This window comes from Sminthopsis crassicaudata, chromosome 5, assembly GCF_048593235.1.
Source record: "Sminthopsis crassicaudata isolate SCR6 chromosome 5, ASM4859323v1, whole genome shotgun sequence".
NCBI lineage: Eukaryota > Metazoa > Chordata > Mammalia > Dasyuromorphia > Dasyuridae > Sminthopsis > Sminthopsis crassicaudata.
This window is the reverse complement of record NC_133621.1, coordinates 304,060,641-304,130,248: the sequence shown is the minus strand read 5'-3', so window position 1 is coordinate 304,130,248 and position 69,608 is coordinate 304,060,641. Positions and strand designations below refer to the sequence as shown.

At 47.8% G+C, this 69,608-nt stretch overlaps 4 protein-coding genes across 7 annotated transcripts in view; 1 reads left to right on the top strand and 3 right to left on the bottom strand.

Moving 5' to 3' along the window:
• Positions 1-2,268, bottom strand: part of LOC141544014 (nonsense-mediated mRNA decay factor SMG5-like) — a 2,670-nt gene extending 402 nt beyond the window's left edge. Inside the window, exon 1 of the mRNA XM_074269664.1 lies at positions 1-2,268. This exon is cut by the window's left edge and continues 402 nt beyond it. Within this exon, the coding sequence (XP_074125765.1) occupies positions 1-2,268 (2,268 nt within the window).
• A 5,993-nt stretch (positions 2,269-8,261) lies between these two features.
• On the top strand, positions 8,262-10,931 carry LOC141544013 (nonsense-mediated mRNA decay factor SMG5-like). Its single transcript, XM_074269663.1, has one exon. The coding sequence runs from the start codon at positions 8,262-8,264 to the stop codon at positions 10,929-10,931; it is 2,670 nt and encodes an 889-aa protein (XP_074125764.1).
• A 10,669-nt stretch (positions 10,932-21,600) lies between these two features.
• Positions 21,601-40,538, bottom strand: SAMM50 (SAMM50 sorting and assembly machinery component). 2 transcript variants are annotated; one of them, XM_074271924.1, is made up of 15 exons: positions 40,326-40,538; positions 38,353-38,463; positions 37,772-37,873; positions 37,345-37,432; positions 36,801-36,907; positions 35,170-35,300; positions 34,974-35,061; positions 33,596-33,724; positions 33,089-33,160; positions 32,705-32,791; positions 32,389-32,459; positions 31,759-31,826; positions 29,048-29,194; positions 28,149-28,290; positions 21,601-21,809 (listed from the first exon to the last, which is right to left on the bottom strand). In XM_074271924.1, the coding sequence occupies exons 1-15, from the start codon at positions 40,344-40,346 to the stop codon at positions 21,764-21,766; spliced, it is 1,410 nt and encodes a 469-aa protein (XP_074128025.1). In that variant the 5' UTR covers positions 40,347-40,538; the 3' UTR covers positions 21,601-21,763. The 2 variants fall into 2 exon arrangements, with proteins under 2 accessions (XP_074128025.1, XP_074128024.1); XM_074271923.1 differs by having other exon boundaries at positions 38,353-38,493; positions 40,305-40,481.
• A 3,483-nt stretch (positions 40,539-44,021) lies between these two features.
• PNPLA3 (patatin like domain 3, 1-acylglycerol-3-phosphate O-acyltransferase) lies at positions 44,022-68,747 on the bottom strand. 3 transcript variants are annotated; one of them, XM_074271927.1, is made up of 9 exons: positions 68,725-68,747; positions 59,515-59,747; positions 57,771-57,836; positions 54,907-55,116; positions 53,312-53,372; positions 50,660-50,884; positions 48,458-48,587; positions 45,000-45,101; positions 44,022-44,633 (listed from the first exon to the last, which is right to left on the bottom strand). In XM_074271927.1, exons 2-9 carry the CDS (start codon positions 59,725-59,727, stop codon positions 44,630-44,632), a joined length of 1,011 nt encoding a protein of 336 aa, XP_074128028.1. In that variant the 5' UTR covers positions 59,728-59,747; positions 68,725-68,747; the 3' UTR covers positions 44,022-44,629. The 3 variants fall into 3 exon arrangements, with proteins under 3 accessions (XP_074128028.1, XP_074128026.1, XP_074128027.1); XM_074271925.1 differs by lacking the exon at positions 68,725-68,747 and adding an exon at positions 65,691-66,302; XM_074271926.1 differs by lacking the exon at positions 68,725-68,747 and adding an exon at positions 62,972-63,201.
• Positions 68,748-69,608: the final 861 nt, after the last annotated feature.

Sequence of the window (69,608 nt, the reverse complement as noted above, 5' to 3'; positions counted from 1 at the left end):
GAGCACGAAGCTCCCGCTCTGGGCCATCTCCCTCACGAGGGGCAGGTGCTGCCGGAGAGCCCCGGCGTCGGGGATGAGGTAAGGGGAAAGGGCCGCCTGAAGGCGGAGCGGCCGCAGGGACGTGTCCGGGGCCTGCACGAGTCTCGGCAGCCGCCACTGAGCCGGGCCTTCCCGGGCGCGGGGCGGCGCCCCTTTCTCCCGAGCCTCCCCCGAAGGAGGCTGGTCCTTCGGAACCGTCTTGAGGAAGAGGCCCAGCTTCGAATCGAACACCATGAGACTGTCAGGCAGGTGGGCAGCGAAGTGGCCAAAGGTGCGCAGGACGCAGGCGCGGAGAGCCACGTCTTCTCTGGAGAAAGCGGGAAACACGTCGAGGTCAAAGTTTAAGCTGGCGTGGGCGGCCTGGAAGGGCAGGAGGGAGCGCAGGATGGTGTCCTCCGGGAGGGGCATAGAGAGGGGGGGGCTGGGCCGCTCAAAGTGGGGGAGCAGCTCGCGGAGCCGGGGGGCCAGCCCGAGGTGGGGGTTTCCGAGCTCCTGCGCGCTGGGCAGCAGGTTGAGCAGCGGCAGCAGGTCCCTCCAGAGGCCGGGGCACGCGCGCATGCTGAGGGCGGTGAGGGCCGGCTCGGTGAGCAGCCACTGCAGGACGACCCGGACAGCCGGGAGCAGCCCCCCTTCTGCACCGAGAACGTCCAGCCGCTCTCGCAGAGCCTGCGAGTGGGGAAGGGTCCAGCTGCGGGCAATGGCGCTCTCCTCCGAGGCTCTCTCCTCTTCTCCTTCTTCTGAGGGTACTTCGCTGAAGCTGCTGTCCGAGTCGGGGAGCGAACAGAAAGAACCGTCCCCCCAATCTTCGCTGTCGTCTAAGACGCGGTAGGAGTCCCAGGGGGAGTCCCGGCTCCCGTCCTGCTCACAGACTTCCATCGGCTCGCTGTCCTCCCAGGAGTCTTCAGGGCCGGGAGGGGGACTGGAGAAACGCGGCTCCCGTTGGCTCTCCGGGAACTCGCCGACGTGAACCGAGACGGGGTGGGCAGCCGGAAGCTCTGGTCCCGGCTCTCCTTCCGGCCAAGGCTTTTGGGTCTCGGGCGTTTCCTCCGTCCCCGGCGCCGGCCGGCTGGGCAGCGCCGCCCGGATGTTGCCGCCCACCAGGCGCACGATATGAGAGAAGAAAACCAGGCTGAAGGAGATGGCGGTGCGGCTCAGTTCCGAGCCGGCTCTCTTCAGGTTCTCCAGAGTCAAGAGGCACAGGGTGACCATTTGGAAGACCAGTTGATTTGGCAGGAGCGAGGAGCCCTGCCTCTGCTCCGCCCCCGCTCTCCTGGCCCAGCCTTGGCCGGCTTGGACGGACAGGTGGGAGAGACACCGCTGAAAGTCCTCCAGGACCCTCTCGCACAGTCTCTCCAGCTCCGGGTGTCTTCTGCCTTGGGGCGTCAGGAGGCTCTGGAGATACACGAAGCGGACCAGCAGTCTTCTCACGTCTTCCCGCGCCTTCTGCTCCGGGCCGCGTTTCCCCGGCGGAGCCCACGAGAGCTGTCTGTATTCGGCCTGAATCTTCACGTAGATCTGCTCCAGACCCAGGACGGCTCCAGCGTGGGGGACTTTGGAATAGATGCAGCACTGATAAAAACACGTGGCCTCGACGTAAGAGAATTTAGCTCCGGACAGCGCTGCCAGGTGCACGAAGGGCAGGCCCATGTCGGGAATGAGCGCCAGAGCGCGGTAGTAGTAGCGCTTAGCTTGCTCCTCTCCCTCGGAGGCCGGGAACTCCCTCAGATACTGGTACAAGTCTCCAATCCGAAGCAGACATAGATGGCAGAACTTCCTGGCCCAGTCCGTGTCTTCCGCCGAGGGAGAGCCCGCCCTCCTCGCCTGGCTCCCAGGCTGGCTGCAAGGCCAGGAGATGTCGTTTTCCAATTTCAGCTCGAACTGTGCTTGCATAGAAAAGAAAAGGCGGTGATAGACGTGAATTCCATTGTGGAAGTGCTCCCGGTAAGCACCTTCTGAGCCGCGAGAATCCAGAAGTGCTCCCTCGGTCTTGCGGAGGGTCTGGAGGTCGTAGTACACTTTCCTCCACAGCAGCTCTTCCGCGGCCAGCCCGTGATCGCGGGGGCCCAGCAGGATGAGGCGAACGGCAGATTCTTCAAGTTGGCTCCTCAGGGCCGCATTCTGGGGCTGGAAAACTTCTTGGTGGGCCGTCTCCCTCGCCAGGAGGGCGTCCAGCCGCTGCACGGATGCCACCATCTTCAGGAGAAGCTCTTTGGTTTGGTTGGGTTCCATAGTTCCAGATCGCTCTGCTCGCGTCGATGTGGTAACTGGCGCAGTGAGCTCCCAGTCCGCTCCCAGAAAACCAGGGATCTCCTCAGGGAAAGGGAGAGAGAACAGGTCCGTCACCTACGGGGTGCAGTGAAATCCCAGTCCGCTCTCCCCAGAAAACCAGGGACCTCCTCAGGGAAAGGGAGAGAGAACAGGTCCGGCACCTGGGGGGTGCAGTGAAATCCCAGTCCGCTCTCCCCAGAAAACCAGGGATCTCCTCAGGGAAAGGGAGACTGCGAGGACAAGTCCGGCACCTAACTGGAGCAGTGAAGGAATGAGAATCCGGCCGGCAGAGCCCGCTTTATATGCAGCAACTTTGAGTTCACACGTTCAAGGATCAGCCAATCCCGAAAGAGGGCTAAGTATGTGCTTAACACCCAGGTACTAAGAAAGTGCTGAGCCCTGGAAGGTCCCTGAAGGTGTAAACTCTGCATACACTTTCCAAACTCTCCTTGAAGGCGGGTCCCAAGTTCCAAAAAACTGTTTAGGAAAAAAAAAAAGTCCCTTTTCTTTTTTTGTTTGTTTTTTATTTATTGACACAGACTTGGTGGTGGTGTTGCTGGATGAAAGGGCTTGCCGTTTTACAGCTATTTGGGCACAGGACCAATTTAATTAACAGACAGGTAGGAACATTATACACCTTGCAGGATTTTGGTCTAAGGACTTTGCCTGCCGGCCACTCATTCCTTCACTGCACCAGTTAGGGGAGGGAGATATTCTCTCGTCTCCCTTTCCCTGAGGAGATCCCTGGTTTTCTGGGGAGAGCGGACAGGGAGGGAGTTGACTGCACCACTCAGCGGCGGCTGCCGAGACTTATTTAAAAGGGTCATTATAGAAAGATTATATTATTATATGAATAAAATGGTTGAACTGATTATATAAAAGAGTCATGAGAGAAAATGGGATAAGAGAAACAAAGGAGAAATGTAGACAAAAAACTCTCCCGAAAATGAGAGGAAAGAGATGTTAGGTTCTTACTAAGTGCTAAATCAGTACTTAACAATTCTCTAGTTCACACCTTTGCTTCAGGCCTTTAAGGGGAGTTTACACCTTTGAACTTCTGAGGAGGAGTTTACATAAAGTAGATTACACCTTTAAAAGGAGTTCTAAAAAGGAGTTTACACAACCTTTAAAAGGAGCCAGTTCATTGATTGAAGTAATTTTCCCACAAGCCCCTGAGTTCTCACCTGCCCTTTTAAAAAGAGCAAGTTCATTGGTTGAAGTATTTTCTCACAAGCCCTGTTGAGTTCTCACTACAATCTCTGCTAGGATAAAAGAGGAGGGCAAGGAGTTAGTCAAGCCTAGATCAGAGTTGAGATGGCAGACAACCGGACTTTTACAATTCTGAACCTTTACAATTCAAGAACTTTACAAAGAGAAAGCACTCCCAATTAGGGGCATCCAAGAAAACCTCATGGTAGAGGTGGGTCTTGAAGGATTTCAACAGACAAGGAAAGAGCCAGGCAAAGGGCCTGCTTCTGTGACTATAATGATCACCACCCTACTGGACTCTGGTCCAATTCTAACACTCTTCCCTTGGTTCTCATTTGATTCAATCCAACAACACGTCTCACATTACTATGTTAGACAAAATCAACCAGTGTTTCAGAAGCCACAGTGAATTTAGATAATGGTAAACTGTCTAGACATCCAAATTCAGACTCAGAACAGATAAGTCCCTTTCATTATTTTATTTCTTCTGCTTCATTTTTTTTTAACCTGTAAAGTGAAGGATTGGGTTCAATGGCATCTAAAGTGAGAATCAGCTAGCATAATCATCTAGTCTCTGGCCCCAAGGGACTTACATTCTACTGGGGGACAACATCCCACAGATAAATGTGGTACAAAAAATTAAAGAAAGTATTTGCAAATCACTGGGAGGATCAGAGAGACTTCCTGAAGTAAAGTTCAACTTTTAAAGGAAAACTAGGATTCCAAAAGAGATAGAGACAGAGAGACAGAGAGAGAAGGAAGAAGAGGAAGAGGAAGAGGAAGAGGAGAAGGAGGAGGATGAGGAGGAGGAGGAGGAGAAGGAAGAAGAGGAGGAGGAGGAGGAAGAGTAGGACGAGGAGGAGGAGGAAGAGTAGGACGAGAAGGAGGAGGAGGAGGAGGAGGAAGAGGAGGAGGAGAAGGAGGAGGAGGAAAAGGAGGAGGAGGAGAAGGAGAAGGACGAAAAGGAGGAGGAGGAGAAAGAAGAGGAGGAGGAGGAGGAGAAGGAAGAAGAGAAGGAGGAGGAGGAGGACGAGGAGGAGGAGGACGAGGACGAGGAGGAGGACGAGGAGGAGGAGGAAAAAAAAAGAGGTAGCTTGTCCAGAGGTACAGAGCTAGGTACTGATAGATCAGGACTGGAACCCAGGTTCTCTGGCTTTTTGCATTTCCTTGCATTGGATAGTACATCTGGGGGATGTGTGCAGAAGCATTAGGAGGGCTATGACTCAGAAGACATGGACTTGGTCTTACTCAAGTTCTTTTCTACCTGCCTTACCAATTCAGGACCAGGACACTCAAGCCTGTCATAAATATTTACTGAATTGAGTTGAATTTAATTGAACAGAAATGCTGAAGGAGGTTAAGGATTTGAAGAATATTTCAGCCTCATCTCTGCCAAGTATGCTTCCTACAACCCATTCAACTGTATTACTTTCCTGGTCCCCAAACCTTCAATGGCTCCCTGTTGCATCTAGGATAAAATAGTGAAGAAGGCGTCCTGCAACAAAGTAGAAACAATCAAAGCTTTCATGACTTCTTATTCCACTTCCACATATGTAGGCAGGCTATTCCCATTCCCATCACCTAGAAGGCATTTCCTCCATCTCCTCCTCCTTTACCACTTCTTCTACCTCTACCACCACCACCACCTCCTCCTCCTCCTCCCCCTCCTCCTCCTCCTCCTCCTCCTGGTCCATCACCTCCTCCCCTTCTTCCTCCCCCTCCTCCTTCTCCTCCTACTCTTTCAAAATTGACCCTTGCAAAACCTTCTAGTCCAAATTTTCCCCTGCTTCCTCCACCCCATCCCCTAGATGACAGGTAGTCCAATACATGTTAAATATGTTTAAATATTATATATATATATATCAAATATATAAACATCTTATATATTTAATATATATTAAATATTTTATACAATAAATATGTATACATATTTATAAAGTTATCTTGCTACACAAGAAAAATCAGATCCAGAAGGAAAAAAATGGAGAAAGAAAACAAAATGAAAGCAAACACCAACAGAAAGAATGAAAATGCTATGTTGTGGTCCACATTCAGTTCCCACTGTCCTCTCTCTGGGTGTAGATGGCTCTCTTCGTCACTGAACAATTGGAACTGGTTGGAATCACCTCATTGTTGAAGAGAGGTTCAGGGTTAATTTTCAGTGATTCTAAGCTTAATTTCAGGATCGTTTCTCTCCTTCAGCTCCCTAGCCATATGCAAAAATTCTTTCTGTCGCTGTCTTTCTCCTCCTCCTCTACACTGTGATTATATGACCTCTAATAACCGGTTAAGCTCCTAACTGATAATTCTTGGTACTGTGGAACCAGTAATGGGCATGGCTCCCTGTGAGTGCTGCTCCATGAAGTGAGTCCTATCTTGTTTATCCCAGGGAGACCCTGTGTGTGTATATGAAGGAGTATCTCCAGATCCCACTGATAATGTGTATTTGTGGTGGGTCTATATTGCAATGGTCGATAATAATGTCTATATTGCAAGCGTCAATGTTGAAAAAAATTAAATAAAAAGATATAATTTCAAAAAAAATTGACCTTTACAAAACTTTCTGTTCCAAATATTGCCCTCCTTCCCCAATCCCCCCCCCAAGTAGTCCAATCCATGTTAAGCATATGTTAAAGGATAGGTTAAATCCAATATATGTATACATATGCATACAGTTATCTTGCTTGTGCACACCTTGACCCAGACTAGGAGACCCATTCCCGGGTCTGTATCCCAAAGAAATAAAAAACAAAATGGAAAAGCATCTATTTGTGCAAAAATTATCTACACCCGTTCAGTTATGGTGACAAAGCATTGGAATGGAGGAATCGCCCGTGAGTTGGGCGGCTCCAGGTGTGATCCGTGAGTGGGTTGAAAGGGCACTGGGTTGTAAAAGGGGCCAAACAGATTTCAGGAAACCCTCGGAACCGACGCACCGCAGAGCGAGCAGAAGCAGGAGGACTTTGTGCAGTCACAGCGATTGGGTCCAAGGATCAATTCTGAACAAGTTGCCTCCTCTCAGCAGTGCAGAGATGCAGGAAGATTCCAAAAGATTCCGGATGAAAGACCCTCTCTAGAGAAAAAGCAAACGAAATCAAACCAAACCAAACAAAGACAAACAAAAACAGAAGGAGAATGAATGAGGATCAGGCAGACTTTAAAAAAAAACACCTTTATTTGTCTTGAGTTGGGGGGGGGAGGATCGGGGTATTCTTTCACATCATAAAGTTTCAGGCAAATGCGTGAATGAAATCTTGCCCCTAAGAAACTAAGAGCTCCGTGTTCAGCTGAGGGCCTTCCAGCGAGTGTAGAAGGGCAGGACGTGGGCGATGGCCACCCCCGCCTTGTGAGCGGCCTCAAACGCCGAGCTCAGGGGAGGCGAGCAGGGCCCGCCCGCCGCCAGGTTGAGAGCGGTGAGGACGGTCACCGAGCCTCGGACGTTGTCCGCCTCCTCCCCGACGGCGCGCAGCAGCTCCCCGTAGCCCCCAAGGATGCTGCACAGGTTCCAGGCAGCAGCGTTTTCTTCTCCCATCTTGGGCCACCTGCAGCTGCCCCGCACTTGCCCCTGGCACCGAAAGCGCCCGTTCCTTTGCTTCAGCTCCTCTTCCAAGAAGCGCAGGGCGCACCGGGCCGGGGCCTCCTTCTTCCTCCGCTCCAACTCTTCGATCACGATCCCGGGGACTATGAGCACGAAGCTCCCGCTCTGGGCCATCTCCCTCACGCGGGGCAGGTGCTGCCGGAGAGCCCCGGCGTCGGGGATGAGGTAAGGGGAAAGGGCCGCCTGAAGGCGGAGCGGCCGCAGGGACGTGTCCGGGGCCTGCACGGGTCTCGGCAGCCGCCGCTGAGTTGGTCCTGTGCCGAAATAGCTGTAAAACGCTGAACCCTTTGATCCAGCAATACCACCACCAAGTCTGTATCAATAAATAAAAAACAAATAAAAAAAGAAAAGGGACTTTTTTTTTCCTAAACAGTTTTTTGGAACTTGGGACCCGCCTTCAAGGAGAGTTTGGAAACTGTATGCAGAGTTTACACCTTCAGGGACCTTCCAGGGCTCAGCACTTTCTTAAGTACCTGGGTGTTAAGCACATACTTAGCCCTCTTTTGGGATTGGCTGATCCTTAAACGTGTGAACTCAAAGTTGCTGCATATAAAGCGGCCTCTGCCTGCCGGATTCTCATTCCTTCACTGCTCCAGTTAGGTGCCGGACTTGTCCTCGCGGTCTCCCTTTCCCTGAGGAGATCCCTGATTTTCTGGGGAGAGCGGATTTGCATTTCACTGCACCCCCCAGGTGCCGGACCTGTTCTCTCTCTTTCCCTGAGGAGATCCCTGGTTTTCTGGGGAGAGCGGACTGGGATTTCACTGCACCCCCCAGGTGCCGGACCTGTTCTCTCTCCCTTTCCCTGAGGAGATCCCTGACTTTCTGGGGAGAGCGGACTGGGATTTCACTGCACCCCCCAGGTGCCGGACCTGTTCTCTCTCTTTCCCTGAGGAGATCCCTGGTTTTCTGGGGAGAGCGGACTGGGATTTCACTGCACCCCCCAGGTGCCGGACCTGTTCTCTCTCCCTTTCCCTGAGGAGATCCCTGGTTTTCTGGGGAGAGCGGATTTGCATTTCACTGCACCCCGTAGGTGACGGACCTGTTCTCTCTCCCTTTCCCTGAGGAGATCCCTGGTTTTCTGGGGAGAGCGGACTGGGAGCTCACTGCGCCAGTTACCACACCGACGCGAGCAGAGCGATCTGGAACTATGGAACCCAACCAAACCAAAGAGCTTCTCCTGAAGATGGTGGCATCCGTGCAGCGGCTGGACGCCCTCCTGGCGAGGGAGACGGCCCACCAAGAAGTTTTCCAGCCCCAGAATGCGGCCCTGAGGAGCCAACTTGAAGAATCTGCCGTTCGCCTCATCCTGCTGGGCCCCCGCGATCACGGGCTGGCCGCGGAAGAGCTGCTGTGGAGGAAAGTGTACTACGACCTCCAGACCCTGCGCAAGACCGAGGGAGCACTTCTGGATTCTCGCGGCTCAGAAGGTGCTTACCGGGAGCACTTCAACAATGGAATTCACGTCTATCACCGCCTTTTCTTTTCTATGCAAGCACAGTTCGAGCTGAAATTGGAAAACGACATCTCCTGGCCTTGCAGCCAGCCTGGGAGCCAAGCGAGGAGGGCGGGCTCTCCCTCGGCGGAAGACACGGACTGGGCCAGGAAGTTCTGCCATCTTTGCCTGCTTCGGATTGGAGACTTGTACCAGTATCTGAGGGAGTTCCCGGCCTCCGAGGGAGAGGAGCAAGCTAAGCGCTACTACTACCGCGCTCTGGCGCTCATTCCCGACATGGGCCTGCCCTTCGTGCACCTGGCAGCGCTGTCCGGAGCTAAATTCTCTTACGTCGAGGCCACGTGTTTTTATCAGTGCTGCATCTATTCCAAAGTCCCCCACGCTGGAGCCGTCCTGGGTCTGGAGCAGATCTACGTGAAGATTCAGGCCGAATACAGACAGCTGGCGGGGGCTCCGCCGGGGAAACGCGGCCCAGAGCAGAAGGCGCGGGAAGACGTGAGAAGACTGCTGGTCCGCTTCGTGTATCTCCAGAGCCTCCTGACGCCCCAAGGCAGAAGACACCCGGAGCTGGAGAGACTGTGCGAGAGGGTCCTGGAGGACTTTCAGCGGTGTCTCTCCCACCTGTCCATCCAAGCCGGCCAAGGCTGGGCCAGGAGAGCGGGGGCGGAGCAGAGGCAGGGCTCCTCGCTCTTGCCAAATCAACTGCTCTTCCAAATGGTCACCCTGTGCCTCTTGACTCTGGAGAACCTGAAGAGAGCCGGCTCGGAACTGAGCCGCACCGCCATCTCCTTCAGCCTGGTTTTCTTCTCTCATATCGTGCGCCTGGTGGGCGGCAACATCCGGGCGGCGCTGCCCAGCCGGGCGGCGCCGGGGACGGAGGAAACGCCCGAGACCCAAAAGCCTTGGCCGGAAGGAGAGCCGGGACCAGAGCTTCCGGCTGCCCACCCCGTCTCGGTTCACGTCGGCGAGTTCCCGGAGAGCCAACGGGAGCCGCGTTTCTCCAGTGCCCCTCCCGGCCCTGAAGACTCCTGGGAGGACAGCGAGCCGATGGAAGTCTGTGAGCAGGACGGGAGCCGGGACTCCCCCTGGGACTCCTACCGCGTCTTAGACGACAGCGAAGATTGGGGGGACGGTTCTTTCTGTTCGCTCCCCGACTCGGACAGCAGCTTCAGCGAAGTACCCTCAGAAGAAGGAGAAGAGGAGAGAGCCTCGGAGGAAAGCGCCATTGCCCGCAGCTGGACCCTTCCCCACTCGCAGGCTCTGCGAGAGCGGCTGGACGTTCTCGGTGCAGAAGGGGGGCTGCTCCCGGCTGTCCGGGTCGTCCTGCAGTGGCTGCTCACCGAGCCGGCCCTCACCGCCCTCAGCATGCGCGCGTGCCCCGGCCTCTGGAGGGACCTGCTGCCGCTGCTCAACCTGCTGCCCAGCGCGCAGGAGCTCGGAAACCCCCACCTCGGGCTGGCCCCCCGGCTCCGCGAGCTGCTCCCCCGCTTTGAGCGGCCCAGCCCCCCCATCTCTATGCCCCTCCCGGAGGACACCATCCTGCGCTCCCTCCTGCCCTTCCAGGCCGCCCACGCCAGCTTAAACTTTGACCTCGACGTGTTTCCCGCTTTCTCCAGAGAAGACGTGGCTCTCCGCGCCTGCGTCCTGCGCACCTTTGGCCACTTCGCTGCCCACCTGCCTGACAGTCTCATGGTGTTCGATTCGAAGCTGGGCCTCTTCCTCAAGACGGTTCCGAAGGACCAGCCTCCTTCGGGGGAGGCTCTGGAGAAAGGGGCGCCGCCCCGCGCCCGGGAAGGCCCGGCCCAGCGGCGGCTGCCGAGACTCGTGCAGGCCCCGGACACGTCCCTGCGGCCGCTCCGCCTTCAGGCGGCCCTTTCCCCTTACCTCATCCCCGACGCCGGGGCTCTCCGGCAGCACCTGCCCCTCGTGAGGGAGATGGCCCAGAGCGGGAGCTTCGTGCTCATAGTCCCCGCGATCGTGATCGACGAGTTGGAGCGGAGGAAGAAGGAGGCCCCGGCCCGGTGCGCCCTGCGCTTCTTGGAAGAGGAGCTGAAGCAAAGGAACGGGCGCTTTCGGTGCCAGGGGCAAGTGCGGGGCAGCTGCAGGTGGCCCAAGATGGGAGAAGAAAACGCTGCTGCCTGGAACCTGTGCAGCATCCTCGGGGGCTACGGGGAGCTGCTGCGCGCCGTCGGGGAGGAGGCGGACAACGTCCGAGGCTCGGTGACCGTCCTCACCGCTCTCAACCTGGCGGCGGGCGGGCCCTGCTCGCCTCCCCTGAGCTCGGCGTTTGAGGCCGCTCACAAGGCGGGGGTGGCCATCGGCCACGTCCTGCCCTTCTACACTCGCTGGAAGGCCCTCAGCTGAACACGGAGCTCCTGGTTTCTTAGGGCCAAGATTTCATTCATGCATTTGCCTGAAACTTTATGATGTGAAAGAATACTCCAATCCTCCCTCCTCCCCAACTCAAGACAAATAAAGGTGTTTTTTTTTTTTTTTTTTTTTTTTTAAAGTCTGCCTGATCCTCATTCATTCTCCTTCTGTTTTTGTTTGTCTTTGTTTGGTTTGGTTTGATTTCGTTTGGTTTTTCTCTAGAGAGGGTCTTTCATCCCGAGTCTGTTGGAATCTTCCTGGATCTCTGCACTGCTGAGAGGAGGCAACTTGTTCAGAATTGATCCTTGGACCCAATCGCTGTGACTGCACAAAGTCCTCCTGTTTCTGCTCGCTCTGCAGTGCGTCGGTTCCGAGGGTTTCTGAAATCTGTTTGGCCCCTTTTATAACCCAGTGCCCTTTCAACCCCGTCACGGATCACACCTGGAGCCGCCCAACTCACAGGCAGATTCCTCCATTCCAATGCTTTGCCACCATAACAATACGTGTGTAGAAAATTTTTGCACAAATAGATGCTTTTCCATTTTGTTTTTTACTTCTTGGGGATACAGATCTGGGAGTGGGTCTCCTAGTCTGTGTCAAGGTGTGCACAAGCAAGATAACTGTATGCATATGTATACATATATTGGATTCAGACTATATTTTAATAAATTCAACATGAATTGGACTACTAGGGAGGGGGTTGGGGAAGGAGGGAAAAAGTGGAACAGAAGGTTTGGTAAGGGTCAGTTTTTTAAAAAATTATACCTTTTTAAAGAAATTTTATATCTTAGAGGCTTACTTGAATAAAATAGAGAAAGAGAAGATCAATGAATTGGGCCTGCAACTTAAAAAGCTAGAAAAAGACCAAATTAAAAGACCCCAATCAAATACTAAACTTGAAATTCTAAAATTGAAAGGAGAAATTAACAATATTGAAAGTAAAAATCTATTGAATAAATAAAACTAAGAGTTGGTTTTATGAAAAAACCAATAAAATAGATAAACCTTTAATAAATGTGATTAGAACAAGGAAAGAGGAAAATTACACTATTAGTCTTAAAAATGAAAAGGGAGAATTTTCCACCAATGAAGAAGAAATTAGGAAAATAATAAGGAGTTACTTTGCCCAAGTTTATGCCAATCGATAAATTTGATAACCTAAGTGAAATGGATGCCTACCTCCTTAAATATAGATTTCCCAGATTAAAGAGGAAATAAATTGTTTAAATTTCAGAAAAAGAAATAGAACAAGCTCTTAAATAGCTCCCTAAGAAAAAATCCCCAGGACCAGATGGAATTAGAGGTAAATTCTACCAAACATTTAAAGAACAAATAGCCCCAGTGCTACATAAACTATTTGAAAAAAAAAATTAGGTAATGAAGGAGTCCTACCAAATTCCTTTTATGACACAGTCATGGTACTGATACCTAAACCAGGTAGGTTGAAAACAGAGAAAGGACATTATAGATCAATCTCCGTAATGAATATTGATGCTAAAATCTTAAATAACATATTAGCAAAAAGACTTCAGAAAATCATCGCCAGGATAATACACTCTGATGAAGTAGGATTTATGCCAGAAATGCAGGGCTGGTTCAACATTAGGAAAACTATTGGTATAATTGACCATATTAATAACCAAATTAATAAAAAATCATATGATCATCTCAATAGATGCAGAAAAAGCATTTGATAAAATCCAACATCCATTTCTAATAAAAATACTTGGGAGTATAGGAATGAATGGACTTTTCCTTAAAAGAGTCAGGGGAATCTATTTAAAACTGTCAGTAAGCATCATATGTAATGGAGATAAACTGGAACCTTTCCCCAGTAATATCAGGAGTGAAACAAGGTTGTCCACTATCACCATTACTATTCAATATTGTATTAGAAATGCTAGCCTCGCCAATAAGAGTCGAGAAAGAGATTAAAGGAAGTAGAGTAGGTAATGAGGAAACCACATGATCACTCTTTGCAGATGATATGATGCTATACTTAGAGAACCCCAGCGATTCTACTAAAAAGCTATTAGAAATAATCCACATCTTTAGCAAAGTTGCAGGATACAAAATAAACCCACATAAGGCATCAGCATTCTTATATGTCACTTAGAAAATCCAACAGTTAGAATTACAAAGAGAAATTCCATTTAAAGTAACTACTGATAATATAAAATATTTAGGACTCTATCTGCCAAGGGAAAATCAGAAACTATATGAGCAAAACTACAAAACACTTTCCACACAAATTAAATCTGATCTAACCAATTGGAAATATATTAAATGCTCTTCGATAGGGTGAGCAAATATAATAAAAATGACAATACTACCTAAACTAATCTATTTATTTAGCACTATACCAATCAGACTCCCAATAAACTATTTTAATGAACTAGAAAAAATAACAACAAAGTTCACATGGAAAAACAAAAGGTCAAGAATTTCAAGGGAATTAATGAAAGAAAAAAATCAAATGAAGGTGGCCTAGCTGTACCAGATCTAATATTATATTATAAAGCAGCTGTTATCAAAACCATTTGGTCTTGGCTAAGAAATAGACTATTTGATCAGTGGAATAGGTTAGGTCTAAAGGACAAAATAATAACTTTAATAATCTAGTGTTTGACAAATCCAAGGACCCCAGCTTTTGGGATAAGAATTCAATGTTTGACAAAAATTGCTGGAAAATTGGAAATTAATATGGCAGAAATTAGGCATTGACCCATGCTTAACACAGTACACCAAGGTCAGGTCAAAATGGGTTCATGACCTAGGCATAAAGAATGAAATTATAAATAAATTAGAGGAACATAGGATAGTTTACCTGACCTGTGGAAGAGGAATGAATTTTATGTCCAAAGAAGAACTAGAGATCATTATTGATCACAAAGTAGAAAACTTTGATTATATCAAATTGAAAAGCTTTTGTGCAAACAAAACTAATGAAGTTAATATTAGAGAGAAAGCAATAAACTGGGAAAACATTTTTACAGTCAAAGGTTCCGATAAGGGCCTCATCTCCAAAATATAGAGAGAAATGAATCTAATTTATAAGAAATCAAGCCATTCTCCAATTGATAAATGGTCAATAGATATAAACAGACAATTTTCAGATGATGAAATTGAAACTGTTTCCACTCATGAAAAAGTATTCCAAATCACTGTTGATCAGAAAAATGCAAATTAAGACAACTCTGAGAAACCACTACATACCTTTCAGATTGGCTAGAATGACAGGGAAAGATAATGCAGAATATTGGAGGGGATGTGGGAAAACAGGGAAACTGATACATTGTTGGTGGAGTTGTGAAAGAATCCAGCCATTCTGGAGAGCAATTTGTAATTATGCTCAAAAAGTTATCAAACTGTGCATACCCTTTGACCCAGCAGTGATACTACTGGGCTTATATCCCAAAGAGATCTTAAAGAAGGGAAAGGGACCTGTATGTGCAAGAATGTTTGTGGCGCCCTCTTTGTAGTGTCCAGAAACTGGAAACTACGTGGATGCCCATCAATTGGAGAATGGCTGAATAAATTGTGGTATATGAATATTATGGAATATTATTCTTCTGTAAGAAATGACCAAGAGGATGATTTCAGACTTACATGAACTGATTCTGAGTGAAATGAGGAGGACCAGGAGATTGTTGTATACTTCAACAACAATACTATATGATGATCAATTCTGATGGAGATGGCCATTTTCAACAATGAGATGAACCAAATCAGTTCTAATAGAGCAGTACTGAACTGAATTAAAATTTAAAAAATAAAATAAAATAAAATATATTTTAAAAAGAAAAAAAAAAGAAATTCTTGACCTTTTGTTCTTCCAAATTAATTTTGTTGTTATTTTTTCTAGGTCAGTAAAATAGCTTCTTGGGAGTCTGACTGGTATAGCATTAAATACATAGATTAGTTTAGGTAACATTGTCATCTTTATTATATTTGCTCGACCTATCCAAGAGCATTTAATATTTTTCCAATTGTTTAGCTCTGACTTTATTTGTGTGGAGTGTTTTGTAGTTTTGCTCCTATACTTTCTGGCTTTCTCATGGCAGATAGATTCTCAAATATTTTATACTATTGACAGTTATTTTTAAAAAAAAATATTTAATAATTTTTATTTACCAGATATATTCATGGGTAATTTTATAACATTGACAATTGACAAACCTTTTGTTCTAATTTTTCCCCTCTTCCCCCCGCCCCCAAGGTGGCAGGTTGACCATGTTCGATATGTTAAAGTACAAATTAAATACAATATATTGACCAAACATGACCAAACAGTTGTTTTGCTGTCCAAAAAGAATCGGACTTTGAATGGTGTACAATTAGCCTGTGAAGGAAATCAGAAATGCAGGTAAACAAAATTAGAAGGATTGAGAATTCTATGTAGTGGTTTATAATCATCTCCTTGAGTTCTTTCGCTGGGTGTAGCTCGTTCAGTTCATTACTGCTCTATTGGAACTCATTTGGTTCATCTCATTGTTGAAAATGGCCACATCCACCAGAATTGATCATCATACAGCATTGTTGTTGAAGTATACAATGATCTCCTGGTCCTGCTCACTTCACTCAGCATCAGTTCCTATAAGTCTCTCCAGGCTTCTCTGAAATCATCCTGTTGGTCATTTCTTATAGAACAATAATATTCCATAATATTCATATACCACAATTTATTCAGCACAATTTATTCAGTTGATGGGCATCCACTCAGTTTCCAGTTTCTGGCCACCACAAAGAGGGCAGCCACAAACATTCTTGCACAAACAGGTCCCTTTCCCTTCTTTAAGTTCTCTTTGGGATATAAGTCCAGTAGTAACACTGCTGGATCAAAAGGAATGCACAGTTTGATAACTTTTTGAGCACAGTTCCAAATTGTTCTCCAGAATGGCTGGATGGATTCACAACTCCACCAACAATGTATCAGTTTCCCTGTTTTCCCACATCCCCTCCAATATTCTGCATTATCTTTCCCTGCCATTCTAGCCAATCTGAAAGGTGTGTAGTGGCATCTCAGAGTTATAGACAGCTATTTTAAATGGAATTTCTCTTTGTCTCTTGCTGTTGGATTTTGTTAGTTATGTATAAAAATGCTGATGATTTATGTGAATTTATTTTGTATCCTGCAACTTTGCTAAAGTTGTGGATTATTTCTAATAGTTTTTAGTTGATTCTCTAGGGTTCTCTAGATATATCGTCTGCAAAGAGTGATAATTTGGTTTCTTCATTACCTACTCTAATTCCTTTCATCTCTTTCTCTAGCATGACCCACAGCATGTCCACTGTCTGCTACACTTCCACTAAGAGTCTTTTCAAAATGTGGGGGGAATTTATAGGGTCCCTGCCCTCAGGAAGCTTAGCAATAATGATGGGTTGTTCTGTAGCACTTCAAAGTCTGAAAAGGCTTTTACTCATTCTGTCTCTTGTGAGCCTATCCCCTAAAGGAATTCTTATCCCCATTATATGGATGATGAAACCAAGACTCAAAAATGTTAAGCCATTTGCCCATTATTATCCAGGAACTAACTGTCAGAGGTAAGGTTTTTTGGTGACTGCCCCTCCAATGCCCTACCCCTACATCAACTGTTTCTTAATAATAGTCAACAATGTGAGAGCTGGGAGGAAGGGGGCTTTGGGAGCTCAGTTTGGGGACTTTCATATACACAATGATTAGAAAATTCTGCAGAAGAAAAAAGAAGTCTAAGTGGAGCCCCGAGTGGTGAGTCACCTGCCCCGAGGCCCTCCAGAATGAAGTGTCACTGTCTCCCCAGAGAAATTAACTAGCAAGTGAAAGCAGAGGATTTTGCTGAAATGTGAGAGAAAAAGTGGGAAAGACTGAACCAGAAAGACTCCAACACTGTCTGTCTGCAGATGCAAGTATTTCGCCACCTGATCCCACTCGCCCTCTTCACCTCCTCTCCTGTCTACCTGCTGACTCCCTGCCAGACAGAGCCCTTCCTTATGTCTCATTCATCTTATTTGTACATTCATGTCTTGGAACTTTAGCCTTCACTGTCTGCCTCCCATAATCCCCCAGTCCTTCTCTCTACACCCCCCCCTAATCTTATCCATCTTCCAAAGTTCGGCTCAAACCCAACTTCTTCCCTCAAACAGTTTATAGAAACACCAACTCCCAGGATCATAGAATCCCAGCATCTAGAAGGGATTTCGGGGGCATCTAACCCAGTCTGCATCCAAATGGCCAAGTGCTCACTCCCCTTTAAAATGAATAAGGGAAAAGCAGCGATATCCTGGCAAACGAAGACGTTCTCCTCTCCCAATATTGGAATGTCTATAGAATACAACAACAGTGGTTTTGGTATTTTCTTAAGCAATAAAATGTACAAAACAATCATCAACAATTGTTGTTTTGTTCTTTTTAAGACTTCCAGTATTGAAAAGAAAGTATGCTCTCTTCTGAAACAGCGCAAGGCACACTTTAGAACAGCTCTAACTGATGAAAAGTGTGCCTGAATTTATTCCATCTAACAAGCATTTATTAAGCACATACAGTGTTCCAGACATTGTGTTTTTGTTCCTCAGTCACGTCCAACTCTTCATGACCCCTTTTGGGGTTTCTTGGCAATGATACTAGAGTGGCTTACCATTTGCTTCTCTAGCTCATTTTATAGATAAGGAAACTGAGGCAACAGGGAGAAGTGACATAGCCAAAGAGACACAGCTGGGGGATGAGGCAAGATATGAATTCACAGAGATGAGTCTTCTGGACTCCATGCCAGGAGTTCTGTGCTCTGCGGTGCCCCTAGCTAACTCCAAGTTTTGTACTGGGCAGTGGTTAAGGAAGAATAGCCCCTGCTCTTCAATAGATTACATTGCTTATACCTGAAGGGTGTGGGAATACAATGCAGACAGAGATAAATTAATACAAATTACAGACAAAGCAATTCAATTTCCAGAGCTTCTTACAGGATAGGAAGGAACCTGCTGTCCCCTTTGTTTGCATGTCATCATCACCAAACCCGAGGCTAGGCTAATCAGGAGAGTGAAGACGATGCCTTATATCAAAGTAGCATTTTACAAAGCACTTTGTCCTTATGATATCATCTGATTCTTAGAACAATCTTCTTGTAAGACAGCGGTTGCCCCCGTTTTACAGAGGAGCAAATCAAGACTTCAAGAGACGGAGTAACTTATCCAAGACATCACAGCTAAGAAGCATCATTGTCAATCCTGTTCTCCTGATGCTAGATCTTGGGGTGGTTCTGCCATTCCCTCAGAAAAAAATCCATGAATCTGCTGATCTAGCTTGTTACCATACTGCCAGGCAAGCCCTCAGCCCATGTACAATGGCTCCCTCATTCTTGCTCTAAACTGTTCGACACCATTAACAGGTATTTTTCAAGGAACCCCCAGCCATAATGTGAAATAATTGCATAAAGATTATGACTTCAATCCATTTTAAATCAACAAGCATCAGCAGAGAGCCTACTGGGAGCCAGGAACTGTGGAGGGAGTCAACATGCAAAAGCAAAACGATTTGCCTGGGCAAAGAGGCACAGCTGGGAGGTGGAACTCCAAGTTCAGGAAAGTTATTAGGCTGATTTTAATGGAATGTTCCATTCATGAAGGGGGATGATGTGCAATAATCTCATGTGATAAGGAAGAGTTAGCCTGAGGAGGGCTTTAAGTGCCAAATGGAGAAGCCTGCATTTTATCCAAAGGAAATAGAGAATCACTAAAGCTTCTTGAGCAAGGTAGAGAGGATCAGAATCTGTGCTTTGAGATTATGTTGTGGTCTGTGTGGATAGTGAATTGGAGAGGGAAGATGCTGGAAGTAGGGAGACAAATGCAGGGAGGAGAAGGGGTTACTGAAAGAGAAAAGGCAAGGCTGACCCCGAGTCAGTAAATCTAAGTGACTAAAAGAATGAGGGTATCTTCAAAAATTGGGGTATGGCTAGGTGACTCAGTGGATAGAGGAGTCAGGAAGACTCATCTTCCTAAGTTCAAATCTGGCCTCAGACACTTCCTGTTAAGGAAGTTACTTAACTCTATTTATCTTCGATTCTTCATCTATAAAATAAGCTGAAAAAGAAAATGGCAAACCACTCCAGTGTCCTGGCCAAGAAAACCTCAAATGGGATTATAAAGAATTAGACGTGACTGACAAACAACTGAACAATAACAAAACGGAGATAATAATAGCACTCACCTCTCTGGGATTTTTGGAAGTGCTTTTCAAACTTTAAAGTGCTTCACAAATGTCAGATATCATCATTGATCTTGTCATTAGTCATTGTTGTCATCGTTATCAATGTGTGCCAGGGATCCCTGGGGATGCTTGTATCAGGGAAACAGAGGGTCATCCCAATGCCTCCTGGAAGCTCATCCTTCAAGTAAATTCCAGAAGATGGATAGCTGCTTGTCAGACTCTCTCCTTACCAACAGGGAGAGTAAATTATAAGAGCAAGAATACCATTTTTGAAAAGCTTCCCAATCTGATAGAAGCAAATAGTGGCAGATGATCTGTCTGGATAGATTTTTCACTGGGGCTTTAAGACATAAATCTCTATCTCCTGGCTGTGTCTACAAGTCTCTATTACCATTCTGCTCCCTCTCTATCTGTCTTTCTTTCTTCCTTCTCTGTTTCTTCTCTCTTTCCACTTTCTCTCCCTCTTTTCCTTTCTTTCCAACTCCCTCTTCCTCCCTGTCTCTGTCTCTCTGTGTCTCTCTGTTGGTCTGTCTCTTGTCTCCTTGTTCCAAATCCTAAAGATTCACAAAGGGGCCTCTGTCACTGCACAGAAGACTCCTGGGTCATGTCAACTGGCTTCCACCTAAAAGGTGAAAGGAACCAGCTGCAAACTGGACAGTCCAATCTATATGAGTGTGTACGCATTCATTTCATTGTTAGAAATGTTTCCTTAAATCAAAACATAATCTACCTCTCAGCAATTCTACCTTTGGGACCAAGCAAACAAGACCGAGCCTTCTTCTGCAAAAGAGCAGAGATTTGTCACTGAAAGGGACCTAAGCAGTCATCCAAACCCTTCATTTGACAGATGAGGAAACAGGCCCCAAGGGAGGAAGGGAATTGACCGGGTTGGAATAGCCAATAGGAGTCTGGACTAGCTCTTCCTGACTCCAATTCCCAAATCTCTCCACTGTTCCAGACAGTGCTTCTCAAAAGCTGATACTAACAGCTTCTCAGAGAACAAACATAGTAGTGTGAGATGAATAAGTGTCCCACAAAATGTTGATCACTGGGCTTTTTAGCACAAAGGGAGGCCAACCCCTTTAGGACCTTCTCCAAGGAGAGCCTGTGAGCCTCTCCGTCTAATGGCAACTCCTTCATTTAGAGTGAGTCTCTCAGCATCAGAGGTGTTCAGGGTCTCCATCAGCTCACTGGTCACTGGACAAAACTCGCAAGTTTAGAGTCCTGAGAGTTAAGTAACATTGGTCAATGGTAACAAAGAGTTGCTTCATACTCTGGAGCTTTCATGCATCTACCTCATTGTCTCGGCAGCAGATTCGGCTTCACCAAGGTGGGCAGAGCAGGCAGGTCCTCCTACCTCTAAGGTTGCAAAAGAATTGGCTCCCCTCCTTTGGACAAAGTAGGATAAGCATGTGTCTCTAGTGTCACTGGGGTTCCACAGTATCCCCAACGATAGCTGTCCATGGGATGTGAGTGATGAGAAAGGTTGCTTCCGGCCTCTTGATTCGCAGGAAATAGTCTTAGGGATGTCACGTTGGAATGCCATGGACAAAGTGAAGCATGGCCAGGGAGAGTGATGGGGCAGTTAGGGGAACGGAAGCCAGGTTATCTAAGATCAGGTGAAAAAAAGACTTAGGGGGGAACATGATGGCTGTTTTAAGAATCCAAAGGGATGATACAGAAGAATAGGTGTGTTCTACTTGGACCCAAACGACAAAACTAGAAACAATGGTGGAAACTGCAAAAAGTTGATTTTGGCTCACTATGTGGAAGAATTTCCTAATAATAAGAGCTCTCTCCAAGTGGAATGGGACACCTTGGGAGGCAATGAGCTCCTCAACACAGTGGGTCTTGGAGCAGAGCCTGAATGGCTATTTGTCAAGGACATTAAGAGAGGGGAATCCTATATACATCCAGCTCAGGCTAGGCAATCTCTAAGGTGCCTTTTAATTCTAAGAATCTGTGACTCCTTCACTTGCTCAAGTCTGTAAAGTGGTTGAGCAGAAACCCGAATCCATTCTCCCAGCCTCCAAGACCAGGATACTTTCCATTGTGCTTCAAAAACTAAGAAATGGCAATCCAGAAACAAAAGCAATTTGAAAACAGCTCACAGTACAGCTCGTATGGGCAGTCTCTCATTACACAAGGCCCTCTGTTAAATACTTCAAACAACTGAAGGCAGCCCACAGGGAAAACATTGGGGGAATAACACTTTAAATATGCTCTAAAATCTCTGAATTCTTTTAACAGTTCTCCTTACACTAATAAAAAGAGCCGCCCCGACATACCTTAAGTACCCTTTTCTGCTGCCCTCCTTTCAAGGTGGGTCTTCGAGAGGGAAACCTTTCTGGATGTTTCCAAGCTGTCCCAGAGGAGCCCCAGGCCGAGCCCATTCCTCTCCTGCTTCAGAAGGACTTGTCTGTGCGCTCCCCCCCAGTGACATACAGAGGCCACTGTTTTAAGGAAATCACAGCCACAGTGTAATTGTAGGAGGGTTGTTTTTAAAATTTATTAATGTAGTTCCTGTAAAGATTGCAATTAAATAATCACACAAAGAGTGAGGCTGTAAGAAAAGAGTGGATAGCATTGAGTGATTTATTCCAAAGCTATTGTGGTGGCTGTGACAGGATCAGGTTTTTCTTCAAAATTACAGAAATCTTATCCCAGCTCCAAATTGAACACCATCACATATCCTGAAATAAAAAATACTCATGTCAGACATGAGGCGTCAGCATAAAATGGCTACATCCAAGTTATCTCAGCATTCTTAACCAGGAAACTGCTCAGAAAATGTGCCGACAAAAGGTCTAAGAGACAAGAGAACTCTATAAATCCTGAAGTTGTTTTCAGTAATAACACAAGGGGCTTCCATCAGAATCTACGGCTTAAATAAGCTTTTCAAAGCATTTGCACTTTACAGCATCCTGAAATCCAACCCACAGAGTGGCTTCGTTATCTGAGAAGTGTCCATCAGGAGTTATTTTAGGGAAAAGGCAGCACAGGAAGTTGCCAGTGAGGAGATCTGGCTTCTGGCTTTGGTGAGACTGTCTCCTCATCAGGTGATTCAGGCCTCAACCACAGAGCTATGATCTTATGGTCCTCTCCAATTCCATATTTTTCCTTTTTCTTCCTTTCCTTTTTTTGTGGGAATGGGGGACAGGGAATTTTTTTATTTTTAGTTTTGTTTCAAATTCCTATACATATATAAGTACTTCACAATTAATGAAGACTATTTGGAATTCAGTTCTTAAGGTATTTTTCCTTAGAAAAAAATTAAATGCAGGGGACAGCTAGGTGGCGCAGTGGATAGAGTACCAGCCTTGAATTCAGGAGGACCGGAGTTCAAATCTAGTCTCAGACACTTAATACTTCCTAGCTGTGTGACCCTGGGCAAGTCACTTAACCCCAGCCTCAGGGGGGAAAAAAAATTTAAATACTATCAATATACTCATCGTCAATATACTGTAAATATGGAGGGAGCTGCCATTTTTTTTTTTTTTTTGGTATGGGCATCTTCTTAGACAAGTTACTATTTTAAAATCTTAATTTCCCCCCCTTTATTCATTGTTAGGTGGTTTACTATTTAGAATTTTTAAAGAGTACTCATGCGGATCTGAACTGTATAATCTTACAAAATAACACACCTGTATTAAAAAAAAAAAAGTTCACTATTTCATAATTGGTTTTTAATTTAGGAAAAGGCCAATATTCTACTTTGTTTTCTACTTACAAAGGGACCTTTTGATAAGAGATTGTCATTCAATCAAAATCACCTTATTGCTGACTTCCTTTTTTTTTTTTTTTGCTTTTTAAAAAAATAATTAAGCCTGTTTTACTGATATTCTTATCCAAACATCCCTTTATGTGTATGAATTAAGAACATTATTCTGAATCTTAGTAGCTTTCAGTTCTGTTTTTTTCCTAACAACTCTAAGTTAGCAGGCTTTTGCAATACAATTTAGAACTGAATCAATCATGTATATGCACTGGCAAGTAACTTAAGGAAAGGACACTACTTTAAAAAAAAAAAAAAAATTGGGAGGAGGGATCCCTTAAAACCAGACTGTCTTATGTTTAGTGTGCCTTACATCCAGCCAACTCTGAGTTAAAAATACTCTTTTTGAAGGAAAGACTAAGAAAAATTTACATGTATTTATTTACATGGCTCTCCCTTTCCTAGGTCATTTACAACTTTACCCTATTTTAGAACTCTCTACTAGAGCATTCTATCTGAGATCAGACCAATTTTGTCAGCTTTTTTTTTTTTGTGTCTTGATGCACTTTGAAAATTGTTCACAATATGCCAAAAATTAAATAAAGATTACAAGATCTTTAAGGAGCTTTTGGTACCTTCTCCCGGCAAAAACAATACTACTGTCTGTCCATATGTGTGTACCCAAGAATATGTAGAAATCCTGAGACTCTTCTCCTCTGAGATTAGAATTCTGGGAGGATGGTACACTAGGTAAGAGGCCTCTCTGTCTCTCTTACCTAACCTTAATCTCAGTCAAACTGAGAGTGGGCTTAAAAAGGCCCCGGTCTCCCAATGTCTCCCAGGCCATCTCGAGTCATCCTGACCTACATTTTGCCCCTGGCCCAAGATGGCTCTGGAGGGGAAAGGGAGTCTGCACAGCCCACTCTCATTAGATCAAACTCACAGGCACATCATGGCACCATCTCCCTGATGTCACGATGCTCTTCGAGAATGAAGGACAAACAATAGTCACCTAAAGGTATACTCTGACATGGAGCAACTGAAAGTGTTCTGAGAAAATCAGGGCATCCGCTCTCCACAAAAGTCAGCTACCCCTAAGGGATGGGGCACTGTTCTCGGCCCCAAATACCAACCTTTCCCTGTGCTGCATCAACCACCACACAAGTCCCTCTGATTCCAGTACAAGCAACTGCCTCCTTACCCAACCTTTGACTCATTCATTGCCACAAAAGGATTTACATTACTCTATCCTGAAAGTTCACATTCGATGGTGCCAGTCGTTTGCTATTCTATTACAAGCAGCTGGTATTCAACCAGTCCTTATCCCCACTCCAGTGAAATAAAAAGGATTTTAGCTTGTTTTCCAAAAATAACAAGCCTGCTGTCTTCTCACATTGAATGTTCACTGTGCTATTGTTTTTGCCTAGAAACATGATTCTACTTATAATTAATAATTTCCCCTAATAATAATTCTGCTGGGGTTAAGTGACTTGCCCAGGGTCACACAGCTAGGACGTGTTAAGTGTCTGAGAGCAGATTTGAACTTGGGTCCTCCTGAATTCAAGGCTGGTGCTCTATTCACTGCACCTCCTAGCTGCCCCATAATAATTCTTTCCCTAAATAATAAATAATAATTCCCTAAGCTGGAATTCCAATTTTGGTTATTTGGGAAATGCCATTCCTCCCCCCACTTTGTAGAGCTTGCCACGCCACTGCAGCTGGATTATAAGAATGTCCTCTCTTTCTTCTTCCTCTGGGGATCCTAATCATTTTTGCCTCAAGATGCCGTTATTGGTCTTTCCTGACACTTCTAGATTGGGAAGCTCGAATGCCGAATCTCTCCACCGCCTAGCTCTAGCTTCCTCGGCAGACTAAGACGTCCACCCTGCTACCAGGCCCCGAAGAACAAGTGTCACTTTCTTCTAGACCTGTTTCCTTGTCTGAGGATGAGCGATCTGCTGAGTTCAATATCATAGTTTCCTAGAAAAACAATGAGTGGCGAGGAGACCACAAAGGACCGGACTGGACCCAACTAGGCCAGCTGCGCCCACCATTCCCAGCGCTGCTGTCTTTCTCGACCTCCTCCTTACACCATCCTAGATAAAATGGCCTCTTTCACTAAAAATTGGAGGCCATTGGCCAGGAGCTCCCATCAGTCAGATGCAATCCAGTTATCTTCCCCTTTGCCCCCTAGCACTAAAGAACTGGTCTTTCCCCTTGCCAAGGCTAAATTCCTCTTTCTGTTCAATCTCATCCGATCAGATCGTCCCCTCTGCTCTCTTCTCATCCCCATCAGCTACCATGGGAGATCCCTCTTCCTTTTGTGGCTAGACTCCTTGACAAGGCCTATTACACCATGGCCTCCCTACTTTTGTATTCTTTCTGAACTCTCTCTGGTGTGGCTGCTGATCTCATCACTCCCCTGAGCCTGCTCGCTACAAAGTCATGAACAATCTCTTAATGGGTAGACTCAATGGTCCGTCTTCCCTCCTGGTTCTCTCCTCCCAGCTGCCTGCTTCTCAGCACTCTGGGCTGGGTCCCCCAAGGCTCCTCTCGGCCCTCATCTTCTACACTAGTTTGCTTGGTGAACTCACTAGGCCCATGGGTTCAATCATCCTCTGTGTGCTGTTTCTCAGACCGAGCCCCTCTCCTGACCTCCCGTCTGGCCTCTCCTTTCTGACTTCTCCAAGCACATCCTCCAGATCTCTTTATCTCAGCACATCCAGACCTGAGCACAAGCTCTCCCCTCCAGGTCTTCTCCATGTCCCAGCTTCCCTGTTAGTGTAAAGGGCATCTCCGGCGCCCCATTCGCCACATCTCCCAGGCACATCCCCTTCTTTCCTCTGCTGCCCAGGCCCGTTCAGTGCAGCCTCTCAGCCAGGCTGCTGAGAGAAGACTGACCTCCAGTGGCCTTGAGGGAAACTACAGACGGCTCCTCCACAAGAAAAGAGATGTGTCTTTCAGACAACTGTTTACAAGCCTGTAGACAGGAAGCCCTTCTAGATCCAATTCACCCTAACTGCACAAGCGACCTGCCGGAGGACGCAGGAGGGGTATCCTAATCACTGATACAAATGGAAATAATCTGAGAGCTGGACAATCTCCACTTCTTCCCAATCCGTAATGGCTCTGAGCTACTCTCTCAAGCTTTGGGGGAGTGCTTGTTGAGTGAGAATCTCCCCAATTCTGGTTTACTGGCATTCGTTTTAAAACTAGCTCCATTTTCCAAGGTCAGGCCAACTCAGAGCCAGGGAGGTGGCTGGCTTTACGCTAAGTGGAGTGAGGGACGCTGGAACAGGGGCAGGAGTGAACAAAATGCTCGGTGAGCCAAGGACATCGGAGGAGCCGGATCACACGTGTGCAGATGATCCATTCATGAGACCACAGAATCATGGAGCTACGGGATCTGAGACACTTTTTCTGGGATAAGGTGATGCTGGCGGTGGCAGCAGCGCCTATGTGTGGGTCCCACACACCACAACACAACTCATGATCCCTGTTCATGCTGCTTAAAAGCTAAGTCTGTGCTTGAATGTGCTTTTAAAGGGGTGCCCTCTGAGAGGAAGGCAAGGCCAGGAGAGACCTGTGAGCAGTGCTGGCTCAAGCCCAAGGTGTGGGGTCCAGGCCCTGAGGGGCTCGCCAGGGAGAGGAGAGAAAGCACGTGGCCTACACCAGTGATGGTCAGTCAGGCCAGGGGTCCACGAGACATAGGGCAGAACGTTGAGGAAGACTCCTGGGAGAGGTGGCCCCAGAGGGGAACAGCCATGGGGGGACAAATGATAACTCAGTGATCAGGAGGCCTGCCCGGGAAGGCCGGCGAGGGCCTGGGTTAAGCCTGCTGTGTGGCTCTACCGTGTCAACCCCAACACCTCCAGGTGAGACCTTCCTCTTCAAGAAGACTGGGCGATACCCAGGGTCTCGGGCAGGTTCTGGGACCTCAGTTTTCTATCAGACCCATGGCAACCCTGACACTGCTGGCTTAGAGTGTCCTCAGCGGCTCTAACTTCAACCTGATTGGTCATCTGGTGTCCATGGGGGACAAGGGGAGGGAGAGAAGAGCCCGAGGGGCCGGCCTTCCTGATGAGTGATGGGCTCCAGGCCAGGACCTCGGCCCTGCAGGGAGGCCTCCAGAACAAGCCTGGGACCAAGGGCAGGAAGAAATATCCCTGGGGGTGAACAAGAGAAAGTGCCAGGACGGAAAGCAAGCCCCACAGTCCGAAGGGTCTTGTGGCTGATGTTGGCCCCCACACTGAGGATTGGAGCAAACAATCAGAGGTGCTTTCTGCCCCAATCTGCCAACAGGCAGTGTGACCATGCCTGGGCCCGGGGACAACCGCCCTGAGTGGTTGCTGGGCTGAGGCTGCAGGGATGTGGAAGCAGAAGGGAGAGGGAGTGACTGAAGGGCTTGTCCCCCTCTTGGATCAACCATGCCTTCCCACCTGGAGCACACGGCGATGGCCAGGCCAGGGTGAGCAGTGGCCAGCAAGCTGTTGTTAAGGGCTGAGAAAATGTCCTCTGAGGGGTGAACCCTCTCGGTCCCTCATCCAGGGAATGAGCAAGGGAGCAAATGAACAAGGAAGTGAGCAAAGGAATAAACCAGGGAGTAAGCGAGTGAGCAAGGGAATAAAGAAGTGAGCAAAGGAACAAGGAAGGGAGCAAGTGAGTGAGCAAATAACCAAAAAATGCAGCAAAGCAGCAAACAAGGGAGCAAGCGAGGAGCCCTCTCTGTTCTGCTCTCGGTGCTGCCCCCCCTTAGTCTGACATCATATGGGTCCTTATTCTGTGACCACACCTGGCACCTAGGCACGAACCTTGCAGACAATGCAAGAGGAAGGAGTGAGGTGAACGGTCCTCAGCTGCTCCTAAGAGAGCCACCAGCAAACCCCGCCACTCCCAACCAGGCTCAAGAGTCCAGCACCAGCCGCAACTGCTGAGCTCTCAGAGAACCTCTCCATTATAAAGTGGAGACCGAAGCCTGAGGGGCCGAGGGAGCTGCCCACGACAACACAGACTGGCCACAGGACTGGAGCCCAGGCCGGGCCCCTTTTGACCAGGCCGTGTGTGCAGGGTGCTCGCTCTGGAAGGAAAAGGGAGGAGCCCGCAAGGGAGCAGGCTGGCACACTCCATGCTGGGAGAGAATGACCTGGGCTCCCAAAGCAAAAAGATCACTGCCTGGAGCCGTGCATTTGCACAAAGGAGAAATCAGTCACTTAAGACTCATTCACCACTCTAGGCCTCCCAGGGGGAGGGGAGCAGAGAGGCCAGGCGGGCACAGACTCCGGGCAGGGAGAGGCTCATCCCCCACCCTCCAGCGTACCTGTCGCCCCTCTGCACGCCCATGGGGATGCAGTAATTCAGCTCCAGTCGAGCAATGTTGCCGAGCCTGAGGACGATTCCAGCACCATAAGACCAGCGGATACACTCGGCCAGTTTACGAAGATGAGCTTTGGGACCTTCCCCTGAAAAAGGGAACGTATGAGTTATGGATTAGGGCGGGGTACGGGGCAGATGGGATGGCAAGGAGGCAGGCCGGGTCTCCAGCAGAGCTGAGTTCAGGTCCAGCCTTACACACCCAGAAGCTGTGCGACCCCATCTGCCTCAGTTTCCTCACCTGTAAAAGGGACATAACAGCATCTACCTCCCAGAGTTGTGAGGCTCAAATATAAAGTGCTTAGCGCAGTGTTAAATGCCATCATTTACAGGAACAGCGCTGTGCCAGTTGCCAACTATTCCTGCTTCCAGCCTCCATAGCCACCAGTGAAGGGAGAAATCCCCGTGGGGAAGGGGCCTGTTTCCTCATGACTCTCAGCATCACTTGTCAGCCAAGGACCCCCCGGAGAAGGATGGGGGCAGCATGGGTTGGGCACAGCCAGCCCCCCTCTCCCCTTGGCCCGACAGGTGCCACCTCAGACGCTGGGCCTGAGAGCCAGGAAGAGAGATGTTAAATAACTGAGAACACGAGAGGAGTGGCTGTGCCCCCAGACTACCCTGCTCCTCCTCCTCTCGGTAATGGAAGCCTCCAAGCCCCAGTGGGACTGCCTTGTCTGATTTTTGGATTGTGTCCTCAGTCTGCATAGTCGGTGCCTCATAAATGCTCCTTCCCTCCATCCCTCCCTCCCCCATCTGCAAGGGCCTTAAAATTTAACAGGGGAGAAAAGAAAAGCACTCAAACGACCCCAATAATGCGGAGTGCATTCTCCCTTAGCTGGGCGTTACCGTAGTTCAGGTTGCAAAGGTTTCCTGCGTTGAGGAAGAAATGTGTCCGGAAGAGATCCCCAAAGCCGCCCTGGCCCGGCCGGAAGGGCAGCGGCGTGTAGAGGTGCAGGCCGCCCGCCCAGTAGGCTTCTCCTCCCAGGTAGTCACCTAGAAGGGGGTGCAACACAGGCAGGGAGTGAGCAGGGAGTGCTGGGCCTCCCACACTCACACAGGGGGCGCATGGGCCATGGCCCCCAGTAAGGAGACAGCCGGAGGGTCTGTGGCCCCCAGAGCACCCTTCTCAGCCCCTTTCTTACAGCATGGCAGACTGCTACCTTTCACAGACTGTTATTGCTCCCCCTGCCCCAATTTCAAGGCCTGACTCAGTGTCCTCAGTGCCCCCAAGATGGGCAGCCCTGGTCTTTGGGGATTTGTGTCTATTCAGGGAGCAAGCTCAATGTAAGAGTGTAAGCTTCCCGAGGCAGGGGCTCTCATCACCCAGACCTTACTAGGGTTTTTTTTTTTTTTTTTTTTTTTTTTTTGTTAAATATATTACAGTATATTCTAGATACAATATATGTGTGTAGAACCGAATTTTTTGTTGCACAGGAAGAATTGGATTCAGAAGGTAAAAATAACAGTTTACATTCATTTCCCAGTGTTCCTTTTCTGGATGTAGCTGGTTCTGTCCATCATTAATAAGTTGGAATTGGATTAGTTCTCTATGTTGAAGAAATCCACTTCCATCAGCATACATCCTCGTACAGTATCATTGTTGAAGTGTATAATGATCTTCTGGTTCTGCTCGTTTCACTCAGCATCAGTTGATGTAAGTCTCTCCAAGCCTCTCTGTATTTCTCCTGTTGGTCATTTCTTATAGAACAATAATATTCCATAACATTCATATACCATAATTTACCCAACCATTCTCCAATTGATGGACATCCATTCATCTTCCAGCTTCTAGCCACTATGAAAAGGGCTGCCACAAACATTTTGGCACATACAGGTCCCTTTCCCTTCTCTAGTAGTTCCTTGGGGTATAAGCCCAGGAGTAGTATGGCTGGGTCAAAGGGTATGCACATTTTGATAACTTTTTGGGCATAATTCCAGATTGCTCTCCAGAATGGTTGGATTCTTTCACAACTCCACCAACAATGCATCAGTGTCCCAGTTTTCCCACAGCCCCTCCAACATTCATCGTTATTTGTTCCTGTCATCTTAGCCAATCTGACAGGTGTGTAATGATACCTCAGAGTTGTCTTAATTTGCATTTCTCTGATCAATAGTGATTTGAGACCTTACTAGGGTTTGCTGATAGGTAGAGTCTGGGAAGAGGAGGAGGACTCCCCCAAAACTGCTCCACAAACGTTTCCTTGGGGGTAGGCACAGGCTGCCCTCAAGAACTGGCACAATAGTACCGAAAAGTCACATTTAAGGCTGGAATCAAGTGGGGAGCCTTGGGGAGCTCCAGAAGGATGGGTGCAAGTGAGAGGGAACTAAGTGAGGGATGACAAGATGGATAAAGGTAAAGAAAGGGGCATTAGGAGGCACCCTGAAAGGCAGAGAGAAATCCTATCTCTGGAACAAAGGGCTCGTGTGGAGGGGAATTAAATGAGGCAAATACTGGAAAAAGAGCATCGATTCAGACCCAGCAGTACCCAAAGGCCGGGCAAAAAGCACGGTTAGATGAGTGTTTACCTAACCTGAGATCCAAAGAATGGCAAACTTTAAACCAGGTGGGCACTCTGAAGAGCCAGAAGTGGATGTCACAGAGGTCATCTGCCCTAGAGGAATCACTGAGGACCCCAGCCCAGAGAAGTGGGGAATCCTGGCCCTTGCAGCCTGGAGCCATCAGCCTCTCCCCAACCACCCAAGGTCTCCCACTGTGGAAGGACTGATTTTAAGGAAGTGGAGAAGAGCACTTCCTGCATGTAACCCCCACCCTTCACTTCCTGCCACGTCTCTGAACGCCATGAGGGAATATGGGGAGATCCGGGACTCAAAGTTTAAGGAGCAGAGAAGGACTGGCAGGGGCCCACTCCCAGATGGAAGCCTTGACCCCTGACCAGGAGAAAAGGCTTCTTTCTGCACTGAAGGCCCGGGCACCTGAACCTCACTGTCCAGGTGGGAGTCAAGAAGAAGGAAGCCTGGACTGGGAGGAGGATCAGAGGAAGAGAAAGAGAGGGAGGAGGAGAGGGAGAGAAAGAGGAGGCAAAGGGAGAGACAGCGTGGGCCCGAGTGCATGCTCATGGGCTTGAGTGCATTCTGGCCAGGGCAGACACAGACTGTTTGGTCACTGGGAGCCCCGTAGCCCCCTGGGGGTCTCCCTGGGCCAAGGCTGTTCCCCAAGGGATGCGGTGTGTTTGATGGCCATCACCAGGGGGACACGGGGTATGTGTCCCCAACTATGGCCCAAGCATAAATGATTAGAAACTGAGCCACAAAAAGGAGGCTCCAGAGTTGGGTGGGCAGGGGGCTCAGTGGAGGATTCTCCCACAGGCCTGGGCGGAAAGGAGGAGCCAGCGCGGCCCCCAATGGGGGAGTCCAGGAAGCGAAGGATGCTGAGGGGGAACAGCCAAAGTGTCGGCCCCAGAACCCCGGTCGGCGTCCCTGGCTCCGGACCTCCCGGCAGGAGGCCTCCCAGGCACTTCTAACGAGGTCCAGGCTGGCCTCGACAAGGTCGTGTCACAAGTCAGGGGAGAGGATGGGGCAGGAAGGGCCGCTCTCACCTTCGCTTTGAGGTCCGATGCTGTACATGCTGAAGCCACGGACGCTCGTGGGCCCCCCGAGGTAGAACCTGAAAGATAACAGGCGCCCTGTTCTGTGCCAGTCAGAGGACCCAGGCTGCTTCTGACCTTGAGAGCAGCTTGAGAAGTGGGAAGCCCTGGCTTCAGAGCCCGCCTGTGACCCCCTAAAGGCTGCCCGGGACAAGTCACCAGGGGTGACAGCACGGGCCACCCCCGCCCTGAGGGCTTCCACCCGCCCGTGTGCACTCCCTCGAGAGCTCTCGGCCCTGCTCTCTATTCATTCCAGTGACTTAGCACCTTGTGAGAATCCCAACAAGATCCTGCCGTGTTCTGACACCTGACAGCCCCAGAGCGGGACTCCCCACCATATTCTCAACACAATTAAAAAATAAAGTAAAACGCAAACTGTGCCATCCTTAAATGGCCACAGATGTTCTTCACAAGGTCTGTGGATCAGCCAGTTTGTCACTCCAATGACAGGCCCGGGCCTGGAAGAGAGCCCGGGAGCCCCAAACCAACGGCGAGGACACTCAGGCAGGGAGAAGGGAGCCGACTTGGGCGCAGGTTCTGAGGGACGGTGACGCAGAGACGAAGAGGGCAGAGCGGGCTCACCTGTCAGCAATGCTCGAGGGCTTCTCCCCGATGGGCACCAACAACCCGCCCCAGAGAGAGGCCGACAGAACCTAGGGGGAGACGTGGGTGAGGGGGAGCGCCGGCTCGGGGAGGGAGTCCCCCAGGAGAGCCCTGGTCTCCAGCCGGGCCAGGACGGCCCAGAGGCTGCGGGGACACGTCGGCCCTCCACAGGCGCTGGACTGCCAGGCCACTACAAGTCCCACAAAGGCAGGCGGTGATTTCCCTGAGGATTCACCTTCAGCCGGGACCAGCCCCCCTCTCCCAAGGCCCCAGTGGCCGCCTGCCCAGCACTCACGGTGTCCATGAGGAACTGCTGGTTCAGCTGAAGCTCGAAGTCTTCTTTCAGGAAGCTCACGTCCCCGCCCGTGTAACCGGCCAGCTCCTGGTGCACGAGGGAGAGCAGAGCAGGGCCCCGGTCAGCAAGGGGCATCCGGAGAACCCCTGCTGGGGTGCTGAGCCTTGGCGCCTGGGCCCCCACACTCTCAGAGGCGTCCCCGAGAAGCGCGTGAGAGACCAAGCAGGGAGCACTGGCCATCGTGAGCCAGGCAGGCAGGGCCCCCTTCCTCCGCCCCACACCCCCAGAACCATGCCGGGAACAGGGCTGCGGGCCCACATCCTGTCTCCGGCTCGCCCTCCCACCTAGCCCCCCGGGATCCCCCCACCTCTGCACGGACACTACCTGGTTCACTTTCAGCAGGGCGCCCTTCTTTGGTAAGATGGAGGAATTCCGAGAATCAATGACCATCGCGTGCTGAAAGGAATGTGAATGAGGCCTGGTGAGGGCACATCTGCTCAGGGGGCTTTCTCAGTGCCCCCCCCCGAGGGGATGGGGAACCAGGGGGCATCCTCCCCATCCTCCTCAGGCGCAGATGAGGGACAAGTGAAGAAGCTTCCTGGTGGGAGGGCCCTGCTCCAAGCCTCCCTCCTAGCACAGCGGGGGCGACTCCAGCCTCAGGGCCCAGAGGGGGGAGGGTGGCTTGAGGCCCACCCACATCCTCCTGCTTTCTGTGACCACGCACTGGGGGCCCCAAACCCACTTTCTCCTCCCCCCAGTAAAACTGACTCGGGGTGTGCTGTATTGCTGTGATCCCAGAGAAGGGCCAGGCAAAGAGGGAAAGGAGAGGGGCCCTCGGGGCACATGGCTGCTGCCAGGAGCCTCTTCCCCCAGAAAAAGAAGCACCCGTACCGAGAGAGACGATTTAAGAGAGTGTCCGCTCTCCTTGCGAACGGCGAATGAGGCTGTCCTGGCGAGACAGCCCAGCTCTCGCCACACGCCCTCCCACTTCACGGTGTGGCTCGTCTTCCAGATGGGGAACTGCAAAGGAGGAGAGACCCTGAGAGCTCGGCCCGCAGCGGGGCTGGTGTTCACTCCAGGGGAGGCAGGTGGCACAGTGGGCACCATGCAGCAGGCACGGCGCCTCCTCTGCGCACACGGGCACGGGCGGCTGGGGCTAAGGAGCCGGTCACCGGGAGGCCCCCAAAGCACCGCCCAGCTCAGCTCCCTGCTTTATAGGTAAGGAAACTGAGTCCCAGACACTGGGGCAAAGGCACCGAGCAGCCCCGGGCAGGCCTCCTGCCACCCTCCTGTGTGTCCTTGGGCAGGCCCAGCCCCCCATGCTCACACAGACACACTCAGTCCCACGTACGCTCACACTACTCTCAGCAGAGACACTTGCTCACACCCCCCTCACACAGGAAATAACATGGAGGGTGAGCCCGCTGTGGGCCACCTGCTTTTATGCACCTCAAGTTCCTCACAAGCAGCTCAGGGGGCCTGGGATGAAGACTCGGTCTCAGACACTAACTGCCTGTGGGACCCTGGGCCATTTAATCCCTGTCTGTCGCACCTCCCTCCCGGGATAGCTGGGAAGGTGATTACTAGCCCAGGATGCATACAGCAGGTGCTCTATCCATGCTCCCCCCCACCCTTGCCGACAGGCTCCCGGGGTGCAAAGCTGGGCTGCCTGGGGTCACGGCCTGGCCTAACAGATGCTGGTGACCCCGGGACCCCTTGTGCGTGTGGGGGACACAAAGCTTTCCCGGCAGCCGGGATCTGGAGGCCTGAGTGGGAGAGGCCCAACAGAGCAGGCCCACCTTCTCCCAACCTCCCAGAGGCCGCAGCTAACCTAGCGCAGTGAGGGCGGGCCGGGCAGCTTGTGCCGGGAGCTGCAGTGCGCCCCAGGGGCAGAGCGGAGGGCAGGAGCGTCCCCCCTTGTGCCCTCAAGCCTTAAAGGTCACCAGGAGCAGCAGGGCTGGGGGGGCACTGCCCTATTAACCCCCCTGAACTCTTCTATGAAAGGAGAGAAGGTTTCAAGGACAGAGCCAGCTTGGTTCTGCCTGTATGCTGGGGGAACAAGGAGCAGGCAGACGGGGGACTCCAGGGAAGACAAGGGGAGGCCCCTGAGACAGGCCACAGGGCCTGGGACCAGCAGCTTCTCCCCTCCCCGAGTGTTCTGGAGCTGCCTCCATGAGTCCTGAGGTTGTGAGGGAGTCCAGACCACGGACCCATGGGCAGGACCGATCAGTGTGGCCCACTCCCTGCCCACCCTCGCGTCCCCACTCACGCTGTACTCGGCTGACACGCCTCTGTCTGTCTCACGAAGGGAGCTCCACGGGAACTGGCCAGTGACTTTATACAGGTTCACAGAGAAGCTGCGGGGAACGGAAGGGGCAGCAGGGAGAGCTGGTGAGCCTGGCAGTCACCCTAACGCCCACCTCAGGCCCGTGGGAGCCCCTCCCCAACGGGGCAGCCGGGCTTACTTCCTGTCAAAGTTTCCAGGCTGTGGCTTGAAGAAGGAGAGGCCATAAGAAGTTTCCTTCGTTCCATAGGAGAACTGAAAAGTCACCTTCTCTGCACGGCCAAAAATATTGGGGAGCTTGAGGCCCAGGACCTAGGGCAGGAAGAGAAGCAGCGTGGGTCAGTGGCCCCAGGGCTACTTAAGAGGGTCCCACCTCACACACTCTGGGTGACCCCAGTCTTCACTCAGTCCAAGCTCATCCAAAAGGGATTCAGGCCAGAAATGGCGTGGCCATCAAGCAGTGCCTGGGAACCCTGGCAGGGGCCAAGATGGTCCATGGGACCCGCTCAATGACCCGGGAAAGCCCGGCCCGAGGCGGAACAATTTATTAGCCCAGTGCCGGGAACAGAAGAGCCTGCACGAACCTGCCGGCTTCCCCCGACCCAAGAGGGGAGGCCCTCAGTTGGATCTCTAGCTCATGGCTTCATTATTTGGTTTCAAATACTAAGATGTTACAATCCAGTGAAAAATCACGTTTCGATGCCAAGAGTTTGATCGCTTTCTGGTTCATGGTCTTTGGGGACGAGCCACCCACGCCACTGGAGCGGGAAATCCAGAGCGTATTGATTAGATCCGTCTTTTGAAATGTTAGGTCACCCCCGAGAGCCATCTCTCAGAACTGAAGAGCCATTAACACTTCTCTGCCTTCGAGACAAAATTCACACGCTCTTCCACACGGATCCACCAAAAGTCCCAGGAGGAGACGCACACGCTAGGCTCCGGCCGACAGGCAGACCTGTTTGTGACGAGGGCCCCCAATCTGGGGCAAAGGGGGGAGCTCCTGACGGGGCCGTCCAAAGAGGAAGAAAAAGGGAGAACGCCCATGACACACAGGGAGGAAAGTGCGGAGGCAGAGGGAGCTCATGGGCTCCAGATTCAGTCTCACGGCCAGTGCGCTGCGCCTGTCGTTCGTGCTCACGACGTCTGTCAGGTCAGTACACCAAAGGTAGGCTAGCGCTAAGCCCCCATTAGGGGCAATGGGGGGAGGACAACAGACAAGGTTCCCGCGCTGCTTCTCACAAGAGGGAGCTGTGGCCAAACACCGACAGGTGGGCCGTCCCTCGGGACAGTTTTTCTTATGGGAAGGGGGGCAGTGGGAAAAGCAGGGGCGTAATAAGTGGAAGGCGGCTTCAAGGGCTTCTAAACCACAGACAAATCCACCACTAGAGGGGGCAGTTCTATTTAAATGGGGAGCCCTTTGACAAGAGCCCAAGGCCTAAGGGGGCACAGCTGGGGGGTGGGGGGAGAGGGTTCTTGAATCATTCTGTTCTGCTGACATAGAAGGTGACTCGGGGGGAGGAGAAGCAGGGGGTCCTAGGAGCTGACGGACCTTGGCCAGAGCCCCATTCCCTCCCTTGCTCTTCAAAGAGGAGCTCTGGGCAGCGACTGCCTTGCCCCCAGGGCCAGGGAGCCACACTCGGAGCCCAGAGAGCTGGGCGGCAGAAGCACCGGACCCTGGTGAGCTCTGCCACTGGCTCTCACTGACTGTGAGCCAGGCCGCCCACCCCCCGTCCCTCAGAACGACGACGAGACCCCTTCTCTAAGGCCCCTCTCTGCCCCGACGCTGTGACTGGACAGGAGAAACAAGCGTACCATGCTGCCTTCGTTGTTGCCCACCATGGTGTTGTAGCTGCCCGTCAGCCGCCTCAGCTCAGTGACCTCAAAGGTGACGTCTAAGCCATTGGGGAGGGCATCATCTCCTGCAGGGGGGACAGACCCGCAAGTCGAGACTAGGAAGCATGACCAGGAAGGGCACAGAGGAGACAGGTACAAAGTTTCGCACCCCCTGACACACAAAAGGTGGCAGAAGAAAAGGGCACAGAGCAGACCCTCAGACCCCCGCAGGAGAATCTGGGGCGGGTCCAGGGCCCTGCATCACACCCAGTCTCTGACAAATCAAGCTTCCCCTCCAATTGACCAGACGTGGGGAGGGAGGCGGGGGCCCAGCATGGGGAGCCCAGAGCAGCGGGGCAGGCCGCGCCAGGCTCCCCCACACCACCCGGCCCTGGGAGCCCGGCCTCTGGTCCTCCTTCACCCGCATGGGTGTGGTACATTCAAGAACACCAGTGTCTGCTGGGCCCTGAGCGGCTCAGAGGCCCCCCCGCCGGCCCTGCCTGAGGCCCCCAGGCTCACCTACCTTGGCAGGTGTCAATCAGAACATCCACCTGCCTAAAGATGCCAAGTCGGAGCAGCTTCTCCCGCGCCTCGTGGGCCTTCCTCATCACCTGCAAAAGGAACAGAGCCTGGAATTTACGAGCAGGGGACGATGAGCGGAACTGGAGCGGCCCGTCACTTTTAAAGCCCGCTTCCACCCCAAGACCTTGCTGCTACCCACAAACACCTGCGGCACATACAGGATGTCAAATTTAATATTTTGGAAGGAAAACATCACAGGCACCCCCACGGCCTATGGAATTCCGGGCACTAACGGTGCCGCTGACAGCCCCCAGCCCAGGCCTGCTCCCGCCTCTCATGAGCGGGGGGTCACGGGATCCGAGCCCCCTGAGCTGTTATCCCAAACCGAGCGGCCTGAGAGAAGGGCTGCTGGCTAAGGCCACACTCACGTCAATGAGATTCTTTGCCTTGAAGACATCCCCGATTTCGTACATGATGATGTCATCTTTGGTCCTTCCCAGGCCATCGAAGTGCACATGCTGGACCACCACCTAAGCAGAGAGGGCCCCTGACGTCACCAGGACCTCAGGCTCCCGACTCCGCTTCGGCCCACGCCCTGAGGCGACGCGAGTCCCGGCCCTAACCCGTTTTCGTTCTGACTTCCCGGTGCTGAAGCTCAACGGACACAATCTTCAAACGAACCCAAGCCAGCCCAGCTCGGCCTCTCAGCTACCCCGAGGTGGGACCCCGTCTGCGCCCGCCCTTCTCCGCCCCCTGGCAATCCCCCTTTTACTACGACCCTGTACATGTCACGAGACTCCAGAATCATTCTTTGCACAGTTTCTTTTCTCATTTAGATCCAATGCCTTTCTCCTTACAGACCACTCAGTGACCGGAAGTCCAGCAATAAACCTGTTCTCACACACAAGGGGCGGGTCTTGGGGCCTCGGGGTTACCCGCCACGGAAGGAGGGGAGGGAGCCCCTCGGGATGGGCAGCGCCGGGCTCCGAGTCTCCCAGCAGGTACTCACGTCTTTGTTTTCCAGGACCTCCTGCTTAATTTCAGGTTCGACCTCCACAAATTCGGCCTCATCTCCCAAACCTCCAAAGTCAGGCCCGCTGACCGGAAGGGGCTCCAAGCTCTGAAGGGAAAAGGCAATCACAGCTAGGGGCTGACGGGACCAAGAGTGGCCGGCAAGGACGCCACGCCGTATCGGGCACTCAGGCCAGGCCTGTCACACGGGCGCAGCTGAGGAGGAAAAGGGCTCACAGACCCCCACAGGCCGATTCTAAGGCGGGAGCAGAGAAGGACAAAGGAGCAGGCGTGGGGAGGGGGAGGCCAGCCTCGGACCTTTGGCCCAGACCGTCTCTGTTCTCCCACTTCACGGCCTCGGCAGGGGAAGCTCACCCTGAACAACAAGGTCCTGCTGCTCACTCCAAACGCAGCCTGCTCCGATGAGACTCTTCTTCTTCTTCACAAGGCCAGGCCCAAGTTCTGTCCCACGCTAAGTGTGCGAGCACGCGCGCACACACACACGCACACGCACATATGCACACACACACACATATGCACACACGCACACACACTCACACACATATACACACATGTGCATGCACACGCACGCACACTCACACACATGCACACACACTCACACACATGCACACACACACGCACTCACACATGCATACACTCACACACATATACACACACATGCATGCACACGCACACACACTCACACGCACGCACACTCACACACATACACACACTCACACACATGCACACACACACGCACTCACACATGCATACACTCACACACATATACACACACATGCACAGCCCTGCTCAGGCAGACCGGGATGAGCCAGAGTCGTCAACCCGACACAGGTCACCGGTTCAGAGAGGACCCCTTGGGGAGCCCGTGGCCCCGCCCTGCGGGGAGGCGAGTGAGGTCACGGGGTCAGCCGGCAGGGGACACGTCCCACCGTGATGGAGGCAGGGGAAACGAGGCTCCAAGGGGCCTTGCCCACGGTCACACAGGGAGCCCCTAACGGCCCACAGTCCAACCGCTGGCTCAGGGGTGACCGGGAAGCCTTTGTGGGGCGGGGCTTGTGGTCAGGTGGGACGCAGCCAGCACTCGCCGGTCACCCGGCTGACACCCTCACCCTCGGCTGGGGCACCCTCCTGGGGGGTGGCAGTGTCTGGCCTGGGGGCGGTGCCTGCCTCGGCAGGGGCCCAGGGCCCGAGCAGGCGGACTTCCCAGTCCTTGCTGGCCCCGCGCCCACCTGGCTCCAAGGGCACGGGAAGGAGAGCCTCGTGCTCACAAGGGCCTGGGGCTGCCCTCTTCTGACTCAGCTTCCCCATCTGTAGAATGGGACGCACCACCGGAGAGCGGGCACAGAGCGCACAGGAGGCAGAGGACCCGAGTTCAAATGCTGCCCCAGCCGCTTCTAGCTCTGTGACCCTTGACATGTCCCTTCGGCACGGCTAATACCGTGGCAGAGCGGCCTCTGGCGGAGACCCCTACGTCCAGCGGGCCCCGTTATGTGTCACCATTTTACAGATGAGGAGACTGAGGCAGGCCGGGGGCGGGGCCTGGCCACCCTGCCCCCTTCACATAGAGCCGTATTGCCAGGGAGGCCCGGGAGAGCGTCGGTACCGGTGCAGACCAGGGGGACATTTAAAGTACCCGGATGCCGAAGCAGGTGGAGCGCGGTGGTCACGTGCCCGGGGCAGTAGACAGATAAACCCCAGGGTCCTCCTGGGCCGCGGCCGTCCTCCCCAGAGAAGGCGCTTGGGCCAGACGGACCAATCGATCGCCAGTGATCGATTCGTTGAGTCAAGCGGTGGGCTGGTGACCCCAGCTCTGATTCTGGCTGTTTAGTTTCCACATCCAACTCTGCCGCGCGCCCACGGGCGGAGGGAGCGGGCCTCAGTTTCCCGTCCTCCCCCATGTTCTCCCATTCCCCCTCCTTTTCTCCCCGCCCCCGCGCGGCCCCGCCTTACCCGCGCGTGCACGGTGCCCATGGCGCCCTCCCAGGGAAAGGGCGCAGACGGCCCCGCGGCGCACGGAGGAGGCCCGGGGGGTGGCGGGGGACACGCGGCGGCTCCTCGGCAGCGGCCTCAGTCAGCGCGGCGCGCGCAGCCCCGGACAAGGCACGCTGGTGGCGGCCATGACACCCACCCTAACCCCGCCCCGGCCTCCAGTGCTGCCCGAGCCTATTGGCCGGCGCCGCCGTGCTCCGGAAGTCCTCGCGGAAACCCGAGCTATGCGCATGCGCAAAGCGGCGGAAGCGGGGTGGGGGGGCGCTTGGTGCGATGGCCGACGGGAGAGGGCCGAAGGGCGACGGGGCGAAGGGCGACCAGCAGGTGGAGGTCAAGTCTGGCTGGGATGACTCCAGAGGGCGGGGCATCCCGGAAGGCTGGGCCGGGGGCGGAGCCGCTGCGGCCTTGAGATTCCGGTGCCTTTAAGGACTGGGAAGAAAACAGAGTAAGAAACTCCTCGTTTTACAGAGGGGTGAGAACTGAGGCACCACGAGGGCACGTGATGTAGTGTCCCAAAGCTAACCCACCTTTTTCTAGAGGGTCTCACGTGGTTTAGGGGCGACTCGAGCCTGGGGGCTGGGGGCTGTTGTCCCATTTTACAGATGAGGGCGCTGAGGCAGCCCCCCCCTTCCAGGTCCCACGGTGCGCCCCAGACGTTGGATGAAAGAGCCCGAGCCCATCACAAACCCTCAGGGCTGAATGACCTTGGCCCGCCCCCGGGTCTCGGGCCCAGCTAGATTTAGGGCTGAGCCGGCCTTGCTTCGCTCACTCACAGATGTCTCCCGTGTGGAGCTGACCCTCACCCAATCCCCCCGCGGGAATTCCAAGAAAATGACCGAGGCGGGACCGGCGTCCGGTCTGGCGGCTCACACGTGACCGCCGCGGAGCCCTGTCACTGGTGTGGAATGCTTGTTGTTCTCCCGAAGCTCCTTCCCTACAGCTGGCCATCAGGGCCTCCCAGGAATGAGCCAGGAGCGTGTTCTGCATTTTTAAGTTAGCCTCAGAGAGCGGTCTGTTCGCATTGCTGGCGTGCCTAGCAGAGACTCTCTGTTCTGGGGGGTTTCTGGGAAAAGGGAGGACGAGGAGCTGCCTTCTCGGGGCGGGAGGTGGGGTTCCCGGCTCCGCTCTTTCTGGTATAAGCCTGTACCGTGGGGGATGGGAGCGCGTGCCCAGGGGCCCAGAGCGGCGGAAGAAAGCACGGTCCGAGGCTAGAGAGGGTGCTGTCTGGGCCCCGCAGGCTGCAGATGTCTGGCCTTCCGGGCCTGTCGTCGGGAATGTAAATAAAAGATACCCGGCAGCCTCTGCGGCAGGAGGGGGACAGCGGGGTTTAGCCTTTTAAAGAACAGACCCGGCTCCTTCAGATCAGAGGGGGGGGCTCTGACCCGGCGCTGGGTCTGCTTTAGGTGGAGGAGCGGAAGGGGGACATGTCTGCCCGCGGCAGATGTAGAGATGGAGCGTCAGGTATCAGCAGTGGTGAGGAAGGTGACGGAGCAGGGATGGAGGTGAAAGGCTCGAAAGGCTAAAGGTCACGTTTTATCTGGGATGTGAAAGAATTTCTGGAGCGGGGCCTGGTGGATACCTGTCACAGTGTATTTGACTGAGTAAGATCCCGTCAGACCCGTCAGAGCGCGTTCTGGGTCTCTGGCCCTTCCGAGGAGTGAGGGAGCCCCGTACTAGGCGCTCCCAGAGGCTTAGGACTTAGTTCCTGGAAAGAAGAAGAAACCCTCCTCCACCCCGGCTGGCGAGGGGGCAGATACTCTCCCGCCCTCTTCCCAGAAACGGGGCTTGTCGGGGAGCACTTGCCGTGGGCCAGCCGCTGGGCCAGGGACACACGGGAAGGCCTGAAACCGTCCCCGGGAACTGTCTATAATGCTTACATTTCAAAGTCTTAAGGAATTAAAATGTGAAAACCGTCCAGATCCCGCACAGATGAAAAAGAAAAGTCATTAAGTTCTCCAAGTAGATGAAGAATAAAATTCCACCGAGCCTGTAATCTGAGCAGATTGAGTTGTCACGTTCTCCCGCCTTTACAGTCCATGATCTGTGGACTTATCTCAGTGAGCTGAGCCCCGGTGGGGGAGAGTTAGGGGAGGCTCCGTAATCTGGCATAAGTGAGTCGCTGTGTAAGTGCTCCAGGAGCCTGGCCAGGATCTCTGCCACAGCTGCCCATGGGAGAGCCCGGTGGCCGCAGCCAGCCCAAATCTGCCCCAGATATTCATAAGTTTGTCCCTGGACAGACCATTGGCCCCTATTTACCTCGGCTTCCCCTTCCGTGAAATGAACCACGGCAAACCGCGTCAGCGTCTCTGCTGAGAAAACCCTAGAAGGGCCCTGGAGAGTTGGGTACAACTGAACAATAATAGCTGGGGAAAGGCTGCGGAGCCGGACATCTGCAGGGGCCATTTCCCCTCCTGAAGGTGAGAGCAGATGCACCGTGGCTTTTGGTACCCCAGGAAGAGGCCGGGCAGAGCCCCCTGTCTCTGACTGCTGTCTCCCTCCTCCAAAGCCGTTAGTAAGACAGTGAACCTCAGTGATCGCTTGTCTGTCTATAGCACATGAAGGCTTCAGAATCAGAAGGCCTGGGTTTGAATCCCTGGCTAAGCTTCCCCTTATTTGTACAGAGACCTCAAAAGACCTGTCTTGTTATACATTTATGACTTGTTATACATAAATGACTCCATTGAAAACAAGTTCTATTGAAAAATCATAAATAACAATAACAATCATTATACTTAAATTCCGTCATATTTTAGAGCCAAAATAGGCCTTAGACCTTGGGATCCTTGTGGTGAACCATTTTTCAGTTGTGTTCAGTGTATTTCTGAAATACACCCATTAAAAGGTTCCTACTGCTAGAGTCAAATGGCCGAGTTTGCAGTTTGCCTATTCTTAAACCTAGCTCAATCGTGGTGCTCTGGGCAGTAACGATTTTCCCTTCTGCAGTTTGGTTAGCACTGTTTGTCTCCTCTCTGCCCTACCCAGGTTCTAAGCTTCATGGGGCTGGCGCTGTCTCAATTGTCTGTGTATCTTTGCCCAGCACCTGGGACACAGGAGTCGCTTTGTAAGGGATTACTAGAGTGAAATAAAATAAGATGTAATGTTGAAATAGGTGTCGTGGTAATGCAACCCTGTGGGCAGAGCCATCTGACCTATAAAAATTCTTGGAAAACAGCTTCAGGCTGACTGAGGCAGAGAGACAGCAGAGTAGAGTTGCTCCATACCCAATATGTTTAGAAGTGGAGTTGTTAAAGTGTGGGAACATGAGATTCTTGAAGGAAGGGCTCATGCCACCAGAAGTAAATGCCTGCTTATTAGAAACTCTGCTTACACTCACATTGATGCAAATAAAACTATGAGACTTTAGAAAAAAACTTTTTTTAAACTTCCAGATATTGATGCACATAAATACAGACCACATAGACATTAAAAACCCTCGTATCTTTCCTAATCTGTTTCCTTTAACAAGCATTTTATTTAAATGGTCAAAGTTCCTCCAAAAGAGAGATGAAAATATTCTCAGTGCCAAGTCATCCCGCACCAACCAGTGAAATGACTGCCTGCTGGGTCAATGGCCCTTTCTTTTTGTGAAGCATCATCCCCTAACCTATTTACCTAGCCAGCTCAAACACTTGACTTAGGAAAGGAAGAGCAGAAATATTTTGTTTCCTTTAAAAGTGACTGAAAATTTGATTTATTTTAATTTTTTTATAAAAGTAAATTGGAAGATTCAGAACGGAAATCTATACTTCTGTGTGATTGTAGTGTCTGATAGAGCATTATAAAGGAAGTTTGAAAAGTAACTCTCAAATGTGATAAAGGATTTTATGCCCTTACAAATAATTTTGTAAATTTCTCTTCTGAAATGACTTATAAACGTTGTTCTATTGGAGAAGCAGAGAATCTTCCTCCTCAGTCATTTTATCATTCAAGAAAAATGTGAGATTGGATCTTAAGACAGAATGTTTTTCATTGCTAGCTTTGGTTTTCATTGAAGATGAAGTTGAAAGCTTTTCGTTGAGCCTTTCTTCCAGATTGTAAAAGGGCTGAGAGCTTCTGAGCAAGGGCAGGCTGCTCCAGGCAAGCTGGTTATTTCTTCCTAAAGTTGGGCTTTGGTTCCTGAAAAGCAAAAATGATCCCTTGTCTTCTTAGATTGTAACAGGAAGGAATATCTAAGGTAAAATCACTTGAATTTGAATTCTGGAAGTGTAGATTCCTCTTTAGACTCCACAACAACTTGAGCAGCCTTGGAAAAGGCCTTCATTTCCTCACCTGTAAATGAAAGGCTTAGAGTCAATCAGGGAGTCTTAACCTTTTTGGTGTCATAGATCCCTTTAGCAGTTTGCTAGAGCCTGTGGATCCCCTTTCAGAATCTTATATTTTAAGTATATTAAATAAAATAAAATACATAAGTTTACCAAGGAAACCAATAACACTGAAATAGTGATCAGAATATTTAAAAACAAAATGGAGGCCTAGATTGAGAAGTCATGGACTTGAACTCTAAAGTCCCACTCCAAGTCCCATATGCCTATTATATTATCCTGTTTACCGTGGGCACCCAATAAATGTTGGCTGAAAGAGTAATGGGTCTTCCTGTTTTGAGTATATGCATATGCAGCTAAATAATCTGCTTACCTGGATTCTAGAAGACAGTCTCGTGATAGACTGAAAATTTTATAGGCAACACACTGCAACCATTCGAGGTCATCCGACATAGCTGGAAACCATCTCACTAGCCTGAACAAAAACAAACAAACAAAAAAGAAGCACTTCAGCATAACACACACACACACACACACACACACACACACACACACACACACACACACACACACCTGAGTAAGTTGGGAGCCAAGAAAGGCAGTTAGCACAGGAGGGGAGCAAGGAAAGTTTCAGAAGATTAGCATCAGATGCTCCCATTGTAGAACGACAAAATTCTACTTTCATTGGCGTGCTAGCTTTTATTTTGTGTTGACTTGGATATGTCATCATGAAGACCTCTGAGGAACACATCCCACATGTTACGTGATGGAACCTCACTGCCTTGTTCAGAGCCTGGCATTCAACAGGACTGACATCAGTGGGTTGGATCAAGTTTCCTGGTGCTTTTAACAGGATTTGAGAGCATGAAAAGTAAATGATACCAAAAGGCTTAGGGAAAATTGGGGAGGTGGGGGTGGAATTCATTCAATAAAGCTGAGAGTTTCAATGGGAATTTTAAAAAGTTTTTCTGTCATGTCATCATGTCATGTCATCAAAAAGGATGTGACTCAAGAACATTGTGTCTTAGGAAATTCTGATATAAATGGAAAGACATTACAAACACATACTTGACCAGCTGTTAACTTATGGTTAATCACAACTATGAGGAAGGTTAGGTGTGGTGGTTTTGTTGTTGTTGTTGTTTTGTTTGTTTTTTTAAGATCGCAGAACATGTGAGTATAGCTTTGTATCTTAGTCACATGCAGGAAGGTCTTCTCCTTGGAAAACTAAGTTGTTGTGGTCTGAAACTGTTTAGAAAAAACAGACTTCAAGTATCAAGCAACAAGCATTGATTTCGTTTTCTATATTAGACATTGGGGATACAAAGAGGACCCTGCTCCAGGAGCCAGAACCCTAGGGCTCATATCCTACAATAGGCCACTCACTTTATGAACCTGACTTTTCTGATTTTCACTTCTGTGTCCTTTTCTTTTTGAATAAAGTTATATTGATGCTCTCTCCTTATAACATTGTTACTTCTGAATAATTCTCCCCACCAATAATAAGGAATAAGTTCAGTCAAATGAAGCCAAACATTACATTGGTCATGTTTGAAGACACATAGCTCTTACCATCTCCTACCTCTTTATCTATAGGCAGAAGGAACACTTCACTATCACCTTCTGGAAAGAACTCAGCTCGTGAATCTCATTTTACAATACCTACCTTACCCTAGCTCACAGGATTGGAGAAAATGCTTTGGAAACTTCAAAGAGGTCTACAAAGTTAAGATTGCATTATCAATAATGCTTCCTATTTTGCACTTAAGAAACCATCAGGAGAACAATTTATACAATGTCATAAAATGGGATAACAATAACAGTAACAAAGTTAAGAACTTAGATCAACACAGTGACCAATGATAATTCTAGAGAACCTAGATAGTTCTCTATGTAGGCATTTTGAGATGCCTACATCCTTATAGAGAGGGCATGGATTCATGGTGCAGAAAATTGTCAATGATGACAAAAGGTAGGAATAATATTGGAGAGAGGGAATGTGGAAAGATAGATGTTTTTAAGTGCATTAGCTCTTGTAAATTGTAACCATTTTGGAAAACAATTTGGAATTGTGCAAATCAAGTCTCTACCCTTTAACCCAGAGAATCAACTCAGAGCCATATACTGCAAAGCAGTCATTGATCAAAAGAACATCCTGATATATATTGCAATAATTTTGAGGTAGTAAAGAACTGGAAACAAAGTAGATACCCATCAATTAGAAAATGACTAAAAAATTGGCATAAGAATATAAGTGGAACATTACTATACTGTAAGAAATAATGAGGCATTCACAGCAACATGAAAAAAATTAAGTGAACGGATGCCAAGTCAAGTTGACAGAGCCAAGAACAATGCCAATGACAGTGGAAGTGCAAAAAACAGCCACAGGACAACGAGATTAAGATCTACAAAATCACAAGCATGCTTGACCACAAGGAAGAGATATGAGAAGATACCACCTTTCTGCGGTTTATGATGCGGTTTATGATTACATTGCATGTGCTATCAAATGTTTTCAGTGCATTTATTCGTTTTTTTTCTGATTTTTTTATTTATTTTTAAAATATTCTCTTCAATAGGCTGACTCTTGAAGGAGTGGAGAAAGTAGGGAAATCTAAGCAGCACTAAAACAACCTATCAATAAAGAAATGTAAAGAGTGATTAGTAACTTCAGAGAGCATAGTTTCACTTGCTCTGAAAGCCAGATTGCAAAGGGTTGAGGATTGAGTAGGAGGAAAAGAAGGGAAAGAAACAAGTTGGGACAGTATACTTTAGATGTTGGTCAAGAAAACAATGAGGACTATAAGAGGCTGAAAAGATGGTAATGAGGGATTTTTTTTTGGTTGTTGCTGATAGAGATTGGGCATGTTTGAACACAGTAGGGAAGAACCCATTTGATTGGCAAGGATGGCTATTAGAGAGACAATGCTGGAGGATGTAATCTGATAAAGAAAATGGGCTCAAGGGCGGCATATAGGATTGACTTTGGCAATGGGAGTTTTAAGAAGTTTTTAAGATGAACAGAAGGCTCATTTTTCTCAGCCGAGTAAGAGGCAAGGTTCTCGGCTAAGGGAGAGAGAAAAAAAGGAAGGTATGAGAGGCTGGAACAAAGAAGAGAAGGCACTGATTAGCTTCTGAGGGAATGATCCTGGAAATCAATTAGAGAGGAATAAAAAGATTGCCTTGTTGCCCTGAGAGCCTCGTTGAAATTGCATAACATATATTTATATTGCATGCAGTGAGCATAGTTCTCTGTCTTCCTTTGGCAGCCCTTGAGTGGGAGCAGAGGTGGCAGATGGTAAGAGTCATCTGTGGCAGGGGTTTGACAACAAATGAGATACGGAGTCAATTTGGTTAACTAGAGGATAGAGATTGGAAGAGAGGAAAGAAATTACAATAGAAATAGTAGCTTAAAGTACTGAAGGGTAGAAAGTTTAAAATCAGAATGAGGGTGAATAGAGTTAGGAAAATGGATGAAAATAATGGTCAAATGGAAAAATATGAAGAGTTTTTAGTAAGGAAATAGGAACTAATGAGATCCAGGGCATCACCATCTCTGGGTGTGGTGGAGGTGGTATAAAGAAGCAGGCCATGAAATTTAAGAAAAGCGAGGGATGGAGAGGTCAGGGAGCATCATTGTGAACTCTACTAGCATAAGGGCAGATGTTGCATTATTCACTGTGCAGCTTTTTAGCTACATTTGACTAGGACATTGTTTGAAGGACAAGAAGACAGCTTTACTAGAAAACACTCCTCTAAATAAAAGTCTTTGCAAGCAAATTAAAGGAAAGATTCATTGCCATTTTTAACTCCCAGAAGGTGGCTTACCTTTGTATACCCAAAATCATAGATTCCACAGGCAGTGTACATGGGAGCATCATATAGGACACTATCCGAACTGGTAAGAAGTTGAGTATCTTGGTCAAGTATCCTTTTTCTTTTATTGCTTTTTCCATAGCTGAAAAACAAAAAAATATCTACTGTGTAGTTAGGTTCCTGGCTTTGACCCTGCCTCATAATGTGACTTTCTTCTATTCTCTTTTCTCCACGCAAAATTAAGAAAGTTGGACCAGATTCAATGTTTGGGGCTGGAGAAGGAACAAAATTTATATAAATCTGGGTCCTTAAGACTCCAGCAGGGGTATGTACCAATGCATAAATAAATATAAGATAACACATGATCAAATAGACTGCGAATAAACAGGAAGCTTTGGAAAGATTAAGGCAGGTGTCATGAAACAGATGATATCTGAGTTGAACTTTAAAGGACGAGTGAGTAATGAGGAAAGAAGATGACATTCTAAGTATGTCTAAGAGTGGTCCCTATTCTAGCGATGGGAATATAGTAAATGCTTGTTGAGTGGTTATAAGATAAGGCTGGAACAAAGGCCCTGACGGTCAGGCAAAGGGGTTGCCACCTAGGTTCTCAAGAACACTAGAATATATGACAGAAATTGATGTCCTGAATAACAGAGGAATAACCTATCAACATAACCTCTGAAAAAATTCTGATTCTCCAAGAGTATAAAAGCCACGGCAGTACAGAGTGCCACATTTTCAGTTTTAGGATTTGTTCATTGCAGCCCCTACTGCCTTAAAATGTTGCATAAGTGGGCACTCAGGATTTCTTCTGCTACCTCTTCTTATTACTTTCCCAGGCAGCTCTTAAAGATTCTGTACAATCTGGTACAGAGCCCTATGTCATCAATACCAATATTTTCAGAGCCAGACATCTTTCCAAGTACCATCCCTTTCTGCCACCTTGGGGAAAAACTCTTTCTCTTCTGGGTGTTTACAAAGCACCCTGTACATGAAACCTTTCTGCTTTATATGGTGGTTATGTGTGTACTGCCTTCCATTCTCCCCTCCTCTTTCACTCCCCCTCCCCAGTAATGCTTTGTAGTCCTCACAAAATTAAAGCTCTGGCTGTGTGTTGCCCAATTCAGATGCTCAGAAAGTATCATCAGACTAGGCTGCTGTCTAATCTTAATCAGTCCTATGAGCCACATCAGCAGTGTCCTTCTCAACCACAAGGGAACTGGCCATTCTCCAAGAAGTAACATCATTTGAAACAAGAATTGTATGAACCAATTATATGAATATATTTGGTCCACAAGAGATGCCAAAGTAGTTTAAAGACTTGAGATGGAGGAAAGGACATTCTGAGATTCCTCAACATTTAGAAAAGGGCAAGATGGTGAGAAGAGCTGAAAGCCAAGCCAGGTATAAAGTTGGAAGGAAATAAAACTTCCTATATAGGAGCCTCTGCAAACTAAGGGGATACTGACGGTCACCATTACCCAGAGCATCACGAACAAGGACTACATGACTCAGGTCTAAGAGAGATGAATTCTCAGCCACTGGGATTCCAAGTAAGCCCCATCCCTGAAAGGGCTCGTATATCACAACCTGACATCCTAAGATGGAGGTATTTTGGGGTGATGAACCTCTCAGCCTGGGCTGGATAGGAGGGCCTTGAATGGCATGCAAATGTCTATGTGCTCATCAGTCTAATGGAGCTTTGGCTTCAGGAATTCAGGATCACCTCCATCTCACAACAAGGTTACAAACTTCCACAAGAACAAACTTTTCTTTCTATTATGCCTTGAAATTTACAGTGTCTTATAAATATTATTCCATTTGATGATTACATTGACTCTGAAAGGGCAATATCAAGAGGGTGATTATAAACCCATTTTATCTGCTGCCTTTCTCCCTGTGGAGGTAATTGTGAGAAAACTGGCCAACCTTAACAGGACACACAATCTGAATTATGATGTTCATTTGCTATTATATGAAGAATATTGGAAAGAGTTGACAAGAAATGGGGTTAGAATCAGGAGATCTACATTTGAAAAATAGCTCTGTGACTGTCCACTTGTGTGATCTCCATTTTCTCATCTGTACGATGAGAGGATTGCCTTCAAGAAGGGCCATCCAGATGAGAAGCCCCTGAGCCTCTACTGCCCAGAAGATTCATCTAAGCAGAGAGAACCAAGTCCCTCTGAGCACCTTCTCTTCTTTCAGTACCTAAATACACTTCACGGGGGACGATTGTCAAAATATCCTCGTTCCATGGAATTATGTGGCGTCGTAGATGGTCAATAAGCTCAATGGCCTCTGGTGAGATGTCATTATTGTTCTGCCACGAAAGAGGTATTGGAGGACTCCCATTTGCACTGCAGGATGAAGCGATCTCTGATTCTCTCTCTTCTGAAGGCACATTCAGACAAGAAGGCGATGAGTCGCAGATGCCTTAAGAGAACAAGGGAAAGAAAAGTCACATCTAATTTTGGACACAACAGTTAATCCATAATTGGCTCAAGGGGATCGTGATGTACACAAATGAATGAAAGACTTTGAGAGCACTAGCGAAAACATAATCTCATTAGATAGAAAGATAGAAAGAAGCATGGATGTTAAATATCCGAGAGGTGCCCAGCCCAAAACGGAAAGTCCTTACTGGAAACCTCTTCCAACTGGTATTAGACTTGGAGAAGCTGACTCTGGGCTTGGAATCAGCCTCCTGGCACTGATACTTCCCAGCTTCTGGAAGATTAATTCTTTAGTTTTTCTGAATCCTGGTTTCCTCTGAGACCAATGAGGACAATAACATCTCATACTTCCCAGGCCTGGGATGGGAGGTTCATGAATGGGACAACATTGGGTCAGCATGATATGGGGGGAGGGTATCAAAGGACTTGGGTTTCTCTCCTACTTTTCATTAGGTTATGTGTGACCTCAAATAAGCTCTTTAATTCTTTGGATTCAGTGAAGAGAGTGGATGAGCCCACTGACTCAAGCTTTTTGGTCTCAGGACCCTCTTAAAAAATGATAACTCAGCTTTTGTTTATGTGGGCTATATCTGTCAATATTGACCACATTTGAAATGGAAATGTCTTCATATCACTATGAAAATAGTTTTGACCTTAAGGTCCCTCTGAAAGGCTCTCAGGGATTCCCAGGGGTACCAGGACCACTTTGAAAACTACTGAACTAGGACAATTAGCTTTGCCATTCTATGTCTCTTAAGTGAGATCATGAAGCCTCAAGGAGCTAACCAAATGTAAGCTAATGTTACTCTCTTGGAAGGCAAAAAATAAAAAAATAAAAAAATAAAAAAATAAATAAATAAATAAATAAATAAATAAATAAATAAAAAGTCTCTTTCTGCCTTCAAGCAAATTACTAACTTTCTGAGGAAAGACAGTGGAGTTAGAGATCTGTTATCCAATTCTGAGTACCCTGATAGAGGCACAGTATAAGTTGATAATTCTACTGATCTCTTTCTTGGTCAGACTACATCTGGGGTGTTATCCCTAATTCTAGATATAATGTGAGAAGGAAACTGAAAACTATTCCGATGAAGATAAACAAGATGGTGAGAGGCTTAGAGAATTGTGCCTTTCAAAGGAACTTTGCTGCACTTAGATAAAATTAATAGATGAAATAAATGAAATGCCTCATTTAGAGAGAACACTTGGAGGATGTGTGACATAAAAGAGTATGATAACAGAAGGGAAGAATTGGGCACGTTCAACTTGGTCCAGAGGACAGAATTCTGAACAACAGAAAGGCAGATATTCCTTCACAAATTCCTATGAATTAGAGCCTTCAAAAAGCAGATGAAGGGGATGCCTCAAGAGGCAGGAAGTTCCCTATCTCCGGAGAATTTCAAGCAATGTCTTGTAGAGATTGCCATTGCGTTTAGTCCAGGTGTCCATAAAGCCTTCTTCCAGTTCTTACTCTGGGAAAGTCACCTTGATCAAAGATGAATTGAGACAAGCAATATGTCATCAAAACATGCAGTTTTCCATTTGAAAATCCAACTACCACTTAGCTCTATGTCAAAAGTGTTGAAATCCAGTTCTACCAATCCAACTTGGGAAGAATAACAGGAGGAGGCATAAGTCAGCCACCTAGCATAGGAGAGAGATAGGCAAGAACACAGCCAACATCTAGGACTAAAGTAGCTCTTCAGATTTAGCAATTCAAATGGCCTTTCCGATGAAGAGCCTTCCATCACCTACACCTTTCTAATAAATGGCAAAACAAAGGACACACAGTATTAATTGTTGGAGGAATATATATGAGAGTTTATGTTGCTAACACGAGTCATATGTCACTACCTAAAGAGCGATCCAGAGTCTGAATAACTCTGAGTTGAAATGTTTATGTGGTTGCTTTACTTTTTAAATGCTGATCAATGTAGTCGTGAAATGCTAGATTCTCAGGGTCTGCTGCCATGGTTTGGTCCCCTCCTCAAAAGAATTCTTTTTTAAGTGTATAATTGAAAAATGCTAAATTTCAGTTAGAAGTGAAAACAAAGATGCATTTTTTCCATTCAAGGTAAAGGAACCCTTGTAATCTATTCATGGATCCTTTGACGGCAGGTCCCAAGTTGGGATCTCCTAGTCTAAAGAGGCCTCAAAAGCCATCTCATCTGATACAACCCTGAATTGGAGTCCCCTCTACAATATACCCAATAGATACCCAATAGATAGCCATCCAGCTTAGAAGTCTTCCAGTGAAAGGGAATCTCCCCAAAGCCATCCATTCCCCAGTGAGAATCCCAATTATATCAAGCCCAAACCCATTTCTTCTCTCCATCACTCCCACTTATGCTCTATTCGATCAAGTCACCTCAGAGACCACATTGATACTTCCAAAGCATCGACATACCCTTTTCTTCCAAGAATCTAAGTGCGTCCAAATATCCTCGAAGACAGATCTCTGCAAGTACCTATGAACAAGCCAGATGAATAAGCCATGGGAAGGAAAATGATTAGCCCAAGGTGAAGTGTCTGCTTCAAGGAATCCTGCTCCCAGAAGGTTTTAGCAGGCTTCTAGACTCCCAGATCATCCCCTCCAGGCATTCTTGCATACTCAAATACCCAGACTGAACATAGCAACCCAAGCCAGGTTGCCCTGCATTTCAGCATTCACTGAAGTGAGATCTCAAGAATTTGTAGAATTTATGGTTATTTGATAAAGATTTACTTTATAAATAGGAATAGATAGTTGTCTTTCTATGAATGTTTGAGTTTACATGAAGACTGCCACGTTACCTAAGGAATCTCAAGGACTTACATGATTTATTGATTTATATTGAATGATTTATTATCACTACTACTCTTGTTTGGAAGAGGGGAAGAGGCATTCTCTGTTGATATAAACCGATGATTTCATTGCTAAGGAAAACTTTCCACTGATACAGATGATTAACTTGTTTGAGACATCTAGTCTCCAAGAGTTGCCTAAGCTATCTAGAAATCCAGTGGTTTGCCCAGTGTCACATAGCCTGGAAGTATCAGAGGGAAGACTTGAACCCAAGTCCTTCTGAATCTATTATATTATGCTGTTATAACATATTATATAGGATAATATAGCATAAAATATTGATTATCCAGTTTCTGTTCAGTCATTTCAGTTGTAGTCAACTCTTCATGACCCTATCTGGGGTTTTCTTAGCAAAGCTACTGGAACAGTTTGCCATTTACTTCTTCAGTTTATTTTATAGGTAACAAAACCGAGGCAAACAGGGTTAAGTGACTTGGCCAGGGTCACACAGCTAATACTTATCTGAGGCCAAATTTGTACTCAGGAATACCTGAATTGAGTTCAGTGGTAAACAATTTCAGGATCTTTGCCAAGAAAACACTGAATGGGGTCCTGAGGAGTTGGATATAGCTGAGATGACCAAATCACAACTTCCTGACTCCAGGCTCTATCCATTGTGCCACCTAGTCACCCCTGATTATCAATTACTGAATCTAATTTTCACACATGGATAGCAGAGTCCTGACTTTACAATCATATCTCGTATATGTTCTTCCTCCTTGATTCCTTTTAAAATGTCCCACTTAACACAGCACATAACCTTAGCACATATTGATACAACACTTAAAATAACTGTCCTTGTCTTCAGGGATCAGCTCTGGGACCACCTGCTTCCTACCTGGGAGGCCTTGGAAAGGAAAGGGACCGAGGTCTCCCACGTAGTGAGCATAAAGTGTGGGATAAGTACATCTGACGACCTCTCAGCTGGTCCTTGAAGAAGAGGCCTCACACAGATGGCTAGACACAGATGAAGGGGACATCTTTGAGCTATAGTGAGCCCTGGGGAAGTTTTCTGTCTTGATATCACTGAACTGAATGGAATTGTATTGTTCTGCTTTTGTTGTAAGGGAGGGGCCTGTGGTGACTGGCAGACCACAAGTGGACAGGAGAGTCGGGGCAGCAAGTCTATGCCAGGCACAGGCTACGGCATCACGTACCTTTAGCTCTGGTGGAAAAAGTGCTCTGGTCAGGAGGTAAAAGTTGCCTGAGCAGAGACGAAAGCTCTGGTTGGTGATGTTCACCTGGAGGAAGTTGGTTGACTTGACTCTGGGACAGATGTCATGCTCCCCATAGAAAGGAGAAACAGTGATGGTGGCTCTGGCATTGATGAAAGGCATGTTGTTACTTGCTCCTCCATCTATATATCGCTTTGGGAAGAAGGATGAAAAAGGAGCACAATAATGGGCATTTACACAGTTCTTTCCAGTGTGCAAAGCTTGTTCCAGTTGGTTACTATATTGTGCCTGGCATACAACTTGGACACCTCAGAAAGCCGGTATCCTCCCAGGACAAGGAGGCCCTCCCAGCCCTAAACTCATGAAGAGGCTGAAGCCCCAAGACCTACTTTATTTTTTGGGGGGGAAGAAGAGAAGTATACTGAACTCTCTAATATGAGGGAAAATAATTTTTGGTTAATGTTTAGTTAACCTCAGATGACTAATCTGTAGTTAACAGGAGATTTTTCAAAAGAGGAAAAGAAAAAAGAAAGTTTTATTTAATTAGCTAGCATGTAGATACACACCCCCTGCTACCAGAGAAACCATAAAAAAAAATGGATGGTAGCTCTGGAATTCTGGAGCCGGGAGACCTGGGCCCCTAATTAGAGACTGCTTAATGAATAGTGGATAAACAGAGCACATAGATTGGGAATCAAGCAGGTGTGAGGACCAAGTGTGACCATTTTATAAAACAGAAAGTCTAAGACTAGTGACTTCACAGGGCTGTTGAGAAAATCAAGAGCTAGGAGCAGCAGAAATAGTTGTTGTGTCACTCTGAGCAAGTCACTATGGACTTCAGTTTTCTCCACGATAATTGGGGTTGCAGGTAGTTTGTTCTACCTAAGAGCATTGTTAATAGAATGACCTTTAAGAATCAGAGAAATGAGAATTATTGCCATCACTGTCACCATGTAGTGACTGCAGGCTTGGAACAATTAGTAATTGTAACTGAAGATATATGTAATTAATTATATAGTTGAATTAATATCACCTTCAAGCATTTTTCTTTAATTGGATGATCCATGGCTCAAAAATAAGGATCCCCTAAGCTTTCTTTTAAAACATATTCTATCTTCTCAAAGGACATTTCTTCTCAGACTTCACTTCACTTTGCCACCTAAAATGTTACCTATGATTCCTTGTAGGGTATTTAGCCAGGAGTAACTGTGATACATTTCCTAGGAGAATGTGAAACATTGAAGTTCAGTATTTTCAAAGGGAAAAATAGTTCTCTCTCATTGCATAACTGAATCTCCATGCTAAAAAGTACCTGTAAAGTAATTTCGTCTAAGCCCATTTTACAGATGTGGACAAGGACACCTCCCTAGAAGGGAAGCCACTTACCCAAAGTCTCTCAGCTAAGGATCATCAGAGGCAAGACTGAAATCCATGCCTTCTTACCTTAGTGTCCAAGGTTCTTGCTGATGTAGTAAACAAAGAAATAAACTCAACAGAGACCTTCACTCCCTAACCACAGACTCAGTATTATCAACTTCCTCTATGACACTGGAAAAAGAAATTTTAAAGGACCAGCACTGAGGGAAATTCTGAAGCAGTGACCTATATTTTATAATGCACTTTAGGGTTTACAAAGCACTTTGCTTACAATATTTAGAAAAAGTGTGGAGTATTCTTATTTACCAAATAAGGAAATAAGACTCAGAGTGGAAGTGCTTTTCCTATATCAGATTTTCCAGTGTCAGACTTGAATGCACATGGACAATTCTTCCCACTCTGTATTACACCAGAAAAATGTGTCCTGTGGGCCTTCACCATTTCTGGGCCTTTAGTTAGTAAGCATCATTTAAGTGCCTATCAGTGAGCTCAATCTATTCAAATACCATCCTATCCAGATCATTGTTATAACTAGGAAAGAAAATTGATCAATTCATTTTCACTGGATGATAAAGGCTGCCATCAACCCATGGTAATTCTAATTAAAGGAGGAAAAGACAGCTCTAAGGTTGAACAACAGAGATGCCCATTTACACAGGGCTTTCTCAGCCCCTTTTACAGGCCTTGGAGGCGCATCTAGAAGAAATCATTCTGTGGTCAGCCAGGTCACCCACAGCAAAGTCAGAAGTAGATCACAGGCATTCTGACTCCAAGTCAGTATTTAGTCAAAGATAAAAAAAAAACAAGTAGCAGAATTTCCGGAATCAGGGAGAGGAAATCAGTGAGAAAATGATTTTTTCTTGCCAGGGTATAAGACCTCAACAGGTAACAGCAGCATGGATTCAGACTTGGAAGGTCCTCTAGAAGCTATCTGCTTTAACCACCTCATTTCACTGATGAGGAAGCTTCCCTAGAGATGGAGATTGACTTGTCCAGAGTCAACAGTTGTAAGAAGAGCTGAGATTCAAAGCCTGGACCTCTGATCCCAACTTCAGCTCTCTACCTACTGTATCCATCAGTGGGCGTCCATCTACTTTGCCTCCACATAAGCCAGTCTGTGGATGTAGGACACAAGTTCTTAATGTTTTCCCTTGGGATAAAGCTCTAGCTTAGCCTCAGTAAGAGGCACTTAAACTCAGGCTGAAGCTCCTCTGTAGGCCCTGGCTCAGTCAGCACAGAGAGATCTTTATTAGTGGCCTAAAAGGGAGAAGCTGCCTGTTTGGAGTGTTTTGAGAGGGGAGAGGAGAGAGGGAGAAGATATTCAGACTGTAACCTTTTTTTGGGCTGAGAAGAACCTGGCCAAGGGAATTGTTCAGAGCTGTTGAGATTTCTCCTGAAAGTGCTTAGCTCTTTCTCATTCTGTAAGGGGCTCTTTAGTATTCAGCAACAGCCCCCAAGTCAGGACTTACCACACCTCTGAAAGTTGGGGGAATTAAACCACAGTAGATTGGAATAAAGGAGGAACAAACCAAAGCCTGTAAAGAAAAGGAGACAATGAAATCACAGGTAAGAGGCAGCATACAGTTTCAGGAACCATAAGCTATTTTGTAGCAAATTCCTAGGGACCAGGACAGCTAATATTGGGCTTTCACAAGCAACCACCTTTTCCTACCTTCTTTGCTCGCAGTAGGCCATTAGTAGCAGTCTCTTATTTACTAAGACCACCTTTGGGCTAAGACCACTCACTTCTCTTACTGTTCCATTCTCAGTATCCTACAAGTCAAGACTAGCAGAAACTTAATTTGATAAGAAGTTAAAGACAAGGGGAAGGGGACAGACTATTTCAATGAGAGTAAGTTGCCTTAATTGCCAAATGATAGTTTGAAAATTTCCTTAAGACATGTTTTGTTTTGTTTTGAAGAAACCAAAATGATTTTACAGTCAAAACAGTGCTTCCCAGTCTATCAACATGCACCAATCCGTTAATTCATGTGGCCATGTATTGAACAAAATTTATGAAACATCAGCCAGAATTAAAATGGCAATGACTTTATGATAAAGGAAAAGAAGAAACAAACTCAACGGAGTATCTTCTGGTATAAATATCCATGTTGGTGAAGTTATGAAATGATCCAACCATTCTGGAGAGCAATTTGGAACTATGCCCAAAGGGCTATAAAACTTTGACTCAGCAGTACTATTACTGGGTCTGTATGCCAAGGAAATCTTAAAGGAGGGAAAAAGACCCACACGTAAAAAAAATGTAGCAACTCTTTTTGTGGTAGCAAAGAATTGGAAAATGAGTAGATCTTCATCAATTGAGTAATGACTGAACAAATTGTGGTATATGAATATAAGGGAATTTTATTATTCTAAAAAAAATGATGAACAAGCTGATTATAGAAAGGCCTGAAAAGATTTACATAAAACTGATACTAAGTGAAACAAGTAGAACCAGAAATACAGTGTACATAATAACATCAAAAATGTGCAATGATCAACTATAAAAAGACTTGGTTCTGCTCAGTGGTTCCATGATCCAAAGCAATCCCAATAAAATTTGGACAGAAGATGCCATCTGCATCCAGAAAAAGAACTATGGAGACTGAATATAAATCAACACATGCTATATTCACTTTTTAAAAAATTTCTCCCATGGGTTCCCTTTTGTTCTGTTTTTTTTTTTTCTCTTCCAATATGATTCATAATATGTATTAAAAATAAACATACTAGAAAAAGAGATAGGAGCATCCAATATGATACCTTTTATGTAGTAGAAGCTCAATCAATTTTAAGTGACTTAGATGGAAAAAACTGACAAAAAAACATTTTTCTCCCTTTCCTCACTGGAAGATCTGGAAAATTATGGGTGGGAAACATTGCGTGTACAATTTGGACTTAGGAGTAGATGTGTTGGTTAGACAAAAGAGATCCAGGACAAGCAGTATATGTTATTCCACATCATAACTGTTAAAAAGCCTTGTGGACCAAGGGGGGCTTTCCTTTAATCACACAATGAATCCCAGTCAGAACTAGAAAAGCTAAGCCCACATGATTACTGCTCTCTTTCTCTCTCGTTCTTTTCCTTTCCATTCTTCAAGAGTGACAATAAGGCATATTTAAGAGAAAGAGCACAAGAAGCCGCAGGAAACCACCAGCAGACCACTGTTTTACAAAAATTGCCAAGCACGCACATATGAACGGAACACTTACATCAATGAGCTCTTTCTTGGAATCAAAATCTGATACCAGCACATTTTTCCTGTCGGACACTCTAGTGAGGGAGATGACAATTTTGCCAGAGAGCAACTTGTGAGCATTAGCTGGAAGGGTCCTGTTTAGACCGTCGCGGATATATTTGGACATATCGAAGGAAGGATGAAATATACCAATGCTGTGCTTTCTGGCACTTCTGGCAAGGTCCATGAGGATTTGAAGTCGATGTTCTGGGGAGAGTAGTAGAAAGAATTATATAAATATATAAATTATATATGATATATATTATAACATATCTATAATATTATATATATGAAATTAGAGGATTATTTGAGTCTGTCTTGTTAGTGAACAAGTCCCCCGTCACAGAGGGATTCCAAGAAGAGGAATATTGCAGAGGGTTTTTGTCCTTCATGTTGTGGTTGGTCTAGTTAACTTTTAGGGTCTCTTCTGATGCAGGAGACAGTGGGATTTGAAGATAAACCTTAGGTGTGATGTAAAATGTATGGGATTGCCTATCATCTAGGGGAGGGAGTAGAGGGAGAGAGGATAATTTGGAAAAATGATTACAAGGGATAATGTTATAAAAAAAAAATTACTCATGCATATATACTGTCAAAAAATTTTATAATAAAGTGACTAAGTTTTCAAAAAACAAAAACAAACAAACAAAAAAAAAAAAAACCCTAGGTGTGATTATGGAATCTGCTGCTCCTATTTATTTGACTTTGAGCAAACAGCTAAACTCTAGGAGAGCTCTATAATATCTAGGAGAACATGTACATTGGCATTTAAAATCCTTTATAGCAACTTGTTTTCCACTTTTATTACCCATTCCTCTCATTCATAAATTCTTGGGTTCAGTCAAATTAGTTTTTTCCTCCTCCTCCAACATGGCAATCCTCCCATCTTTGTGCCCTGGCACATATCCCTGGGCCTGGTATAAAGCCTTCTTCACTCCTGCCTCAACTTGCTATAATTCTTCAAGGAATTTCTACCTTGAAGGATGGCTTTCTTTGTGCCCTTTCTGGGGCCTCATTTCCCTCATTTGTAAAGTGAGGGGGTCTCTGAGTCTCCTCCATCTCTCCATCTATCCCCAGAGTACTGAACTAGGCTGGGTTCCTACTTTGGGGCCTAAACCCCCCCACCTTTTTCTTTTTCTTTTTCTTTTGAGGCTGGGGTTAAGTGACTTGCCCAGGGTCACACAGCTAGGAAGTGTCTGAGACCAGATTTGAATCGGGTCCTCATGAATTCAAGGCTGGTGCTCTATCCACTGCACCACCTAGCTGCCCCTTTTTCTTTTCTTTTTTTTTAAATTATCGCTTTTAATTTAGAAGACATATGCATAGGTAATTTTTCATCATTGACCCTTGCAAAACATTCTGTTCCAACTTTTCCCCTCCTTCCCTCACCCCCTCCCCTAGATGACAGGTAGAACAATACATAAGACCACCTTTTTAAAGGAAGATCATTCCAGCACCAGAATTCTAAGGAATGTCCAAATTCATCCACTAGGAGGCCTGCTACAGGAAAGCTGAAGCCAGCTAGGGTTTTTAAAATAGAAATCCCTGCCTGCCTGGGTTAGTTAGGTAGAAATTAAGTCTTGTCGTCTCTTGTTTCATGCAATCTCTCACTTTCTAAATGCACACTGAAAATGTGGCAAGGTCCATCCATTAAGCCTGTATTTTCATTAACTATTATATGAAATTCAGATTAGCCAAAGATGGTTTTGCTCTCCAGTTCTGAAGGAGGCCACGTTCCTGAGCCTGAGAGGGGCCCTCAAGCTTGAAAGACGATGGCTACAATGGGGGAAAAACTGGCTGGACAACTAGGAGCCTGAAAATTGGGCCATACTCCAATGCCCTTTGCTCTTCTTCTGCCACTGCGGAAGGCAGTTGGGCAGACAGCCAGGGCAACCCTATCTGCTTCTCCCCACCTCCTGGTCAGTTCAGGGCTTCTGCCCAATTACAAGCCAGTCAGGAGACCAGCTCTGCAAGGCCCCCACCACCTCATTCCCTCCTGGAAGTCACCCCCCCCCCCTCGAGCAAAGTGTAAATCACAAATGCAGATAATGAAAGGCTGACACACTGATAAAAAGGCATTATCTAATAAGCTGGCGGACCTTGGGAGCCCCAGCTCCAGGTGGAGAAGAGATTCTCAGACTTTCCACAAAAGGAAGGTATTCCTCCCTCCTCCCCCCCCATCTCCCAGGGTGGGAAATTCGGTCTCTCCTCTAGCCTCAGGGATGGCTCCAAGATTTGCCGGAGGATCACACCAACTCACCCTCCCACGATGGAGACACATTCAACAAACATTAAGTGCCTACTATTTACTAAAGTAATATTCTTAAAGCACAAATCTGACTATGTCCCTCCTGCTCCTGTAGCTTCTGTAGCTCCCTCTGGAGTCCTTAATTTGGCACTTAAAGCCATTCACCTTCACCACATGTTCCTACAAATCCATTTAAAGATGCTAAATTCCTGCCCCCTCATGTACCTGATTCCAAAATGAGGCAAAATGAACACCTCTGGATAAGAACTAATGAACTCAGAACACAAAGAGAAGCATGCTTTCCCTTCTCTTTTTCTTGTTTTGGTTTTGGGAACACGCCTTATAGAGAAATGTTTTGCCCAACTTCATCTATATAATGGGTATTCTATTTCTTGGTCAAAGATTGCTTTTTCTAATTCGGTGGAGGAGAACGGGAAGGAGAGAAAGTAAATTGTTGTGAATTAAAATAAAATGGAATCTTACAAAGTTTAAATTTCACTTCAAAGACCCCAGGCAATTCTTTCCCCCAGATGTCCGAAGATTAGGCGGATATTCCTCAAGGTAGAGTGTAAACTCCCTGAGGGCACTCATTGTTCCTCTTTTGTCTTTGTTTCTCTGCTGGTTAAGAACCAAGGAGGTACTTGGGAAGTTCTTTGTAAAAAGTCAGGAGCAACAGAAAGCCAGCAATTAACTAAAGAAAAGTCCAAATCCCCAGTTTATCAGAAAGAGCCCAGGGGGAGCCCACGTCTCTCCTCCACCACAGCAGCAGACGTTAATCCTAGGAACCCACAAGGCCTCTCCAGAAGGGTCACAGCTTGACGGATCCCCCAATTTGTCATGACTGCTGAAGGGGAGGCTTTAACAGAACCTTGGCTTCTGGGTTGATGGATCTGAAATCCGTTCATCTCCTTTCACCATTCCCTCAGTTTTCTCCACCACTTTATTGTCAACAGGTCTCAATCTGGGGGTGATACCTCCATCTTTGAGGCTGCACTTTCCTTCCTTCCTTCCAGGCCCACATCTTGTGGCTTTTAGCCTCCTTGGAATCACAAGGACCGTCATTATAGTCTATCCCCTGTCTATCTTTACCAACCATTTTTCCTATCAAAAGAAACAGTGAGCAGCGCAAATGTTGTCATCCCATTTTACAGATGCAGAATCACAGGCCTCATTGGCCACTTACCAGGTCTAACCTCTGCTAGATGTGGAGCCCTCTTCACAACCTGACTTTGTGCTGGCTCTGGGAAGGGAATTCTTTCTTTGCCTCTCACCATCAGGAGCCACCTGTAGTCTCACATCAAGCTCCTCATTTGTTAAGGTTTTCCTGGAGTTCTTAAAGACTCCCCCCTATATTTTCTGCCAACCAGACCAAACCAGATCCCATGTCCATAAGAAGTCTTTTCTTTTTTTTTTTTTTTTTTTTTTTTTCCTGAGGCTGGGGTTAAGTGACTTGTCCAGGGTCACACAGCTAGGAAGTGTTAAGTGTCTGAGACCAAATTTGAACTCAGGTCTTCCTGAATTCAAGGCTGGTGCTCTATCCACTGCGCCACCTAGCTGCCTCCCATATGAAATCTTTTCAGACAAGAAAGCTAGGATATCCACCTCCTCCCCTACCTTCAAGCCTTCTGTGCTCCAGGCTGAACCACCCTAGACTTCTCAGCTTGCCCTTAAGGTGGGTCCCAAAGCTTTTGACCATTTCAGGACATGCCCTTCCCATGTCTAGCCCAAAGCTGAGCCGATACTCCACTGGTTCCAGTGAAGCAGAAAACATTCTCCCCTCCCTCCTCATGGAGGTCAAAACCTACCTAATGCAGTCCACAGCTCCTCAGGAGTTTTCTCTGGCTATCCTGCCACACTCCCAACTCCCGGGGAATTGAAGTTTATCAAAGCAGATCTTTTTCAGACAAAAGCCTTCCTTGCCACTTCACCTTCCACAAGGGATCTTGAATTTGTAGAAAGCATAAAACCATATACTTCCCTCTAGGAAATCTCACATACATTATTCAAGGGGCCCAAAGAGGGGCAGCACAGTGGATAGAGCTCTGGACCCAAAGTCAAGAAAAGCCATCTTTCTGAGTTCAAATCTGGCTTCAGATGCTCACCAGCTATGTGACCCTGGGCTTCTCTCTGTCTCAGTTTCTTCATCTGTAAAATGGACTGGAGAAGAAAATGATAAACCACTCTAGTATCTCTGTCAAAAAGATCCCAGATGAAATCACAGAGACTGAAACAACTGTCAGGCTTTTTTTGAAACAGAGATTTTGGGGGAGTCAAACAATGCCTTGGCCAGCCAAAGTCTCACAATTAATTCAGGTTCTGGGGCAGCTAGGGGGTGTAGTGGATAGAGCACCAGCCTTGAATTCAGGAGGACCTCAGTTCAAATGTGTTCTCAGACATTCCTTCCTGGCTGTGTGACCATAGACAAGTCACTTAACCCCAATTGCTTCAGCAAGAAAAGAAAGAAAGAAAGAAAGAAAGAAAGAAAGAAAGAAAGAAAGAAAGAAAGAAAGAAAGAAAGAAAGAAAGAAAGAAAGAAAGAAAGAAAGAAAGAAAGAAAGAAAGAAAGAAAAAGAAAGAAAGAAAAAGAAAGAAAGAAAAAGAAAGAAAGAAAAAGAAAGAAAGAAAGAAAGAAAGAAAGAAAGAAAGAAAGAAAGAAAGAAAGAAAGAAAGAAAGAAAGAAAAAGAAAGAAAGAAAAAGAAAGAAAGAAAAAGAAAGAAAGAAAGAAAGAAAGAAAGAAAGAAAGAAAGAAAGAAAGAAAGAAAGAAAGAAAGAAAGAAAGAAAGAAAGAAAGAAAGAAAGAAAGAAAGAAAAAGAGAGAGAGGGAGGGAGGGAGGGAGGGAGGAAGAAAGATAAAAAAAAATCCAGGTTCTTCCAGCAACTGCTGGGGGTAAATTCACTAGAATGCAGAAGCAGATCTGGGATCGTTTCGTTTTAAGTGTTCTCCCCCGCCACCCCCCCCCCAAAAAAAAAAAGCCTTGCCTTTCAGACCCGAGATTAAGCATCTCAGAAGTCAAAGAAGGATTCTAAGAAGCAGAAGGCCCAGGCAATCTCTAAATTACAAAGTGCCTGTCGCACCCCTCACAGAATTGCAGAGCAGGGAGAGGCCGTAGGGAAGATCTAGTCCAAGGCTGTCACTTTAGAGAAGGAGCAAACAAACTCAGAGGAAGGACAGGTCTGTTTCCCAGGTCCCCTGATGCCCATGACCACGTTGCTTTGTCCACTCTAAGGGGCGCCCCTCAGAATGTAAATTCCTCGGGATTTGGTCTCAGTGTCCAGCGAAGTGCCCGGCACACAGTAGGCGTATAATAAATGTTTTCTAACTCACTCGGGGCAGCTTAACTAGGTACTCCCGAGCTAGTGCTGCCTGGGGCTCTGTCCAAACCCTCTATTACATTATTGGCTCCCTATTCCCTAGCTGACCAAATAGAAATCCCTCTGACATCTAAGACCCTCGGTGACATGGCTCCATTGGCCTTTTTAGCCTTTCCCCCCAGCCCTTCCCCTGTGGTCTGGCGGCTTCTGGCTGTTCTGTGTCCGTGGGACTCCATCCATCACCCCCGGCCTGGCAGGCGTCCTCCGCTCAGCCCTGGCCCCGGGGGCATCCGGCCTGGGACCCTTACCTCCTCCTCGGAAAGGAGAGGGGGTGAGAGAGGGGAGCCAGAGCTGGGGTCGGAGAGGAAAAGAAGGGGAAAGGGAAGGGGAAGAAGGGGGCGAGCAGCCGGCCGGCCCGCTCTTCCCGGCCGTTTCTCTCCCCGCCCGGCCCCCGGTTTGTGAGACAGGGGTCCCCGTCGTCGCCCCGGCTCAGGGAGCCCTCCAGCGGAAAAGGGTAGCCCGGGCTCGGCCCCGGCCCCAGCTCCACCCCGGGACGGCGGGCGAGAAGGCGGCGAGGGTCCTCACGCACCCAGGGAGATCCCGCACAGGAAGGTGGCGCAATGCAGAGCCCCGGCCGAGGCTCCCAGCATCTTGGGGGCGTCCCGCAGCAGCTGCGGGGCGCGCTCGTCCAGGCACTGGGTCACTCCAACGTGGTAAAAGCCCATGAAGCCGCAGCCGGAAAAGGACAGGCTCCAGCCGGACGTCTGCTCCGCCATGCCCGCGGGTCCCGGGGCGGACGAGCGGGGGTCGCGGCCGAGCCGAGAGGGGAGAGAGGCTGGCTCGGAGGTCAAGTCCAAGGGCGGCCCGGGGGAGGTCCGCGGGAGCCGCTCGGGACGGCTACCTTCTAGCGGCCAATGGGCATCCCGCGAGCATCTCCTTGGGCGCCCGGGAGCGGACGAACGCGCAGATGAGGAGGAGCGGCGGCCCAAAGAGGGGTTCGGGCCTGGGACCCTGGGGGGCTCTCGATCCAGGGAGGGCTGGGGCTGGGGCAGAGCCACGGAAACACCGCCCGGTGCCAGTCCCGCCGTCGCTGCTGCGGGCGCTTAGGTGGTGGGCTCGGACCCCGAAGGGGCAGGAACTGGGCGGGAGCGCTGCCCAAGGCCGCCGGGAAGCCGCTTCCCTCCCGAGCTTTGGCTTTTCTGGAGCGTTGAGGAGCTGGGAGCGCCTTTAGAACCGGCAATGTCAGACCTGGGAGGAGCCTTAGAACGGGGAATGTCCGACTTGGGAGGGCCCTTAGAACCGGGGAACAGAGGGGGAGGGATGTTAGAAATCCGATGGCTCAGCCGGCTCTTTTTCATTTCAGCTCAGTTCAATTCAGTTCCCAAAGCCCTTCACAAGTGGCCCCGAAATAGGCGAGAATTTACCCAGCGGCCTCCTGGGCAGCTGGATCTCCAGCCATTTCCAGGCATGCACTCAGGTTCAAGGGCCCCCGTGCCGGTGCACAAAGCCAAGAAAACGCTCCCCGCTCCGGAGGCCGTCGTCCCGCCGGGGAAGGCAAAACGCTCTAGAACCCGAGGCTTGTTTTTTCGGGAAGGCCCTGGGGCAGGGGGCGGAGCAGGGAAAGTCTCTAGGAGAAAGTGATTCAAAAGCTGACCCGAATTAGGGTGGCGAGAGCTCGAGGTGAGGGATAACTAACGCCTGCCAGGCTATCCGGAATTAGCCCGGCAGAGGCCGGGGGTGATGGATGGAGTCCCACGGACACAGAACAGCCAGAAGCCGCCAGGCCACAGTGGAAGGGCTGCGGGAAAAGGCCAATGGAGCCATGTCACCGAGGGTCTTAGATGGCAGAGGGATTTCTATTTGATGAGATCATTATACACTTCAACAATGATAGTGTATAGTAGAGGGAGGGAGGGGAAAAGCTGGAAAAATGAATACGAGGGATAATGTTATTTTAAAAAATCACTCATGCATATGTACTGTCAAAAATGTATAATTATAAAATTAATAAAATTTAAAAAAAAGAAAATAAAGCTTCACCACTCTGAAAAAAAAAAACCAAACAAACAATGATACTGTATGAGAATGGATTCTGGTGGAAGTGGGTATCTTCGACATAGAGAAGAGCTAATCCAATTCCAATCGATCAATGATGGACAGAATCAGCTACATCCAGAAAAGGAACACTGGGAAATGAGTATAAACTGTGAGCACTGTTTTTTTCTTCCTAGATTATTTTTACCTTCTGAAGCCAATTCTTCCTTTGCAACAACAACAACAAAATTCGGTTCTGCACATATATATTGTACCTAGGATATACTATAAGATATTTAATATGTATGGGAATGCCTGCCATCTAGGGGAGGGGGTGGAGGGAAGGAGGGGAAAATTCGGAACAGAAGGGAGTACAAGGGATAATGTTGTAAAAAAAATCACTTATGCATATGTACTGTCAAAAATGTTATAATTATAAAATTAATTTAAAAAAAGAGGAGAGAAAAAAGTAAAAAAATAAAATAAAATTGTTGCTAAAAAAAAAAAAAGATTTATATTTGATCATCTAGGTAATAGGGAGCCAACAGGGGAATAGAAAGCATAAGAGAGGAGGGAGATCCTTTAGGAAGTGTTTATAATTGTGGAAAGGAAGAGAGACGGGAGGTGACTGAATGGAAGGAAAGGGGATAGATGAGTGTGAAAGGGAATTGGTGGGGCTAAAAATAACAAAGTTTGGCCACCGAGTAGAGAAAAGGGTGATGTGAGCAATTTAGGATGGTGTGAGACTCCGTTTTTTTGGGACCGTGCTGGAGTTGCAGAAGGGTTGGGGAGTGCAGGGAAAGGCAAGAAATTCCTATTTGCACCTGTTGAGTTTGAAATATGAGCAGGACAGAGAACCCAGGAAGAAAGCCAGGGTGTTGGCTTCCCGTTGGCATCCCAGAACCCTTCACTAGCAGACTGTTAAAGAGAAATGGGATTTTAAAAATGTTATTCCCCTCCCAGTTATAAATAAAGAGCAATTTTTAACATTTCTTTTTAAAACTTTGAATACCAAATTCTCTCCCTTCTTAACCACCCTTACTGCTTAAGAATGCAAGCATTTCCATATAGATTATACATGTTTAGTCATGCAAAACATTTCCATGATAGTTACGTTGTGAAAGAAATCAGACCAAAAAAAAAAAAAACCTAAAAAACAAGAAAAGAAAAGAAAAAGAAAAAAAGGAAAAAGAAAAAGAAAGACAGTAAGAACTATCTATATATCTGTTTTAAAATATATTTTTCATTATATGTCCTTCAGAATTGTCTTGGATCATTGCACAGCTGAGAATATGTATATTATTCACATCCAGTCATCTTACAATATTGCTGTAACTTTGTACAAAATACATTTCGCTTTGCATCAGCTCATGGAAGTCTATCCAGATTTTTCTGAGAGTGTCCTGTTCATCAGTTCTTATAGCAAATCCTATTTCACAATCACGTATTTATTTTTCTTTTAAAATAAGTAGCAGTCAGAAGCTTTTTAATATGTGTTTTGCTCAGCTCTAATGGACATCCTGGGCAAAATATAATGACAATAACACTTCTGGGTAGCTTTGAAAAGTTTGCACTTTCTGGACACTTACCTTAACTTTATGATGTTTGGATTATTATCATCTTCAACCGACAGAAAATCGAGACTCAGAGAACCTCAGTACCAAGACCAGCATTCTTTCCACTAATGGGAATCTGCAAGTGACCTCACCTTTCTTACTCTCCAGGTTTCATGGTTACAATAAACACTGTAATGTTTGTCCACTGCAGAGAGTTGTAAGGATCCTGGATATTTTTTGAGCACAAAGGAGGAATACAGACAGATCTGTGATTTCATGTTGTTTTGACAAATAGTGAGAACTTGATGCTTGTTGGAACAAACACACAGATCTGTGATTTAATATTGGTTTGACAAATAGTGAGAATCTGATGCTCAATAGTGAGCTGAGCCCCCTCAGTCCCCTCACATGTGAAATTGGATTAGTATTCTTTGCAATATCTGAGCATTACTGAGGGGTTTGTGTGGTTAGATGAAAATGCTTTTATACCTTTAAGAGTTATAGGAATAGAGGTTAATTCTTTTGTTTCGATGTTTACTTTTTCAGGGCAAGGGTTGCTAAGTCTGCAAGGAATTCCAATGGCCAGAACTCATAGCCTGGTCTTTGACCCTCCCTTGGGAGGAGAGCCAAGCATCTCACACTCTCACCTGGCTCTGAATTGACTGTGGAGTTTGGGGTTGGAGTAGGGAGGAAAGTGGACTGACCCACAGTAGCCTCTGGGGCTGGAGGGTAACTGAGGTAGCTGTAGTGGCCAACATTGCATTGGAGACTTGGCTAGAACCCTGTTTCTCAACTCAGCAGCCAAAGTGAGACTGACCTTGTGGACTGAACTGAACTCACATCTGCTGAGCTCGAATCTGGCATATGTTCTTTGGGGTCCACAGGGACCACACATTCCCCTGGAGAGAGGTCAGAAG

Bases quoted from the DNA above. Each gene is read 5' to 3' on its own strand.
- SAMM50 (XM_074271923.1), bottom strand. From the start codon at position 40,346: ATGGGCACCGTGCACGCGCGGGTAAGGCGGGGCCGCGCGGGG. The intron at 33,725-34,973 runs GTGAGTGGGGAC...CCTCCTTTGCAG, and splicing joins GCGTGTCAGCCGAGTACAGC to TTCCCCATCTGGAAGACGAG. The intron at 21,810-28,148 runs GTACGCTGGAGG...TTTTTATTTCAG, and splicing joins GGCGTGCAGAGGGGCGACAG to GATATGTGATGGTGTTCAAT.
- PNPLA3 (XM_074271925.1), bottom strand. From the start codon at position 65,877: ATGGCGGAGCAGACGTCCGGCTGGAGCCTGTCCTTTTCCGGCTGCGGC. The intron at 53,373-54,906 runs GTACGTGATGCC...GCTTGTTCATAG, and splicing joins TTTTTCCACCAGAGCTAAAG to GTACTTGCAGAGATCTGTCT. The intron at 50,885-53,311 runs GTATGTCGATGC...TGTTCTCTTAAG, and splicing joins TAGATTCTTGGAAGAAAAGG to GCATCTGCGACTCATCGCCT.
- LOC141544013 (XM_074269663.1), top strand. From the start codon at position 8,262: ATGGAACCCAACCAAACCAAAGAGCTTCTCCTGAAGATGGTGGCATCC.